The sequence below is a fragment of the Vombatus ursinus genome, unplaced genomic scaffold (assembly GCF_900497805.2).
Source record: "Vombatus ursinus unplaced genomic scaffold, bare-nosed wombat genome assembly UNPS02014830.1, whole genome shotgun sequence".
NCBI lineage: Eukaryota > Metazoa > Chordata > Mammalia > Diprotodontia > Vombatidae > Vombatus > Vombatus ursinus.
This window is the reverse complement of record NW_020954608.1, coordinates 36,881,252-36,953,340: the sequence shown is the minus strand read 5'-3', so window position 1 is coordinate 36,953,340 and position 72,089 is coordinate 36,881,252.

The window sequence follows — 72,089 nt, the reverse complement described above, 5'->3', positions numbered from 1 at the left end:
AGAATATGAAATGGAGGACAAGTAACAGAGGATGAATACAAGAGTGTGCAACAAGGTCTTCTTATAGAATATAGCTCTGATATGGAAGAGGGATTATTCTGCTTGGCTTCACTAGCAAAAACTATGAGTAAAGGATAGAATTCACAGAGAAGTAATTTATGTCTGATGTAAGAAAAAGTTTTCTAGTCATTAGCACCATTCAAAATTGGAATGTACAGCCTTTGGCGGGGTGGGTGTGATTAATATCTTTCTTCTCACTAGTGCTCTAGTAAAGGCTGATGACTACTTGCCAGGAATATAAGATGGGGATTCTCTATCATGTTCAAGTTGGAATTGATGGCCTCTCAGATTCTATGATTCAACATGAAATAGAGGAAAGAATGTGGGAGCTGGAATTAGAAGACCTGGGTTTCAGTCCTGGCTCTGTTGCTCTTGGACAACTCAATTAACCTCTTGCATCTATTTTCTTATCTGTAAAATGAGGGGTTTCTGCTAGATGAGCTTTAGGTCCCTTTCCAAGTCAATCTATGAGAATACAAAATTTTAAGTGCCAACTAGTGATGAAATCAATCATTCATTAATAAAAATCTCTTGCTTTCATACCCAAAATAATCAGCCAATTCAATTATAAAGCAGTATTATCAGTGCAGCAAGCCAATACTTTCCAATTGGTATAGACAGTTGTATGAAAACATGGCACTGCTCGCCAAGATAAGGCACATAGAAACACCTCCCAAAAGGCTGGTCATCCTCAGGAGAAGGGATTTAAATTAGTTTTTAAAAAGACATGATTTCCAATACCAAGTAAACAAGACCTACATAAGCTTAAATACAAAATATTTTGCAATTCTTCATAAGACTTGGTTGTATTTCTAGTTTGTTTAAAAATCTTTGAAAGAAAGGATGACAAGACAGCTATAAATAGGTTTACTTCATGTTTCAGGCATATACACTGGTAATGGACTAGTCATAATTAATTGCAGTGTGTGTCGTCAGAAAATGAAGCCAAAGAATATCTCAGACACAGAGGATGTGTGGTACTGAACAAATTGCTTAACCTCTCTGTGCCTCAGTTTCCTCAGCTATAAATTGACAAGGGATAGACTCATTGTTCTATAAGGTCCCTTCCAGCTCTATATTGATGATCCTAATATCCCTTTTGACATAGGAATGTCAAGCAATTTATTGTTGATTAGACAACAACAAAATGATCCAGGAAATGAGAGAGAGGAGGGAAAAATGATGGAATATTTGACCTGAAAAGATAATCAGCTTAGAAATCTAGAAAGATGGCCCAAGAGGGGGATTAAGCTTGCAGCTAAATCTCTCTTTAATTTTATTAATCAGACATTTGTCAGTACAAGGTACTTTGCAATTGCTGAAAAACTAAAGCTCATATGTAGAGCTCGACACATCTTATTATGCTTACTCTCACTGGGGAACCTCTCAAGTGGAATTTCCTAAAATTTAAATTCAACAAACATTTACTGAGTACTCACTATATCCAAAGAACTGTGGTAGGTGCTAAGGGAAATAGATACAAACAGAAATAAGTTAGAGTCTCTGCCTTAGAGAAGTTAATAGTCTATTAGAGGAAAAAAATGTATACCTGTCATTTAACAATAATTTTTAAAGAAGTATTCCAATGCAATCTCAACCTGTCTACAACTTAATAGAAAAGCTTAGAGAGCTGCCTGAAGTTCAGAAGGGTTAGTGAATTGTTTGGATCTCTAAGGCTAATAAGGGTCGAAGGCTGGGTTTGAACCCAGGTCTCTGCTATGTCATGCTCCATCTCCAAACACCTGAACACAAATTATTATAATATAACATACAATCTTCCATCAGTGGTAAAATGTGAGCACATTCTACTAGATGGCCCCTGCCTACCTTTTAGCCCTAAGTCTATTATCTTAATCCTGTGATTAAGATTAATGATTAATGCTAAGTGGTATAATAAGTACATTAAAAAAATTATGAGAGTTCAGAGGAAGAACAGATCTTCAAACAAAAGGAGGCTGTTAAGTTAAAACTTAAAGAATACTAGATTTTAGTAGGCAGGTACCTGACATTCCAGATGTAAGCTATACTGTGAGCAAAAGCCTAGACGATGCTTGGGCAAGGAGGGGATGACAACTGGCCCAATTGCAACTGACTTTCATCTACTATAAACAGGTCAAGTCAAATCAACAAATGTTTATTAACTGCTTACCCTAGTATACTGTGCTAAGTAATGGAGATAAAAATATAGCCAAAAAGAAAAAAAAAGAGTTCCTGCCCTCAAGAAGCTTATGTTCTAATAGGTGAAGACAACATATAAGGAAGTAGAAAAGTGTGAGTGCAGAGGGGGAACATGATGGCAAAATACAGAGTCAGAAGCAAAGCTGGGAGAAGCGTGAAGGTGTAAGTATGGCAGGCCCAGGCAGTTCCTCAATCTGGAAGTTTCAGGAAGACCTCACCAGTTGGAAGAGGGGGCTGAAAGGTGAAATTTTCCAAGGGGAAAAGGCTTCAGATGAGGAGACATCTTCCAGGATGAGAAAGGAAGGAAAGGGAATAAGTATTTATATAGTGCCATTTACATGTCAGATACTGTGCTAAGTGCTTTATAAATATTATCTCATAAGAGAGAGATACTGGGGCACAATGGAGGAGGCCAGAGCATCAGGAATGGAGTCAGGAGAGGGGTGGAATGAGCATACCTGGCCGGGGCATTTCCTCAAAATGGAGGTTTCTAAGCAAGTAATGGAGAAGTAAAATTCTGGATGAGAGGGTGGGGGTTGGAAATTCACATCAATTGGCACTGTCCAAAAGTATAATGAGCCGTCTTAACAGGTAATTAGTTCTCCATCACTGGAAAACTTCAAGCTGAATCTGGATGTCAACAATGTTGAGGAAGACATTGCTTCTTGGTTATACCTTTGATGGATAACTTTGATGGATATCTTTCCAACTCTGATATTCTTTGATTTCTGTCAAGATGGGTAAGCTAACCTTTCCACTCTACCCATCCAATGCCCACCCTCAAACCACTTACTTTAAAAAAATACACCCTATTATAAAAGAACAGCAGAGCATTCAGAGATTCTTATCTCTTTTTACCAGCAGCATGGACTGGAGCTTGAGTTCTGAAATTAAGTATTTCCTCCATCTCATTTCTTTATCTCTGTCACTATCTGTTTCTCTACCTCTATCCAAATATACTTGTGACATAACCAAGCAGAAAATGAAAAATAGCCAGGTATTTGAAAGACAGTCAGAGAAAAGGAAATAACAGATACCAGGTTCCCCTTATTTCATCCTCCAGGTGATCTGCTACAACAAGGCAGTAGGATAGAATAGAGGACAACTGGTAACCCAAATAGTCTAAACTACTGTAATTTTTCAGAAATGCTGCAGAGTCTTAATTACCTTCTTACTGTTCTACTCCATGTTAATCTGTTCTCTCTTTGTTTTGTCTATGTTGATTCTTCAAACCTGGATTAACAGCTCTAGCATTCTCCTGGGAGACAATTCTTGATCCCCTGAGGCTCCTGTTATCCTTATTTATAATATTAATGATAACTGTAACCACCATCTGGGTAGTGCTAAAAAGGGCATTATCTTAGAAAAGTGAAATTCATTGCTAGTTTTTTTTTTTTTGCACACTGTTATGCATGACAATCTTAATGGGGTGCTTCCTACCAACTGGTTCACAAAATTCTTGTCATTTTTTTACAAGATTAAATAAAACCAGTCAGCAGAGTGTGTAAAGCATAAATTACAGATGGCAATGGGGCAAAGACATTATGTGGTGAATAAATTAAAGTCTTCAATTATAGGACCAGTAATGGAAGCAAGGGGAAGGAAAGATGAGCCAGCAGAAGAAAAATGTTTTCAGGTGACATCTGAAATTAAATGAATACATGAGACAGCAAGACCCACAGATGCATAAGTTTCTGTAAAAGAGAGAGTTATCCCCACTGCAGGAAAGAATTTTCCTTGTTGACTAGTTTTTGGGAATGAGTATTACAAAGAAATATATGTTGTTTTTGTTTCTTCTTTCATTAGACCCTAAGGTCCTAAAGAGGGTAGTTTTGTTCTTTTTGTTATTGGGTAACTTTAAAAAAATAGCTGCTTTGGATTTTAGTATAAATCTGAAAAGTTCTGAAAAGTTATACATCTGCCAGTACTTTCTATAGGAATACTCTGTTTTCCCCCCACTCCTCACAGTTGGCAGGTAGGATGGTAGTAGGCCCAGACAGCCCAAGGTGATGAAGGATAGAGAAGGAATAGGAGGGAGTGGGATGGGTCACTGTCAGTGTGATGGGAGCATTAGTGTGTACTCATTACAGAGATGGAGGATGGGAGTGAAAAATGGTGTAGGGTGGGGTAGTGCTGAGAAAGGGACTAAAAGCCATCATGCCTTTAGTTGGGGAGGGGAAAGTCCTGTTGTTAGAGTTAACAGGTTGTGCACATTGCCTGATTCAAAACGTATAAATTCTCCCTGATATGGTTTGATTAAAATCTTCTATTAGCTTAACATTAGCCCTGAATTAAATTAGAGTTCCATTGAAGGACTGGAGACTTAGACTCTCCTAAGGGGAGAGTGAATGAGGAGGGAATGGATTAGGCCTTTTTCCAGCCCCTGTTCCCCTAAGTTTTAATGGAAGTAGGTTGAACACAAGGTCTACACTTATAGAAAGTACAACTAGAACTTTTAATACTACAGGGACAAATGATAGGAAATTTTCATTTCGACATGTGCAGTAGTGGACTGCACAAAGCCTAAGTCACTATCCTAGGGTCTATCCTTGTCTATTTGACTTTGACTAAACTCCTTGCCTTCCTCCTTCTGTTTTCTTCACATGAGCTTTACTTTGAATGAATGGGATTCTATAATGATAGCTGTATCTTTGGTAAGCACTATACATGGACTGAAAAAGACCCTACTTAGAAGTGTACAAGTCGATGTTGTTGGACCATAGTTAGTAAACTGCAGTCATGTTAACATTCCCAAACTATTCCTTAACACAAAAGTCCTGCTCTTTATCACTAACATACTCCCTGTGATGCTATGTCATCTTGAAACATGAATTATCATAAAATTGTGGAATAATTAAAATTGCAAGTAAGTCAAGGACTTGACTTTACATGATAAAACATGCTATCTATTACAGAGGATTTATGGATTTAGGCTATACTTTGACTTCCTTTACCATCCTGAATCCTTAGCATGCCCTAGCTCTTCATTCTAAAGCCTCACTCCAACCCTGCCATTCATACATTGGAAGTACTCGCCAGCCCTGTAGCATTTCCCTTTGAATGGTCCTTCCAGAACCATTTAAGGAGGCCATGTCTCATTCCTCTCCATTTAATCAATCAGTGAACGTTTATTAAGTGTTTCCCGTGTGTCAGTCACTGTGCTAAGCTCCAGGCTGCACTCTGTACTTCTTCTACCATTCCCCCCATCCTCCCATTGGTTACCACCCCATTTTCTCTTATATGTTCTATCTTCTCCTACCAGAATATATGCTTCTCAAGGACAGGGACTGTCTTCTACTTGTATTTGTATTTTTAGCACTTAGCACAGTATTTGGCACACAGTAAGCTCTTAAATGCTAGTTAGCTCGTTGACTAACTATAGACAAAGAGGGAATTTATTTTATTTGACTATGGATATTAATTATAAGAAATTTGTTCTTCTTTGTTTTACCTAATGGGATATAGTGCAGAAAAAATAAATTTCTGTTAACTTTTTTAGAAAGGGGTGTGTCCTACAGATGTTGGAAGTCACACATACTTTCAGATGCAGTCACTTTATTATTAATCTTATTTAATTGTTACTTTGTTCCGAGAGTCAAAGAGTAGGAATAATCTATAAATGTTTGAAATGTAAAAACAAAACATAAATGAAATGTTTTTAAAGAAAAAAAAATCAGTAAAAAGATCCATAGTTGTTATCGAGTCTACTGGAAGAGGGGGAGAGACTTTAGACAAACCATTGGCTGTATTCTTCACTACTGTTAATGAGCTGCTTGCCCTTCAAGTTTGTTGGGGGCTAGTATTCCTGGTATCTTCTAGGCCCTGGGGATACCTGGATACCTGGACACCTGGAAGCTAATTTTATACAAGACAGATATAATATTACACAGTAAATAACAAGAGGAATTTAATAGGAACCATGAGGCACATGGACCATAGGAGAAATTATTAGTTCAAAAATAACAATTTGAAACTAGTGTAAGTTGTAATCTATTAAATATGTGAATACCATGCAAAAAGTTCTAGCTCAGTTCAAACAGATAAATCCATACCTTACAAAACTATTGCTATATAATGAAGATGGAAACCTTAACAACAATCCCTGAAAATGATAAATTTATTCCTGAAAGGAAGATAGCAATAGCTAGCTAAAGTAGGCTCAGCAAGACCTCCCTTGACCCAAGGGCATGTGAATTTCCCAGCTCTTAGAAGAGAAAAGAAAAGAGAGAACAGGAAGATTGTTGGTTCCTCTTTTGCTTTCTGAAGGAGTGACCTTTTATCATCTACCTCTGCCCCAAAGAAGAGTTGAAAAGACACTCTGCTGCTTATTACCCCAACTTTCAGAAGAGACAGACAGATAGACAGAGAGAAAGACTGAGTGAAACAGAGAGACAGAAGTAGAGAGAAAGAGACAGAAACAGAGAAAGAGACAGAGACAGAGGCAGGGTGGAAGAAAGAGGGGGGGAATAGATACAGAGAGATAAAGAAAGACAGAGGGAGGCAGAGATAGACTGAGACAGAGAAACAGAAAAAGAACCCTCTTCTTCCCCAACCTGAGGAAAAGAGAACACAAAAAGAGAACAGACAACAAGCCTCTGCACCTGTACTCAGCAAGAAGGGAAAAAAACTGGTGAAAGCAAAACAAACAGACTAATAATCTTCTGCTTGTTTTACTTTGTATCATTTAAATGCTTTAAAGGCTTTTACAGGAATTCCTGAAGGGGGAAAAGAAAAAGAAACTTTTAAAAAGTGCAAAAAAATCCAGACACAGAACAATATAAAAAATGCTAGTAGTCCAACTGAAGGAGTGACCATAAAGAAAAAGAAGAAAAAAATGTGGAAAACAAAAGCCAGACATTCTAGATTTCATCCTCCTCCCTTCCAAAGGAATTGAGTCTCAATTATTAATGTGATGGATGATGGGTCAATGTGGTGGGTGATGACACACTTTTGCAGTCCACAGTGGGTCTTCTTTCTAATTTTTTTTAGTATTTTATTTTTCCCCAGTTACATGTAAAAACAAGTTTTAAAGTTTGTTTTAACACTTTGAGTTCCAAATTCTCTCCCTTCCTCCCTTCCCACTGTCCCTCATTGAGAAGGCAAGTAATTCAGTATAGGTTATACATGTGTAATCATGCAAAACATTTCCATATTAGTCATGTTGTGAAAGAAAACATGGACAAAAAAAAACTCAAGAAAAATAAAGAAAGTTAAAAAAAAGTATGCTTCAATCTATATTCAGACACCATCAGTTCTTCCTCTGGGGATGGATAGAGTTTTTGATCATAAGTCCTTCAGAGCTGTCTTGGATCATTGGATTGCTGAGAATAGCTGTCATTCACAACTGATCATCTTACAATATTGCTCTTACTTTGTACACAGTGCATTTCACTTTGCATCAGCTCATGTAAGTCTTTCCAGGTTTTTCTGAGAGCATCCTGCTAGTCATTTCTTACAGCATAATAATAATTCATCACAATCATATGCCATGATTTGTTCAGCCATTCCCCAATTCATGGGAATTCCCTCAATTTCCAATTATTTGCCACCAGAAAAGAGCTGCTATAAATATTTTTATATATATAGGTCCTTTTCCTTTTTTAAAATCTCTTTTGGGATACAGACCTAGTAGTGGTATTGCTAGGTCAAAGGGTATATATGGTTTTATAGCCTTTTTTGCATAGTTCCAAATTGCTCTACAGAATTGTTGAATCAGTGCACAACTCCACCGACTGCATGAATGTCTCATTTTTCCCACATCCCCTCCAACATTTGTAGTTGTCCTTTTCTATCCTATTAGCCAATATAATAGGTATGAGTAGTACTTCAGAATTGTTTTAATTTGCCTTTCTCCTATCATAGCGAGTTAGAGCATTTTTTTTTTCATATGGCTATAGCTTTGATTACTTTATCTGAAAACTGTTCATATATTTTATCATTTGTCAACTGGGGAATGGCTCTTATTTTTATAAATTTGACTCAGTTCTCTATATGTTTGAGAAATGAGGCCTTTATCAGAGAAACTTGCTTCAAAATTTTTTTTCACAGTTACTATTGCTAACTGTATTTCCCTTCATCCTATCCCCCCCACTCTAGTTTATTCTATTCTCTCTCTCCTTTCACCCTGTCCCTCCTCAAAAGTGTTTTGCTTATGACCACTCCCTCCCCCAATCTGCCCTCCCTTATATCACTCCCCTTTTTTTATCCCCCTTCCCTCCCACTTTCTTAAAGGGTAAGATAGATTTTTATATCCCAATTTAGTGTATATGTTATTTCCTCTTTGAGCCAATTCTGATGAGAGTAAGGTTCACTCACTCCCTCTCACCTCCCCCCACTTCCCCTCTACTGTAAAAGCTTTTTTTTGCCTCTTTTATGTGAGGTAATTTACCCCATTTTGTCTTTCCCTTTATCCTAGTACATTCTTCTCCCACCCCTTAATTTCATTTTTTTAGATATCATCCTCTGTCTATATATGCTCCTTCTAACTGCCCTAATAATGAGAAAGTTCTTATGAGTTACAAGTATCATTTTTACCATGTAAGAATGTAAACAGTTTAACTTTCTTAAGTCCTTTATGATTTCCCTTTCCTGTTCTCTTGAGTCCTGTATTTTAAAGTCAAATGTTCTATTCAGTTCTGGTCTTTTCATAAAGGATGCTTGAAAATCCTCTATTTCACTGAATATCCATTTTTCCCTTGAAGGATTATACTCAGTTTTACTGGGTAGGTGATTCTTGGTTGTAATCCTAGCTCCTTTGATATTCTTCTGTAATATCATATTCCAAACCTCCCAAACCCTTAATGTAGAAGCTGCTAAATCTTATGTTATCCTGACTATGGCTCCATGATACTTGAACTGTGTCTTTCTGGCTGCTTGCAATATTTTCTCCTTGACCTGGAAGCTCTGGAATTGGGCTATGATATTCCTGGCAGTTTTCATTTTTGGATCTCTTTCAGGAGATGATTGGTGAATTCTTTCAATTTCTATTTTACCCTCTGGTTCTGTATTATCCAGGCAATTTTCCTTAATGATTTCTTGAAAGATAATGTCTAGGTTCTTTTTTTTTTTATCATGGCTTTCAGGTAGGTCAATGATTTTTAAATTATCTCTCCTGGATCCATTTACCAGGTCAGCTGTTTTTCCAGTGAGATATTTTACATTGTCTTCTATTTTTTTCATTCTCTTCATTTTGTTTTATTGTTTCTTGATTTCTCATAAAGTCATTAGCTTCCATTTGCTCAATTCTGATTGTTAAGGGGTTATTTTCTTCAGTGAGCTTTTGTACTTCCTTTTCCATTTGTCCAATTCTACTTTTTAAATTTTTTTTTCTTCAGTGAATTTTTGTGCTTCTTTTTCCATTTGGCCAATTCTGCTTTTAAGGCCTTCTCCTCATTGGCTTTTTGTACCTTTTTTACCATTTGGCCTAGTCTGTTTCTTAAGATTTGTTTGTATTTTTTGTGTCTTCTTTACTGAGCTGTTTTTCATGATTTTCTTTCATCACTCTCATTTCTCTTCCCAATTTCAAAATCCTTTTTGAGCTCTTTCATGGCCTGAGACCAATTCATATTTTTTCTTGGAGGCTTTGGATGTAGGGGCTTTGACTGTGTTATTTTCTGCTGAGTCTGTGTTTTGATCTTCTCGTCATTTTGATCTTCTTGTCACATAGTAACTTTCTGTGGTCAGAATTTTTTTCTGTTGTTTGCTCATTCTCCTAACCTATTTATTGACTTTCAACTCTTTATTAATGTAGGTCTCTGTTTTCAGGGTGGAAGGTGCACTATCCCAAGCTTCAGGGGTCTATGCAGCTGTTTTGAGAGATACTTCTAGGGACATGTAAGTTATCAGTTTTTCCAAGGTGGTATGATCTAGGGAGAGGTGTGTTTACTACTCTCCTGGCCTGTGTTCTGGTATGTGAGTGACCACAAACATTTTTTTCTGCCCTGAAACTGTGAAAATTGTCCCTGTTTCACTTCAACTGCAAGCTCTGATATGCGAGTGCTCCTTCTCATGCTGGGACTGCTACCCAGGACTGTGGCCTGGATCCAAGTATGGGCAAAGGAGCAGAGTCCTGCCTCAGTGCTAGCAAAGAGACCCCTGGAATCTCTTTCTGACCAATTGTTCAATGCCCTTACCATCTGTGGACTGAGAGCTCTGGAAGCAGCCACTGCTGTTGCTGATTTAATGGCTCTCCTGGTTTGCTGAGACTGGGTCTGTGCTGGCTCAGCCTGCACTGGATTATGCTCCACTCTCACCCAGATGCAATACACCTTTCCTGCTGACCTTCTAGTTGTCTTTGGCTGGAAAATTATTTCACCCCATCTTTTTGTGTCTTCTGCTGCTCTAGGAATTGTTTTATGACATTATTTAAATGTGTTTAGGAGGTTGTGGGGAGAGCTCAGGCAAGTTGCTGCCTTTTCTCTGCCATTTTGGTTCTGCTCTCCTACAGTGGGTCTTCTAATGCTGGATGGTGATGCTAACAGGAATACTACCAGGAACATCAAAGACATATACCAGATGATGACACCTCCAGCAGAGTCAACTGTTCTTCATCTCATGTCAGGATCATTTGTAGTAAAGTGGCTAAGAGGTCATAAAGTTCTTGCATATAACCTGCCTGTCCCATATTCTAAATTGATACCAAGGATTTTCCTGTGCTATTGCCCAGCTACCAGAATCTCCCCCTTTCTCAGAACCTGAGAACATCCATTATAGGGATGATAACAAATCTTTGGTTTCCACTTAGGGACTGATCCCTTCTTTCACATGGGGCTAAATAAAGACTCTCTTTCATCTTCATTCAGGGACTCAGAATTACCAACAAGGTAGCTACAGGGTTCTCTTTCTGCCAAATAAGTACACATTTGCAATATTTATACAGCACTTTCATCTTCCTCATGCTGTTAGAAAGCAAGGCACCTGATAACCATGCTATCCTTTGGTCTCCTAAAACACTTTCTAAGAAAGAGTTATTTGAACTGTCCCAGAGGAAAAGAAACCCACAAATAATAAGAAACTTGAGCTATCTGTCCAGGATCTACAGAATCCTTTGAAGGGGCAAGGATATTGATGCCCAGATTACTCTGTACTGGGGAAGGGTAAAGAAGGGCAGGAGAGGGTCATCTGGAACTATGTACAAAATCAATATATTTTTCTCAGGTAAGACTTCCTGGAGACTGGATTCAAGAAACCACTGGACAAGACAGCCCTTCCTTGTCTTGAAGTAGTGTTGATTTTTTCAGAAAAAATGACTTAGACATGACCTGGGTGGTCAGGTGCATAAAAATTGATTAGCAGAGGCAAACCTCTTGCCCTGAGATGGGATAAGAGAGTCATTTTTACCAGTTGGGATCAGATTAAAGGGCCATTTGGATTAGACAGGCACTCCAATTGGTATAAGGAGCCTAGTTACACAGGGATAGCTACCTTATCTTTAGGGGAAATTTTATGGTTCATGCTTAGCAAAACGTGGCATTGCCACTATAATGTTCAGATTGGCAATGGAACCACCCTCCAATCTCTACTGTTCTTGTAATGTTTTCACATTGGTTGTTTAATTCAGTTTAATTCAGTGGAGAGCATATGATGTCTCCAATACCTTCTGACATAGTCCACAAACAACTGTTTATAGTGGGAGACATTGACTAAATTCCTCCATTGATTCTGACCCCAAAGGGGAAAGCTTTCAATTGTCCAATCTTGTTCTCTCCAGGCTCCATTCAACTACCAAAATAATCTTCATGAGACATAGATCTGTCCATGTGTCTTCCCTGCTCAAAAGCTTTCAATGACTTTCTCTTACATCTAGGATAAAGTGTAAAATGTTCAGCCTGGTATTTAAAACACTCTACAATCTGACTCCTAACTATTCTTCCAGATATTTCTAATTACTCTCCATTCATTATACAATCTATACAAACTAGTCTGTTAGTTTTCCCCCAAATTCAGTTATCCATCTCCCTTCTCCATGTTTTTTTAATTAATTTATTTATTTTTAGTTTTGAACAATCACTTTCATAAGCTTTTGAGTTTTAAATTTTCTCACCCTTCCTCCCCACCTCCCTCTCCAAGACAGCATGCAATCTGATATATAATCTACATATACATTCCCATTAAACATATTTCACATTGGTAATGTTGTAAAGAAGAATTAGAACCAATAGGAGGAACCACAAGAAAGTAGAAATAAAACAAAATAAAAGGAAAAAAGAGCAAATAGTATGCTTTGATATGTATTCAAACTCCATAGTTCTTTCTCTGGATGTGGATAGCATTTTCCATCTGAGACTTTGGGAGATGTCTTAGATCCATGCATTGCTGAGAAGAACTAAATCTTTCAAAGTTATTTATCATACAACATGGTTGTTACTGTGTACAACGTTCTCCTGGTTCTGCTCACTTCACTCAGCATCAGTCCACACAAGTCTTTCTAGGTTTTTCTGAAGTCCATTTGCTCATCATTTTTTATATCACAACAGTATTCCATTACATTCACATACCACAACATCTTCAGCCATTCCCCAAATGATAGGTATCCCCTTAATTTCATTTTTGTACTTGTGGGTCCTTTTCCCATTTTTATGATTTCTTTGGAATATAGTCCTAGAAGTGCTATTGCTGGGTCAAAGGGTATGCACAATTTTATAGCCCTTTGGGCATAGGTCCAAATTGCTCTCCAAAATGGTTTGATCAGTTTACAACTCCACTGACAATCCATTAATGTTCCAATTTTGCCACATCTTCTCCAACATTTATCATTTTCCTGTTTTGTCATGTTAGCCAATCTGATAGGTGTGACGTGGTATCTCTGAGTTTTTTTGATTTGCATTTCCCTAATCAATAGTGATTTAAAGCATTTTTTCATATGACTACAGATAGCTTGAACTACTTCATCTGAAAACTGCATGTTCATATCTTTTGACCATTTATCAATTGGGGAATGACTTGTATTCTTATATATTTGACTTGGTTCTCTATATATTTTAGAAATGAGGGCCTTAGCAGAGACACTAGTTGTAAAAATTCTCAGTTTTCTGCTTCCCAATCTTGGTTGCATTGGCTTTGTGCAAAAACTTTTCAATTTTGTAATCAAGATTATCTATTTTGCATTTCATAATGTTCTCTATCTCTTGTTTGGTCATAACTTCTTCTGTTCTCCACAGATCTGACAGGTAAATTATTCCTTGCTCTCTCAGTTTGCTTATAGTATCAACCTTTATATCTAAATCATGAATTCATTTTGACTTTATTTTGGTATATGCTGTAAGATTTTGGTCTATACCTAGTTTCTGCCATACGCTTTTCCAGATTTCCCAGTAGTTTTTGTCAAATAGTTCTTATCCCAGAAGCTGGGGTCTTTGGGTTTATCAAAAAGTAGATTACTATAGTCATTTACTACTGTGTCTTGCATACCTAACCTATTCCACTGGTCCACCACGCTATTTCTTAGCCAGTACCAAGCAGTTTTGATGATTGCTGCTTTATTTTACAATTTAAGATCTGGAATGGCGAGGCCACCTTTCCTATCATTTCTTTTCATTAGTGCCCTTGATATGCTGGAACTTTTGTTCTTCCAAATGAATCTTATTATTATTTTTTCTAGCTCTATAAAAGAAATTTTTGGTAGTTTGATTAGTATGGCACTGAGTAAGTAAATTAGCTTAGGTAGAATTGTCATTTTTATTATATTAGCTTGGCTTACTCATGAGCAACTGATGTTTTTCCAACTATTTAGATCTGATTTTATTTGTGTGAAAAGTGTTTTGTATTGTGTTCATATAGTTTTGGGGTTTGTTTCGGCAGGTAGACTCCTAAATATTTTATAATGTCTACAATAACTTTAAATGGAATTTCTCTTTCTATCTCTTGCTATTGGGCTTTGTTGGTAATGTATGGAATGCTGATGTAGGTTTATTTTATATCCTGCAACTTTACTAAAGTTGTTTATTATTTCAAGTAGTTTCTTACTCAATTCTCTAAGTATATCATCATATCATCTGCAAAAAGTGATAGCTTTGTTTCTTCTTTGCCTATTCTAATACCTTCAATTTCTTTTTCTTCTCTTATTGCTAAAGCTAACTTTTCTAGTATCATATTGAACAACAGTGGTGATAATGAACAGCCTTGTTTCACCCCTGATCTTATTGGAAATGCTTCTAGCCTATCCCCATCACATATAATGCTTGCTGATGGTTTTAATTAAATGCTACTGATCATTTTAAGAAAGACTCCATTTATTCCTATGCTCTGTGGTGTTTTTTAATACGATTATGTGTTGTATTTTATCAAAAGCTTTTTCTGCATCTATTGAGGTAATCATGTGGTTTCTGTTAGTTTTGTTGTTGATATGATCAATTATGCTAATAATTTTCCTAATATTGAACCAGCCCTGCATTCCTGGTGTAAATCCTACCTGGCCATAGAGTATTATTCTTGTGCTACATTGCTGTAATCTATTTGCTAATATTTTATTTAAAATTTTTGTATCTATATTCACTAGGGAAATTTATCTATAATTTACTTTCTCTGTTTTGACTCTTCTCGATTTAGGTATTAGCACCATATTTGTATCATAAAAAGAATTCAGTAAGACTCCTTCTTTACCTATTTTCCCAAATAGTCTATACAATATTGAAATTAATTGTTCTTTAAACGTTTGGTAGAATTCACTTGTAAATCCATCTGGCCCTGGAGATTTTTTTCCTAGGGAGTTCAATTTCTTTGTTCAATTTCTTTTTCTGAAATGGGGTTATTTAAACATTTTATTTTCTCTTCCTTTAATCTGGGCAATTTATATTTTTGTAAATATCCATTTCACTAAGATTGTCAAATTTATTGGCATACAGTTGGGCAAAATAGTTCCTAATTATTGTTTTAATTTCCTCTTCATTGGTGGTGAATTCACCCTTTTCATTTTTGAAACTGGTAATTTGGTTTTCTTCTTTCTTTCTTTTTTTAATTAAATTAACCACAGGTTTACCTATTTTATGCTTTTCTTTCTCCTTTTCTCCCTTTTCCTCCTCACTAGAGTTTTGCTTTTGACCAGTACCTTCCTCAATCTGCTCTCCCTTCTATCAGCCCCCTCCCTTTTCTTTCTCTTTCCCCTTACTACTTCTCTCCCTTCTATCCCTTCTTCCCTTCCCTTTCCCCTTTCCCCTCCTACTGGTATATGGCAAGTTAAATTTCTGAACCTGAGTATGTTATTCCCTCCTTGAGTCAAAACCGATGACAGTAAAGTTCAAACAATCCTCATCTCCCTCCCTTCTTTCCCTCTTCTGTAATATGTCTTTGTGCCTCTTGATGTGATGTAATTTACCCTTTTCTGCTTTCTCCTTTCTTCTTCTCCTATTACAATTCCTTTTCACCATTTCATTAGGTTTTTTATCATCACATCAAAGTCAACTTAAACCCACCCCATCTGTCATGTATATCCCTTCTAAATGTTGTAATAAAGATACAGTTCTCAAGAGTCATATGTATCATCTTCCCATGTGGGGATGTAAACAGTTTACCCTCATTGGGTAACATGTTTTTCCCCCCTTTTTCTGTTTATCTTTTTATGCCTCTCTTGAGTCTTGTATTTGAAGATCAAATTTTCCATTGAGCTCCGGTCTTTTCATCAGGAAAGTCTGGAAGTGTTCTATCTCATTGAATGTCCATCTCCTCCCCTGAAAGGTTATGCTCAGTTTTGCTGGGTAGTTGATCCTTGGTTGTAATCCAAGCTCCTTTGTCTTATGGAATACCATATTCCAAGCCCTCTGATCTTTCAATGTAGAAGCTACAAGGTAATAATTGTGACTGTGGTTCCACGGTATTTGAATTGTTTTTGTCCTGGCTGCTTGCAGGATTTTCTCCTTGACCTGATAATTCTGGAATTTGGCTACAATATTCCTTGGTGTTTTCAATTTGGGATCTCTTTCAGGAGGTGATTGGTGGATTCTTTTGATGATACTTTACCCTTTGGTTCTAGGACCTCAGGGCAGTTTTCCTTGGTGATCCCCTGAAAGATGCTGTCTAGGCTCTTTTTTTCATCATGATTTTCAGGTAGACCAATAATTCTTAAATTATCTCTCCTGGATCTATTTTCCAGGTCAGTTGTTTTTCCGATGAGGAATTTTACATTTTCTTTTTTTTTTTCATTCTTTTGATTTTGTTTGACTGATTTTTGATGTCTCATAGAGTCATTAGCTTCCAATTGCCCAACCCTAATTTTTTAAAAGTTGTTTTCTTCAGTTAACTTTTGTACCTCCTTTTCTATTTGGCCAATTCTACTTTTTAAGGACTTGTTTTCTAAAGTTAAATTTTTTTCTTCCTTTTCCAAGCTATTGACTTTCTCTTGCATATCTCTCATTTCTTTTCCTGATTTTTCTTCTACTTCTCTTATTTGATTTTTAAAATCCTTCTTGAGCTCTTCCAAGAAGGCCTTTTGGGCTTGCGACCAGTTCATACTCCCCTCTGAGGTTTCAGATGTGGGTATGTTATCCTCTCTTGAATTTGTGTTTTGATCTTCCCTGTTACCAAGATACTTTCCTATGATCATTGTTTTTCTATATTGCTTCTTGCTCATGTTGTTTGTCTTTATTCTGGATTTTAAAGTTGATCTCTGATACTGGGCCACAGGGGGCACTGTCCCAAGCTTCCAGTGCTGGGAGCTAGGGGCCTGGTTACTGGTTTGCTGAGGTGGGGCTTGCCACTAGCTTGCTGGGATGCCTCCCTTCCTATACTGGTCACCTTCAGCCACAGCAAAAGGGGCCTTTCCCATTAATACCCCTAGCCTCATGAGCTAAAAGACTGCAGAATCTAGTCTTTCTGCTGACTCTACTATTTCAGGCTTTTTCCTAGGGCAATATTCTCTGGGTTTTTCAAGGTCAATAAGGAAGGGTGAGAGCAATTTACTGCTTACTCCACAGACTTGGCTCCTGGAAATCTAAATAGGTGACTTTCAACCATTTAGTCTGTGAGCTAATAGCTCCAGGAGCAGTGCTGCTGTTATTGCTGCCAATTGAGTCACTCCTAAAGCCTGTTCCTGGTTTGCTGGTACCAGGGCCGTATTGGCATGCCCTACAGCCCTGTGCTGGACTGTGCTTCTCTCTCACCCAGTTCTGATAGACTCCTCCCACTGACCTTCTAGGTTGTTTGTGGTATCGGTAGGCTGAGAAGACTGGAACCTGCCACTGCTGCTGGTGATTCAGTCCAACCAAAGCCTGCTCCAGCTTTGCTTAGGCCAGGTCTGTGCTGCACCCTGTCAGCTGGATGCTCCTCTCTCAGGCCAGTGCAAAAGACGTTTCCTGTTGACCTTCCAGGTTGCCTTGAGCTGGAAATCTGCCTCACTCTGTCTTTTTGTGGGTTCTGCCACTCTAGAATTTGTTCAGACTCAATTTTTAGAGGTATTTAAAGAGATTTTGGACAAGCTCAGGAAAGCTTCTGCTTTCACTCCACCATCTTGACTCCCAGTTTCTCCATGTTTTTTCATAGGTTACTCCCATGCCTAGGGTAAGCATTCTCCTCCACTCAGTGTATTAGTGTATTAGAATTCAAAGTTTCCTTCAGACTAAGATCAGTTACCACCTCCTTCAAAAAGTTTTTGATTTTCCCAATTGTCAGTGGTCTTTTCTTCTTCTAATTACTTTGTGTTTTCTTATATGTATTCAAGGTATACAACCCTCCCATTCCCCCCACCCTTCCACAGTGGAATATATGTATCTTTAGGGCAGAAATTATTTTATTTTTCTTTTTATTCTTCCTCAGTACCATGTCTTGAACATAGTTGGCATTTAATATATTTTACTGAATTTAGTTGACATGAGTGAACATTGGAACAGGCTACCCAAGAGAGGCTCTGAAATCTCTCTTCCTGTAAATCCTTAAGGATAATGAAGACTGTCAAGTGTGTTGGATGGTTTTGGTCCAGAACTGGATGACCTGACCTGACAACTTTCACTTACTCTGGGGCCCTAAAGCACAATGAAATACTGTTGGTTATTAATATGTCAGTACTCAGAAGGATCTGTCATTTTCTCGCTGTTACTATTGCCTCCAACAATGCAGAGCATAACCCTTTTCTAATGATATATTTCTCTGATTATATCTTCCTGCACACTAATTAATCACTAGTATTATGCTATAGTCTATTTATACCCCTGATGTATCTCTCCATTTCCCTTCAACTCCCCCACAATTTTGATTCCTTAAAGATTTTGATGTCCCAAGATTCAGAGATATGCAGCACCACTAAAGTAACATTGGTGTTAAAAAGCTGGACTTTGATTTCAAGAAGTTTAGGAAGCTTGAAAGTGCTACATAACTTCCCAAAAGAAATCTTGTTTGCTCTAGTTTATTTGATTCTGGATCCAGTTCATTGTTCATCTTTTGTACCTGTTCAAAATATATGGAATGGTGGACCAGTTCCATGGGCTGTCTATATAATGATATATCACAGTCTAGAAAATATATGCTTTTCATCCATTTTGTTATTTCTGTGTGGATAGTTAGACTAAAACCTTCTGAGTGATTATAGCTTTCATTTATGAAGTTCTGAGAAATTCTAGGACTTCATATAATCAGCCCAATGTCATTTACACACTTGAACACATTCTTTAGGAAATCCCTCTTCCATTTGGACACTGTGATGGATCTCTTCCAATATAGTGGCAAACATGTTTGGAGCTCATACATTTCCTTAATCTTCATAGCATATTAAAATATTAAACTATATTGAAAATGAATAACTATAGTAAATAGTGGTATTGTCCACACCCTTGTGAAATTCCTCATTGGAAAAAAAGCATTTAGCCCAGGCAACTCATATGTTCCCAGTTTATTTAAAATGCAATCTATGAAAATGTCCCCCTAAGCTCAAACTATGAATGCCTTTCTTGTGTGAGTTTTTCTGCTGCTTCCCAGAATTTAGCCTCAGGCTCTAGCATTACTGCATAATGCAAAAGAACTGGGCCTGGAGACCTAATCACAGGGAGGTCTTTTTTCCCCCTCTGTGGCCTTTAGAAAAGTAAGTTACTAGTAGATACTGGTGCTTAGAACAGATTTTCAGGCACCAGAGAAATAACTAACCACTACCACTAGCCCCCAAATAAAGTCCCAGCATCGTTTGGGGAAAAGGTTTACTAAACACTTGAGGTCAGATTCCATGCATTTAGCATTAGTTAATGAATAATTATTAATTAATCAGATGTAGAAACAAATAGCTACCTCCAGTTTTTCCAGAGACTATTCACTACCAAATTGTTCCCTCATTACTAGTAACAACCAATTTAGAAGCGGTATTATTGCATCAATTTTATTAATGCCACATTCCAAAGGCTACTATAGCAATAAAACTGCATACGGCTGTTAAAGTAGGTTTGCTGGACATATTAATAATGCATTTTATGGTAGAGGTTAATATTCTGTGTCTCAAACTGAAGTGCTTTATAATCAGGACTGGCAAAAAAGAAAGACTAATCAGTAATGATAACCCATCACTCTTACATGTTCTAATAATAGAGTCCTGCATCCCTCTACATCTTGCAATGATGTATGTATGCACACTACAGTTGCCAAAATCTTACTATTAAACAATATTATTAATTATAATTTGCAAGATGGCTCAATAAGAAGCTTAGTTATATATTTCTACATTATTTATGGATCCCTTTGAAAAGGAAGCAGGTACCAGAATCTTTTTGTTTGTTCTAAATTTGGCTCTGGATAAAAGGTGGGCTGTAAGCAGTTTTTACAGTGGCTATTTCAGCTAATTGAGGATTCTACAAGGTAGACTGTCCTATCTCCTACTATTTTTTTTTTTTGTAGAGGAAGCCAGGGAGGAAGGGAAAAGAGAATGGAAGAATTGCTGAGAAATTTTCCTTTCAAAAAAATAGTAAGAAAAATCCTTTTAACTCAACAAGTTATATACTTTGCCTCTTTGTTGGATCAAATAATAATAAAAATAACTAGAATTGATCCAGTTCTTTAAGTTTGAAAAACATCTTATAGATATTATTTCATTTGATCCTCACAATAACTTTGGGAAATAAATGCTATTATTCTCCCCATTTTTACAAATGGGAAAACTGAGGCAGTTAGCAGTTAAGTAACTTGTCCAGAGTCACATAGCTTTTGTCTGATGTCTGATCTGAAGTCAGGTTTTCCTGATTCTATGTCCAGCACTCTATGGCACTCTATGCCACCCAGCTGCTTAAGAGAAAAAAATATATAACATAGCAAACACATAAGAAAAACTAGACATACATGAAAGACAATGCTCTTAAAAATACTCTAGCTAGGGATCCCCTTAATAACAAGATCCTATTGATATAATCAGTCAGTCAATAAGCATTTATTAAGCACCTCTTATGTGGTAGACACTATGCCAAGTTCTGTGGATACAAAGAAAGCCCAAAGACATTCCTTGTCCTCAAGGAGCTTACAATCTAAATGAGGGAGACAAGAAGCAAACAAATATGTACAAATAAGCTATACACAGGACAAATAGGAAATAAGAGAAGATAATTACAATAATAGGGAAGATAATAGATATATAATAGATATAATAATTAGAGAAGATAATAGAATTTTGGTGGAGGAAAGTATGATAATTTATTTTGGGGAAGACACTAGAATTAAGAGTGATTGGGAAAGGCTTTCTGTAGATGATGGGAGTTTAGCTGGGACTTAGGGAAGCCAGGGACACCAGGAGGCAAAGAGGAGGAGGCAGAGTATTCCAAGCATAGAGGGCAGTTGGAAAAAATGCCCACAATGAAGAGATGAAGTTTCTTGTTTGCGGAACAGCTGGGAGACCAGTGTCACTGAATCGAAGCATATATGGTGGAGAATAAGGTGTAAGAAGACTGGAAAGGTGTGGGGGACAGAGGAGGGTAGGTTATGAAGGAGTTCAAATGCATTTAAAATATAATTCTGTCTAAAAAATGGATTTCTAGGCATCTTTTTAGGATTACAGACCATTAGCTCCTTAAGAATAGGGACTATTTCATTTTTTTCTTTGAATTTCTAGGACCTAGTATAGTTTCTGGCACATAGTAGGTGCTTAAGAAATGATTGTTAATCGATGTGGCTAACTGGCTAAAATGGATTAGAGAGACGGGGGAATGGTGAGGGAAGTTGGAAAGAACACATGTTCCACATGTTCTGTTTTACCCACGACCATTGAGAGGTTAAGTAATCCCAGCCCAGCCCAGTCCAGTGAAATACTAACCTATAACAGTTTTTTTTTTTAAATCTCTCTGCATTATGTCTATAGCTCTTCAAAAAGCCTCATACAGGGCTTTGTATAAAATAAGGGTCCAGTTAACACCGTTTGATAGATTAAAAGAAAAGAGGGAGATAGCTCTGGCAATAGTTAGGTTGTCTGTTTCAAGCCTACAGGAAGGCACAAGGAAAGGGAGTTTAGCTAGCCCTGTCTAATAACCTCTTCTAGAAAACATGCCAGAAAGAGACAGAACTTCCCATCAGTCCTGGGGATTTAAGTCCAAAACCAAAGTCAAAGTTCCAGAGGGAATTCACTGCTGCTTTGTTTTGTCCAGAGCACTTCAAGAAAATCTCTCTGATGACTAATCTCTTTGGTTAAGGGTTGAACATGATAAACATCTGTTGAAAGATTATTTTGAATGGAAGGAAATGAAAATTTATGTCAATAACCTTCTTCCCTCTCCCCCAGTCCTTGTATCCCTCAGCCCAAGTACACATCTTCCTGAAGCTCTCCAACTCTTTCTTAATCCATCCCTTTTTCATTTACCTTTGCAATTAATTGATTGTCTAGCCCCTACATTGTAATTACTTGTAATATTTGATGGCATTGATGAATCGGGGGACACCTTGACTCCAGGTAGAAGTCATATTCAGAATTTATGTGGAAAAATAGAACCTTAGAGCATAGTCTGAGAGTTAAGAAGCTTTAATTGGAATAAACACCTTATATCCTTACACAGCTACCAAGGACCTTCTTCTTATACTGCATCAAAAGAAAACATTCAATTCAGTACCCAACCCCTACCTCTAATGTTCTTATGTCTCTTGTCATTGGCTGACTGGACTGCAATGATGTCAGCTTCGGAGCATGATGATTATTGACTGATCAGTCAGCCAGTCGCACAGAGAAAGAGTGGCCCTCTCCCTGTATATTTTGTATGTGTTCCATAAATGAAGCTCCACCCAATACAGTTCTTTTTTTAAAGTCCTAGTTAGCCATAGAGTGTAGACAAACATCAGAGAAAGTTAACACTCCAACTGGCCAGGGCCAATGACCATCCAGAGGAACAAGCTTCCTCTCTGGTAAGCTTCTTGTTTTAACCAAATTTTCTTGCTTGCTCATTTGCTAAACTTGAATGTTTCTGCTGCTGACCTAGTAGTAGCCTTTAAATTTCAGCACCCTAAAGAAAAGCTGTACTTATCCCCACTCTAGTTACACATCTGTTGGTCAAATTATCAATAAGTTGAAACAAAATTTAAAAGACATTTCACTAATAGTTGTGATGACTCAGGTAATCTGTTTCTAAGACAACTAACAAATTCACTAGTCTTATGTCTAAGGAAACATATATCGATATTTATCATCCTTTGTACCTCTAGGGATGGGGTGGTCTCTCATTCTGGTTTGAGGATTTCCAAACTGAGATGTCATCATTTGGTTTGTGTAGTCATTTTTGTGAGCAAGCTATGGCAATATATGGTATTTAATTACTCCAAAGAGTTCAGTATAATCTGAAATGGGAACATCCTTACTCTAGGACATCCTCTTCTAACTCCCTTGCCATGGCAGGGAGGAGGGGAAGGAGAAAAAAATAAGCAAAAGAAGAAGAACCTTTAGTGATGGAATACCCTGGAGTCCATATTAGCAGCTGACATATTTTGATTTTTTTTTACTGTAAACTTAACAATCATCAATGAACAGGACTCCTTCGATAGAAAAAAGAACAAGAAAGAAGATTGCATAAGAAACTATGAAATTCTGTTACATACATTTTAAAAGAATGTATACACACACATAAATGTTAAATTTAACAGAGTAATAACAAAACTGTCCAGCTTGTGTCTCCCTTCTGCAATTCTCTTTCTTTTCTTCTTTGCATTTTAAATAATGTTTTATTGATTTTTTTTAAAAAGGATCCATCACTACCTATTTATTTATGATTTGAATGAAGAGGACTTTGAAGAATCACCTGTGCCCCCGAGTTATCATAGTGAAGAAAATTGGTTTACTTCATCTGAACTGCTACGTGTCCCAATCCTTTTTCCCAATTCTTGTCTAGCTTTTTGTTTCCATCCAAAGGGAAGAACCAGCATGAAATTCCCACAAAGTGATGGCCAAGCAATAATAAGTGACCTCCTTCTTGTCAAAAGAGTACTGGAAATCACCAGACATAGGTCATTCCACGTATTAAAAATGGCAGTAACTCCTTACAGTGAGAGAGATGAAATGGCTCTAAAGACAGGTCAGAGGATAAAATGGAGTGAGTAGATGAAAGAGGATTTGTGGGTGAAACATTGAGCCAATGTTTCCATTTTCCCGTCACTCCTGTCAGAAGGCAATTGCTCCTTTGTTCATGTAAATGACAGGCTTTTAACAGGCCGGCCTCAGCCATTAATTTTAAACAAAAGCTGTTCTCAGTTCCTCTCATGTGGGTCTCAGTGTGTCAGTGAAATCACACCAAGTTGAAAGTCTTTCTGTTGGATTACCGGTATTGCCTCTCCCACTCTCAATGGTCTGGGTAGATTATTTTCAGAACAAAAGAGGTGTGGGTTTTCAGTTTTTTTTGTTGGTGTCTTTTCCCATTCACCCAAAATTCCTCTTCTACTAATCTTCAGAAACATAGCTTATTAGAGCTAGAAGGTATAGAGTTGTAGACTTTGAGATTTCATCTCCTTGAGCCCCTCAGTTTACAGATGGGGAAATTAAGGGCAAGCAAAGTTAAGTAACTTGCTCAGGATCAGACAAGTTGTAATAGGCAGAATTAAGACTTAAACTCTCGTCCTCTTACTCCAAAACCAACATCTAACATTTGGTGAGTGTTAGTCTAACCTTCCTCATCTTAAAAAGACAAAATGAAGCAGAAAGAAATTAAGGTGATTTGCCCATCATTAGCTCATCAAAGACTCAGGAAAAGAATCCATATCTCCCTAATTCCTAATCTAGTGTTTGTTCCACTATCCCATGATTCCCAAGATATAACACTCTTTGTTCAGGATGCCTGTCTACCTGGGCCAACCTTACATTTTGCATCCAGAGGCTCTTTCCATCTTATTATAACCCCCATCTTTGAATCTTATTTCCTTAACTTGAAGGAAACCTGGTTCAAAGGTGATACCACTGGATAATAACATAGGTCACTGAGAGAACTAGTTCATTCTGGTTTTATCACTACTTTATCAAGTGAGCCTGGACCTTTGATGCCACAAATGTTGAGTGAAGATGAGAAATGAGTATACACATTCTTCCCCACTCCCCTGCAACATACACATATTCCATATCAAAGCACTAAGATAGGTGCTGCAAAAATCAATAGATTGATGGAATAAAGACCATAGGTTTCCCAGTCCCAGAAATAGAAGTGGATCCTAATAATATCTCAGTAATACCTCAATTACAAGAAGCCGTTTAAAAAACATGTCAAATAAACATGATGTGAAGACATACCACAAACGTAGCATTCTGAGCAGAGATACTCATTCTTATACTCTTGAAGAAGTTTAATAAATGATAATATGGAACTCATGAATATTTATATTATCAAGGTAAGGACCTGCCAATTTCCTCAGGCAGAGGTTACAAATTTTGTGCCTAATATGAATCACTCCTCAGCATTTTTTTTCTGCAAGGGACTGTAGAACTAATCATAAATTAGTATCCTGGAGTGGCCAAGATATTTTTATATGTTTATAATCTCTTTATGGGTAGTTACCACACTGTTTGCAAGTATCTCTGTGGGGGGAATCTGTGCTCTTCTATATACTTAATGTGAAAGATCTAGAGTCAAAGCTGGGTGCTGAGCATGACCTGGAAGTTAGGGCACAGGGTGTAGCTGGACCGTCTCCTGTTTTGGATTGAAAGAGGAAGAGTAAAAGCAAAGAGCCAGGGCAGATGGATTTTGCACTTTCAGAGTTGCCTAAACTAAGTGATTAGTTAGAAAAAGCACCCCCATCTTCCCATTCACTCAGGTTCCCAACTTTACTGTTATCTTTGATACCTCACTCTTCTGTCCCATTTATCCATGCAGTTGCCAAATCTTGTTGTTTCTATCTCCACAACATCTTTTATACCTATCCCCTTCTTTCTGTTCATAAGGTCACCAATGTCATTTAGGTCTTCATCACATGTCTCCTGCAGCATTGGAATAACCTAATTAGGTTCCCAGCCTCAAGTTTCGCCCCTCTTATCCACCCACCCACCCACCCATCCATCCACCCATCATATGCCTGCTAAAATGATTTTCCTAAAATGCAGGTCACTGCCCTACTGGGTAAACTCTAGTGGCCACCTATCACCTTTAGGATCAACTATAAACTCCTCTGTGTGACTTTTAAAGCCTGAAAAAACCTGATCATAGCCTAGCTTCCAGATCTATTATACATCACAGCCCTTCACATACTGTATAATTCAGCCAAATGGGACTTCATGCTATTTCTCACTCATGGCACTCCATCTCTTATCTTCATTCTTTTGTAGTTACTATGTCCCCCTTCCTTACCCCTTACCTCCCAGAATTCCTTATTTTTCTTTAATTTTTTTTCTTTATACTCAGCTCAAACACCAACATGAAGCTTTCCTTGATGACCCTAGCTACTAATACCACCCTCAATAACTTTTTATTTAGTTTCTCTGAATTTTATAGGGCAGATAAGTAGATAAAGCACCAGGCCTGGAGTCAGGAAGACCTGAGTTCAAATCCAGCCTCATGCACTTACTAGCTATGTAACCCTGTGCAAGTCACTTAACTTTGCCTCAGTTCCTCTTCTATAAAATAAGCTGAAAAAGGAAAGAGCAAAACATTTCAGAATCTTTGCTAAAAAAACACTAAACAGTGTCACAAAGAGTCAGACATGACTAAACAACAACACAAACATGTATGCACATATTGTCTCTCCCAATTAAATGTAAACTACTTGAGGGCAAGGACTGCTTCATTTTTGTCTTTACAGTGCCTGGCACAATGTCTGGCATGTGGTGGGTTACTTAATAAATGCTTGTTGATAAACGCAGTGACTGATTGAATGAATGGCCCAGAGACAAAAGATAATGTCAAGGTGAAATCAAGGTCAAAACCTGAAAATGAGGGTAGAGATAAAGCTGGAAAGAAAAAAGTGTTTCAGCCTGAAATTTTTGGTGTGGAGATCTCTAAGACAGAAAGCTACACAAGTTACGTGATGCTAGTTTGTCAGAGTCACCTGTTGCAGTAGCATATACTCATTGGCTCTTTTCTCCAAATTCTTTGAATACAATCAGTTAGGCAAAGTATGATGCCTTAACTGGTCCCCTTGGTCTTTATGGAATCTACAGGGTGGGGGCTTTTACCAACACTTTCATTAGATGGAGTGTTTTCTGTATTACTTCTGCTCTCATCAACCTGCACAAAACCCACAGTGTGATAGACACACACTGTTCACCTCAACAGTGACTTCTTAGGGGGAAAGTGATTGGAATCCTCAAACTTACTATAATTAATATGACATTGAAGGCTCTCATTTGCAAAAACCTATCCATTCATAAAAACTAATAGCAGGATCAATACAGTCAACAAGTCAATAAGAGTTTATTAAATACTCATGTTCCATGCACTGTGATAAATTCTAGGGATACAAAGAAAGGCAAAAATGGTCCCTGCCCTCAAGAAAGAGGGCTTGTAGTAAAGGAAATATCAAATTATCTCCAACTTGAGCTAAGCAACATACAACAAAATGAATTCATTTAAAATACTATTCAGGCTTTGAGGACTCTCAGAAGCAATGAAGACTGAGTTCCTCTTGCAGTGGAGTTGATTTAACTAATTTATAATCTTTTTGGTATAGTAATTAAACCATTTTGATTAGGCCATTTGGAAATATGTTTTTAAAATGCAATGGAGAAGTTAATGGTGTGTGTGAACAAAACCAATAAGGAACTCTGAAGAACAGGAGTAAAAGATTTTATCAAGAAACATATGAAGGAAAAGAGGATGGGCTGATCATGAGCCAAGAGTGAAAGATGATGGCTGGACAGGAGAAGTTTCCACTGGTACCCTAGTGATGAAACTCCACTTTCCATCAGCATCTCTGATTGATTTGGACTTCATAGAATAGCAGACCCCACCCAGGATAAGCAGATCATCATGGGGAAACTCATGACCTAGGTGACCTCTCTCTTCTGATTGGAGGGCTGGAGGGTGGAGCATTAAATTCCTTGCAAAGCCATTCTGAACTTTCAGAACTTTCCAGGAAACCCTCCATCAGCAATTCTTCTTGGTTTCCACAGAAGAGCGTGACCTCTCTTTGGGTACTCCCTGATGGGCTATTCCCCACCCCCAACCCCACACACCATTTTCAACTTCCTTTTGTATGTGGTCTTCTATCATTAGATTGTAAGCTCATTGAGGGCAGGAACTTTTTATTGGGCCTTAGAACCTTTTTGTTCTTGTTATTCTTATTTGTATTCCCAGTACTTAACACAGTGCCTGGAACATAGTATGCACTTGATAAGTATTAATTGAATTGAACTCAGTGTGAGGAGGAAGTAAAGGAGGGCTCCAGTATATTGGGCAAACCACCTATGATGAGCTTTTGTGAGAAGATGGACAAGACTTACACAAGATGGGTGGCATGGATGGATTGCAATCTTCGTTGCTGTAAGGAACTCCCAAAATACATCACAGATCCATTTTGGTTCAGTGAATAGAGTGCTGGGCCTAGGGTCAGGAAGACTTGAGTTCAAATCCACTCTTAGATACTTAATAGTTGTGTGCCTCTGGGCAAGTTGTTTAACCTGTTTGCTTCAGTTTCCTCAACTAAAAATGGGACAACCCTAACACACAGGGTTATAGTGAGGATCAAATGGGATAAAGCACTTAGTACAGTGCCTGACACATAGTAGGCATTATATGTCTGTTGTTATTATTATTATTATTATTATTATTATATACCTATATATGAAAGCATATATCTATATAGATACATATCCACTTTCTTCTTTGCAATATGGCTTCCTATTTCCCCACTTTGCTGAATCTGTTCTTACAAAGTTTCAAACTGCAGTTTCCTCGACTGTACAATGGGTAGTATAACAATCTCATCCATGCAACTGTTGCAAAGAAAGTACATTTCAGACCTTAAGGCACTATGTAGATGTGATTTTTAAAAATAAAGTAGACATTATTCAGCAGAATAGAGCACAGTTTACTGAACATCTCATAAAAATAACCAGACTTCAAAATAGTAATGCAAGTCTTCTGATGCCAGAAAAGAGGGAAGGCACCCTTAAGAATAGAAGATTTTCTCATGTTTAAAGCAACAAATCTGAAGGGAGTTAAAGTGGCAAGAGAATGCAAATTTTCTTTCCAGGACTCTAATGTTATTGTTTGTTCATTTAAAAAATAAACATTACTTGAGTCTCCAATAAACTACTCTAGCCATGTGATTAAATTTGGTATTTATTGCCCCTTGGAGTGAAATGTTACTAAATAGGCTGTGTTATGTGATTTCACCCTAATTCAATTGGAAGGACTAATTTGTGCTGTTTAAAGGCAAATTTCTTCCTTTAATTGTGGGACATATAGTAAAGTAAATGAAGTAGTGGTACTGGGATACAGAGCATGAGACACCAAGAATAATGGGAAGTGGCAACATAACTAGATAACAGAAAGAGTACTAACAACAGTTGACGTTTTTATACATCATCTCATTTGATCCTGAGGTGGGCACTATTATTGTACCCATTTTACAGATGAGAAAACTGAAGCAGACAAAGGTTAAATGACTGGGTCATTTAATGACTTTAAATGACTTACCCAGGGTCATGTAACTTGTAACTATCTGAGGCCATATTTGAACTCAGGTCTTCCTGATTCCAGGTCCAGAATTCTATTGCTGTGCTACCTAGCTATCCCCACAACTGGAAATCTTTGCATTGAAACTGGATAGGTCTTTGTCCAGGATGTTGTAGAAGGGACACTTGACTATCTAGAAGTTAGAAAGTAATAAAAGCTAACATTTTTTCAGTGCTTACTATGTGTCAGGCACTGTGCTAAGCACTTTCCAATTATTATCTCATTTTATCCTCACAACAACGCTGGAAGGCAGTGCTATTACAATCTAAATTTTGTAGGTGAAGGAACTGAGGCAAATAGGGGTAAAATGACTTGCCCAGGGTCATAAAAATAAAATAGTCTGAGCTAATAAAAATCTGAGGCTAGATTTGAACTCCAGTTTCCCTGACTCCAGGTCTAGCATTTTATTACTATGCCACCTAGGGATCCTTGTCCTGGAAATCTTTGCATGCAAGCTGGGTGATCCTTTGTTCAGGTTGTGGTATAAAGGATACTTGCCCATCAGGGAGTTAGAAAATATTGCAAAGACTCCCCAAACAGAGCAACACCAAATGAACAAATAGCTGATCTAAGCTAATCTGTTTCTGAAGGGTAAGGGATCCTCTTTCTGATAACTAGTCCTGACAAATAGCCATCTAGAATCTGTTTAAAGACGTCTAATTATGAAGAAATCCATTCACCACCTCTTAAGGAAGCCCATCCTATTTTTGAACAACTCCAATTATTAGTAAAAATTTTTTCATATAGAACCTCTATCTGTCTCCACCTATTCCAACTTCTACCCATTGCTACTCATTCTCTGAAGTGAGGTAGAATAAGTCTAATACTGTATACACATAACAATCTTTAAATACTTAGAAACAGCTACTGTCTCCCTAGGTCTTCCCAAGACATTGCTTCTCTAGGCTAAAAATTCCAGTTTCTTCAATGGATCTTTGTATGACATGACATTTTGAGGAAGAAAAAAGCATTAAAAACTGGGGAAATCAGGAAAGGCATCATAGAGGAATGCCCAGTTTGCAGTTTACAGATCTAGTAATTCAATATGGTTGGAACATAAAGTTCATGAAGGAGAATTTTGTTGTTGTGCTGTTTTCAGTGCTGTCCAATTCTTCATGATCCCATTTTGGTTTTTCTTGGTAAAGATAATGCAGTGATTTCTTATTTCCTTCTCCAACTCATGTTTACAGATGAGAAAACTGAGGCAAACAGGGTTAAATGACTTGCCCAGGTTCACACAGCTAGTAAGTATATGAAGACAAATTTGGACTCGTTCTGACTCTAGCCCAGCACTCTATCCACTGAGCAACCTAGCTGCCCTGTATGAAGGAGAATAGTTTGAAATAAATCTAGCAAGGTAGATGGGAGCCATATTGTATGGGATATTAAATGCCAAAATGAACACTTTTCTTTTCTTCCTAATGGCAATAGGGAGCCATGAAAGGGATTTGAGCAAAGAAATGTCATGGTCAAACCCATGGATAACCGTGATGACTAACACTGGTATCTCTATGAAGGATGGATTAGAACGGAATAGAAATTTGAATCAGAGTGAGAGATGAAGGCTTGAGATAGGGTAGTGGTTGTATTTATAGAGAGAAGGTGATGTCGTGGAAGTCAAATTAACAGCATTTGGTAATTAATTCTATATGGGAAGGGGGTGAGGGATGAGGGAGAGGGAAGAATCTAGGAAGATTTCAAGGCTATCAACCCGAGTAACTTGCATGCTGGTGGTACCTTCAACAGAAATAGGACATTTTGGATCACAATGAAATCAACATTTATCACTTCTGTTTTTAATATTTGTATGCAAGATACATTGTCTTATTTGATTATCACAGCAAGAGAAGTACAGGCATTTTAACTCCATTTTACAGATAAGGTAACTGAGGAAAAAAATTAATAAGTCACACGTCCATGTTCAAGTAGTCTGGATTCAAACACCATTTTTCTGGTTATAAATCTATTGTTCTTTCTACTACACTACAACTGTGTCTCCCCTTCTATTCTTTCTAGCTCACTCTTCACTAGGTACACTTAGTCTGATTCCAGCTAAGTTATTTTTATCTCAGCTGAAGGTTGTCTAATGTCCTAAGTAAACAAAAAGAAGTAAAAAAGGATGATTAAAATGAGAAAAACAAGATTGGGGTGGGGGAAGCTTCAATAAGTCATTAGGGATGTTCTGAATCTCTGTTTTTCTGTATTTCTCTCTGAGTGTATCTCTCTGTCTCTTTCTCCTCCCCCACTTCACTTTGTAGGGAACTTAGCTTCTTCTTCTTTGCCTTCTTTTTTCTTGTCTCTATCCCTTCTTCTCCGCCACCCTCCCACCCCATATTTCTTCTCCTTCCCATCATAATTACATATGTGCATATGCTCATTTGTATCTATAGATGGCAGCAGCTTTCTAAAGCAATTGCTAATGTCAGTTAAAGGGTTTGCATCGGAAGATGTTCTTAGGAACCCTGGCCACTGCAGTAGGGTAGACGGTGGACAGAAGCTGTAGTAAGCTGTACTTGAGAGGCTCTCCTGAGTGATGTGTGTGTGTGTGCGTGCACGTGTGTGTGTGTGCATGCGTGTGTGCGTGCGCACGTGTGTGTTTAAGGGAGATGCCAAATCATCATCATCATCATCATCATCATCAATCAGTTGGAATAGTCCTGGGTGACAAAAAGGAAGGTTTTGACTTTTTCTTTGTAACTCCGGACTCAGATATTAAAAACAAGTTGTACCCCTTGTCTGTCTGTGATTGTGGCTTCTAACATATGCCAGGCTTTTATCATTTCACAGCAGCTTCCAGGCACAAGGAAATCATTCCGCAGCCCACTCTGGTCTATGATCAGTTAAGCACACATATCCAAATAGATGCGTCTCCCACTAAACCTTAAATAAAGATAATTTATGCTGAGTAAACAACAGTGAGTACATTTGCCCAAATGCAGATGGTACTGCTTGATAGCAGTGTATTATAGGGGTCATTAAGCGTGAAGGTTCAATAACATCACATCGAAATATGGTCTTTTACAAGACAAATAGCTGATACTAGTGCTATTGAGTCTGTCTTTCTGCATTCAATTTGGCTACTTTTCCAAATAGCTCTGCAGACTGTAAGTCCTAATCGAGCAACCAGAAAAGCTCAATCCACCCTGTAGAGACACTCCCACATCTGTTCAGAAATGATTTAATTTAAACAAACAAAAAAAGTAGAGGTTTGAAAGAAGTAGAAAGCAGAACAAGTGTTTCATTTAAAGCTGAGAAAAGAAGCTTTGCATAGTGTCTTGGGATCCTACTATCAGACAAAAACAGCTTTCTAAAAGACTTCAACCTTGAACCTTCCTGGTCTGCCTTTGACTCCCAAGATAAGGAACAGTGACAGACAACTAGCTTAGACCTGGTTCTTCATTTGCCTACCTATGACTCTGATGGTTTGGACAGGTTTCTGACTCTCTTTCAGGGTGATCCCAGCAACTCTGAGCTGGAGGGGAATTTTAGGATCAAATAAGATAATATTTGTAATATTCTGGCACTTAGCCTAGTGTCTGAAACATAGTAGGTGCTTGATAAATTGTGTGCTCCCTTCTCCCTCCCTCCATCTGAGAGGTCATGTAGTCCCACCCCTGCCTCATTTTGCAAATGAAAATATCTAGGTCCAGATGGATAGGTTGGCCTGCCCAGGCCTCCTGACTTTTAGTCCGCAACATTTTCCTTTGAATTTACACTGTCTTATGAGCTTCTATAGCTCTTGTGCTGGCTGTGTTCAGTGACCCACTAGTTCTACCAGACCTTTTCATTATAGTCAAACCCCAATAAAATTTCTGCCCCCTCAAATGTTTATAGGGTCATACATCTAGAGTTGGAAGTCACCTCCAAGGTAATTTAATCTATCCCCCACTTTTTACAGAGAAAGAAACTGAGGAAAATCTTGTAAAGCAGGTTCCCTGGCTTCCTTCAAGTCCCAGCTAAAATCCTACCTTCTATAGGAAGCCTTTCCCAGTTTCTCTTCATTCTACTGACTCCCTTCTGTTGAATATTTCCAATTTATCCTGAATATAGATAGTTTGTTCATAGTTGTTTGCATGTTGCTTCCACCATTAAATTGTGAGCTCCTAGAGAGTTCTCCTTTAGCTTTCTTTTATCCCCAGCACTTAGTACAGTACCCGGAACATTGCTGGTTGGTTGTTGTCCTTCATTCTTGAAGAGGACCAATGACTTCATGATGCTGGGGTCCAGGTACAATGTGGATGACTGTGGCTGATCAGACCAATCTGAGCTTGGAAGGCTCTACCAAAGCTTGATCACAGATAGTCCATATGAACATTTAGTAGGCATATGATAAATGTTCATTGGCTGACTAAAGAGTACAGCTGGTATTTGAACTCACGTCCCAGGTTTATGGGACATTTGTCCCATAAATGTTTATGTCTATTTCATCAGCTTTCAATCTCTTTTCAAACTTCAAAGTATTTTCTAACTTGCCTCCTTGTCTCAACCATTTTATCAGTTCTGTAAGGGGGTTGTAGATATTCAGTTTATAAAATGGATCCCACAAATTAAGTTGATATTATATTTATTAGCTATACCTCACAGTCAACTTTCAGATCATTGACTGTTCAACAAATATTTACTGAGTCTCCTAATATGTTTAGCACTGAGTTAGATAAATAATAACTCATATTTCTATAACATTTTAAGAGCACTTTCCTGTTAGAAATTCAAAAAGGCAGGTCATTTACATAATAGTATCTTTATTTTACAACTGGAGAAACTAAGTCTTAGAGACTAACTTACTTGCCTATGATTACAGTTAGCAAAGCCAAGACAATAATGCAAATCTCTTGATTCCAGATACAGCCAGTGTGCCTTCCTCTTCCTTCAGGAATCTTTGCATAAAGACAAAGTTCTTTTAGAAATATTCTAGTTTCTCCTCTCTGCTACTGTTTTTTTTTGGGGGGGAGGGGTTGGTTTTTGTTTTGTTTTGTTTTTGTTTTTGTTTTTTTGATTTTCTTTGCCAATAATTAGCACAGTGCTTGGCTCACGCTTAAAAAATGCTTGTTGACCCACTGGTTCTGGGCCTGTGTGATTTTGCTTAGCTTATAGTAGCTTACCTCTGGTTTGTTTGATCTTTCACTGATTTGAAATGAAAGAGAAAGGAAAAAAATATATATATGCAGGAGAGACAACAGGATAGAGTTGATAGAAGATTTACCTTGGAGTCAGGAATACTTGGGTTCAAATCTTGCCTCTGACACATAGGTTCTAAGACCTATTAGCTATGAAGCAATTCACTTAAACTGTTAGGATCCCAGGAAAATCTCTGAGATTATAAATTATAGACACTCATATATATTAATGGAGGGCATTTGTATCCTGAGCCAGTCTGCATACAAAGACAAAACCACACCGTGTGCCAGTGTGTGCACATATATGCATGTGTGTGCCCCATAAGAAACTCATCTTCATTAGTCTCTGAAACTAAGCTTTGAGGTTTAGGTTTTCAAGTATGTTTCTTGGTAATCAGATTTTCTGTCCCAGGAAATGGGTGTAATTCTCTACCAATGCTGCAAAAAACAAAATTGTTTTTCAGAAACTGACCCTGAGTAAGTGGAAGTCAAAGCCAGCTCTGAATACAAATCTGAGAAGTTAGAAATCTCGATTGCTGTTGTTCCCCATGAAAGGTTTTGCAGCCACTAAACAGTTTATCTCCATGACAACCATAGGAGGTAGGTTTTTCAGTTAGATTTTTCCTCCTCTTCACATGTGAGGAAATTATAGTTAAAAGTGATTTGCCCAATGCCACATAACAGGTTATTTGATGGACCAGCCTTAGAACCAAGCATCCCTAGAGCTTTCCTGTGGGGTTAGGCTATTCCCACAAAAGCAAACCAAGCATCTTTTTATGATGTTAGGCCCTCCAGGAAGCATTTGAAGGCAGCTTATACATAAAAAAATATACATATCTATACTTTTAGTAGTAGCAAAAAACTGGAAACATAATTGGTATCAATCATTGGGAAATGGCTAAATAAAGTGTGGCACATGAATGTAATGGAATATTGTTGAGCCATTAAGAAATAACCGACATGAGGAACTCAAAGAAACATGCAAAACCTTGTGTGTAGTGATGGAGACTGGGGGAAAAAGTAGGTTCAAGAGAATAATGCAATGACTCCAAAAAAACATGAAAATAACACTAAAAACCATGTGAACTCTCAGTAAATGCAATGAATAGTTTCAGTTGCTAGATTGCCCTCAGACAAGGCTATATATCACATTCCCTATGACTGTCAACTCCAACCATATTCTTGCCATTTGACCTGCCACTGACCCCTTCAGAGAACTAACCCTGAGGGAATTCATCTACTCAACTTTGGAACTCTTGCCCCAGGGCAGAACAATCTAACTGCTGAGTCACTTAGTACAAACTCAGTCAGTCAACAAGCATATTAAGTGCCAGGAACTCACATAAGCTATTATGTTTTAGCATTCTCAGGCCATCAGATCATGCCATCCACCTCTGCCATCTTATTACTATCTGGACTCCTGCAGTAAGATGAGAGCATTCCAATTTACTATCCTGTGACTCTACACTCATTACCACTATGACTACCCAGATCAAGACACATTTCCCTGGCAATCACTTCCCAATATGTGTTATCTCTCCCTATTAGAACGTAAGCTCCTTATGGGCAGGAACTACATCACTTTTGAATTTATAACTCTAATGCTCAGTGCAGAGTTTAAGTGTTTAATTAAGTATTTAATAAATTAAGTGTTTAATAAATCTTTTTCATTCATTCATTGTTTGAGGAGAAAAGAGGTTATAATATACATTCATCTTCTTTATAACAAAATGGGAGACAATCAGTGCAGAATTCTCCCTTTGAGTTCTCTATATTAATTGATAGGTTGAATGGATATATTACAATTCAGTCGGAAGAAACAAAACTTGGTGGTTCTAGTTTGACCACTAGTAGCTTCTACAAATCAACATACCACTGAGAGAAACTTCAAACTTATTTAGCATAACATCTTCTACTCACATGGATATCTCTATATGGGATACTTGAATTCCTTGATTGGGCTGGTAATATAACCGTAAGTGTAGAGCTGCTGTTTATATCAATCAACAAAGATTCATTAAATGCTTACTATGTGCCAGATAGGCTGCTAAATGCTAGATAAAAAAAAAAATGAAATCATCTCTGCCTTCAAGGAGGTTTTCTCAGGGGAGACAAAATGTATATGAATGATGCATTTATTAATTGCTTACTACATTGAAAAGTCTTGTGCTAAGCGCTAGGGATACACATAGAAAAGTAAGACAGTTCTTGGTGTCGAGGAGCTCACATTCTGATGAAGGAGACAACATATATGGAAAATTTCGGGGGCCAAGATAGAAGAGAGGTAAGAAGCAGTGAGGTGAGCTCCCCTCTATATAACCACTTTAAAAAAATCTAGAAAATGCCCTGGACTGAATCCAGAAAAAGTCACAATGAGTCATGTATCCCACCCAATGTAGCTCAGGAAGACAGATAGGGAGGTCCATGGACACTACGGATACTGGGATCAGGATTGGGCCAGTAGCACATCTCATGTGAACCTTCTTGTGCTCAGGAAAAGGTTATGTACCAGGGCAAGAGGAGGCTCCAAACCCAAACAATGGTACTTGGCAGACCTATGTGAGGCACTGCAATGGGACAGGTAGCAGCCGGAAGCTTTGTTGCCTGCTACCCAGTTTTAGGTCTCAAAGATAAGCCAGAATGAGGAGCCCTTGAACACCATGTTCCTGGTTAGAGATGCCTGAGGTAGGGTACTGAGAAAGGAGAAAATTCAGAAGCAGCAGCAGCAGACCCCAGGCACAGAGAGTTCTGAGCAAGAGTATTCTGCTGCTGTACTCAGCCACTATCAGTCAGCTGGAGGGCTCTGTTGGTTCAGAGTAGCATCAGTGTAGGTTCCTTTTGGTCTGGTATTCCTGTATTAGTTAATCCTTTGTAGGCTGGGCTGGAGGCTGCAACCAAACCCAAACTTGCAGAGCTCAGACCAGGGGTAGCAATCAGGCTTTTGTCTGGATCAGACTACTTTAAGAGCACTGAAAACTTTCTGGTCGCCAGCAGACCCTGTAACACCATAATATTCAGTTCCTCCAAGCAGCAACGGGATCAACTTCGACTTCCCTCCAGAAGTACCAGAGTCCAGTCCTAACAGCAAGTCTGAAGTCAGGAAGTTGGCTGGAAGAATGAGTGGAAAAACAAAATTCCCACCATAAAGAACTATTATGGTGTCATGGAAACTCAAGACACAAATCCAGAAAAAGACTCCCAAACAACTACAGGCAAAGGCTTTGAGAATAACACAGTTTTGAGCAAAAATTCAACTAGAATTCCTGGAAGAAAAAAAGCAAGCATATTTATGTTTTAAGAGTTAAAAGTATGTTTGAAAATGAAATGAAAATACATGAGAAAAATATTGGAAAAGAAGTAAGAGCTATGTAAGAAAGAATTGGAAAGGGAATCATATATTGACATAAGAGGTTCGAAACCTTGCCCAAACAAACTCCCTGAAAATTAGAGCGGAATAAGTAAAAGCCAATGATTCCATGAGGCAACAAGAAATATTAAAGTGAAGGCTAAAGACTGAAAATATAGAAGAAAATGTAAAGTCTCTCATAGCAAATACAACTGATCTGGAAAACAGATCAAAAAGAAAAAATTAAGAATCAGTGGACTGTCTGAAAGGCATTACCAAAAAAGAGAGTCCAGACCTCTTCTTTCAAGAAGTCTTAAAACTGCCCAGATTTCTTAGAATCAAAGGGCAAAGTAGAAACAAAGAATTCACCAGTTGCCTCCTGAAACCTCAAAATGAAAACACTCAAGAGCAGGATGGCCAAAACACAGTTTCCAGGTCAAAGAAAATTACTACAAGCAGCTAGCAAGAAGAACTTAACCAGTAAAACAGAATATGATGTTATAAGGGAAGAAAATGGACCTTTAATGAAAGGGTGAACTTCCAAGTATTCTTGAAGAAAAGGCCAGAGCTGTGTATAAACTTTGAAGTGCAAACACAGGAGTGAAGAGAAACATAAAAGGTAAACATGAATGAAGAAGGACAAAAAATGATTAAATAAGGATAAACAATTTGCATTCAAATATGGGGAGATGATACATATGTCACCTCTGATCCTTATCATCATCAGGGGTCACAGAGTCAGTCTGATTAGACAAGGTCTGGGAGTGGTTCTGTTATGCTTGATGATCTTAAGAATGGAAAGAGGTTGGAAAGGGAAAAGAAGTTTAGGGAAAACTATCTCATATAATCAGGGTGTGCCAGTATATCTCTAATCAAACTAGGAGGAGGAGATGGTAGAAGTAGCTGACACTTGAACCTGACTATCATCTGAAATTATCTAGAGAAAGAAGAATATACATGAATAGATGGGTATATAAATATACTTCACTCAACAGGGAAAAATGAAAGAAAGGGGAGAAGGGAGAAGGGGGTATTAGAAAGAGGGTAGATTAAAGAACAGACACTTACTAGATATGTGACCTTGGCTTAGTTTCCTCATCAGTAAAATGAGCTGGATCAGGAAATAACAAACCAGTCAAGTATTTTTGCAAAGAAAACCCCAAAAGGCATCACGAAGAGTCAGACAGGAATGAAAATAACTTAATAATAACAACAAAAGATTAAAAATCTTAAATTTAATAATTAAATATAATAAAAAACCCCAAACATTAAATAGGTAAAAAAAATATTTATAGCTTTTTGTTGATATGACAGAGAATGGGAATTTGTGGGGGCATCTATAAATTAAGGAATGGACGATCAAATTATAGTATCTAAATGTGATGAAATACTATTTTGCTGAACTCCTATAAGCATAATGACCAACAATAATTCCAGAGGACTACTGACAGATAAAACATGCTCCCCACCTCCTGCTAAAAAGGTGAAAGACTAACAATGAAGAATAAGACAAATGTATTTTTGGACACGGTCAATGGGAAAATTTTCTTTAATTAGCTATACATATTTGTAATGGATTCTGTTCTTATTGTGTTGTCATTGGGTGGAGATTGAGGTGGGAAGATAAGAAAGTGGATTTTGCTGATTAAAATAAAATATTTAAAATCTTTTTCCTGAATTTTCAATTGTTAAGTCAGATGGAAAGGTTGCATATTACTTGAAGTATAACCGCAAAACAGATGCTAATGCCTCTTCTTTAATGTCATTTCCATGGATAAAACCATATTAGTTTCTCATGTTGAATCATGTGACAATGCAAAAAGACTTTGGTGGCAAGAACTTTCTTTTCTGGATCTTTAGCAGCTATGGTTATAGCACCTGCAGGAGTAGTTATCAGGTTGCATCTCCAAAGTGGTTGCTTCCCAGGATGATGGCTAGGGGACACTGGACTAGAAGCATTGTTATTCCCAAGGCTCATGGGCTTAAGGTCCTGGGCTATCTCCATTAGGGATGATGGTAGTCAAACTGGTGGTTATGGTTTGAGTTGCCTGGCTCATATTGCTTCCTGTCACTTCCTCAGAGTGCTTCATCTAAGCTGGGTTGCCTATCTTGTGGGTAGCAATTGGTTCAAAGTTAGATATTTATAGAATACATACAAAATTAATGTAAGGTAATTTTGTTAGGGAGGGTGCTAGCAGCTGAAGAAAACAAGAAAAGCTTCATGTAGAAAGTGGTACTTGGACAATCGTAAATGAAAGAAGGGATTTTTAAGAGTTTGTGGAGATTCCGGGATGTTTCCCATTCCAGACATGGTAGATAGCCAGAGCAAACATGGAGACAGCATATGGAGAACTACATTTGTGGGAAAGTAATATAGCCAGTTGACTGGATTGTAAAGTACATGGAGGGGAGTAAAGTATAATGAAGCTAGAAAGTTATATTGGGGCCTGGTTGTGAAGGACTTTAAATGCCAAACAGAGAACTTTATATTTAATACTAAAGGTAATAGGCAGACAATGGAGTTTATTGAGTAGGGTAGCACACATATAGTCATATCTGTGTTTAAGGAAAATCACTTTGCATTTTAGGGAGGATGCAGTGGAGATGCAGAGAAAAAAGGGATAGATATATGTATCTGGGAGCCATCTCATGCATAGAGATGATGATAAAATGGAGTCACTAAGTGAGAAAGAATAAAAAGAGAAAAGGGCTCACAATCGAGCCTTAGAGTACAGCCACAGTTATGAAGTGTGATAGGGATGGTGAACCAGCTAAGAAGAATAAGAAGGAACATCCAGAGAGGACACTCAAGAGAGAGCAGTCTCACAAAGATGCAAAGAAAGGACCCAAGAGGATTTGATGAGCTCAAAAGAACTGAGAAAAGGTCACCAGATTTGGTAATTTAGAGGCCAAAGGTAACTAAATTTGATGCAGAAAACTTTTTTTGCTTCTGTTTAAGACATCCTGACTAAATGGAACTATTAGTCAACCCATCAATTTTGTTGTTTGGTCATTTTCAGTCATGTCCAACTCTTCATGACCCCATTTGGGTTTTTCTTGGCAAAGATACTAGAGTGGTTTGCCATTTCCTTCTCCAGCTCATTTTACATGTGAGTAAATCGAGGCAAACAGGGTTAAGTGACTTGCCCAGGTTTACACAGCTAATAAGAATCTGAGGCTGGATTTGAACTCAGGTCCTCCTGACTCCAGGACCAGTACTTTATCCACTGCACCACCTAGTTGCCCCTATCTATCAATAGGCATATAGTAAACATGTACTATGTGCTGGGAACTTTGCTAATTGTTGGACATTAGATTGGGCTACCAAATGAATTCATCTCCTGAAGATATCAAAAAGTAAAATAAATAGCCATTAGTTTGAGATAATTTAGGACTGAATCTAATCTTGCCTAAACAATAAGCTACAAGTTATTTGGAAGCTGCTTCTAGCCAAAGATGTGCTGGAGCCAGGACACAGGTGAGAACTGATTGTTAAATTTCAGCACAAGCATTTACACCTTGGAAGTGGGCAAATACTACAAATCAGGGTTTGGTTTATCGTGTTTTTTTTTTAAATTATCTACACTTAAGAAAATGATGGGGAAAATGTTAATAATGCAGATTAAGCTTAAAAGTGTGTCATGTCTACTTTGCTTTTTCCTGGAGAGCCAGTTGTTAAACATTTACCAGCACACACCTGCTTTAAGCCTTATAATTCAATGATCCTTAAAACATATACCATCACCAATGACAAATTCTCTGAGGTTAGATCCTATAAAGATCTGGGTTATCACCATAATTACCATACGTGAGCACCATCCCATCTATCATTACTATAGCTAATTTTATCTAATCTATACTCAATTTATTTTTCGCATATATTCCTTTGCAATAGTTAAACCTCTTTCCCATCCTCCTGCTTCTCCGCATTATTAGTTATTCTGGGGCACCTCTCAAAGACCTCAGCTCTAGTTCAATGTTGTTCACAATGTACTTGGTTCCCTTTTCCTCCCGCCCACCATTTGTAACTATAGTACCACGTTATGTGAAAATTGTCAGCATTCACTTTCATTTTCCTAGTGTCATCCTAGTTAAAGCAAAGAGCAGTTTTAGATCTTCATTCATTTGCAATCCTCTGTGTTCATGCAGTGCCATAGAATGCCAAGCCCCCGGCCACTTGAATGTCTTTCTGTGCAGACTCTTTGGACAACATTAAAATAGATTAGCAATAGCCAGAGTCACACATTGACCAGGGCAATGAAGGCCCACTTAATGTTTTCAGGTTCTTTTGCTCTTAAAGTGCTTTTCTCTTTGCTTTTTAAATCATGTCTTCGTATATGCTGTTCCCTGCACCAACCCCTGTAGCTTTCAGATCAAATAATGCTTTATCATGTGAAACACTATTGAATTACAGAACTTCCAAGGCTGTTTAGCACCCTCTGCCATACTTTGGCTGTGCCTGAGGTTACTGAGGCAAAATTTTCTTTTTCTTTGTCACATTTTATGCTACTTTTCCTTAAGAGCCTCATTCTTTTTCTAAAACATAAAAATGAAGAAAGGCACACTCTATCTTAAGTCCACACAGGCAAAAAAGGAAAAACAAAAACCCTGAAATAGTGTATCAAGTCAATGTAAAACAGAGTCACAGCCAATGATTTGGCCAGACACAACCACAAGCCAGGGCAAGCAGGACAAAATCAATTTTGTACTTCATGATGTGACAATAACAAAATAAAGTTGGCAAAACTCCAGTGAGTGGGAGGGGAAATTAGCATGTCAGAGTTAATAGAGACCTCAATGGTACAAAAATTGAAGCCCATTTTCCTTCTACTCTACCTGGGCATCATCTCTCCCTCATAACACATGGAAGGGAGAAGTGTTTGGAAGGGTAAGGGAATAAGCATTTATACAACACATATCATGTGCCAGGCAAGGTGCTACAAGCTTAGCAAATATAATTTTATTTGAATAACAATAGTATGGATGGTCCTTAGCTTTGCTGTGGGGAAGTATAACTTTGCTAGTGAAGGGAGGAGGAGAAGGGAGAGAGGCTAGTCCATCTTGCAAAGACAAGAAAAGAGGATGCCTTGGGACTTAGAGAATTTCTGTATGGGACAGAGGGAGAGAGAGATGGACAAACAAGCTATTAGCCCCATAACTCTTTAGAACACATATCTCCTTTTTAAAGTTCCTTAGACTCTATCTGAGTTCACATTTCTCTCAAGGTCTCTTGACTTTCTAGTAGAAGCTATGGCAGGGGTGGGGAACCTGCGGCATCGAGGCCACATGTGGCCCTCTAGGTCCTCAAGTGTGGCTCTTTGACTGAATCCAAACTTCACAGAACAAATTCCCTTAATAAAAAAAATGTGTTCTGTAAAACTTGGACTTAGGCAAAAGGCTGCACTCAAGGACTTAGAGGGCTATATGTGGCCTTGAGGCCATGGGTTCCCCACTCCTGAGCTAAAGGATCTCTGTATGTGAATAGTTTAGTCATTTTTCTTTGTATAATTCCAATTTTTTTTCCTAGGATATTTGGATAAAGTCACAACTCCAAAGTATGTTTGTTTTAATTTGTGTTTCTAATTATGAGTGATTTGGAGCAATCTTTCATGTGGCTATAAATAAGTTTGTGTTCTTCTTTCAAGAATTATTCATATCTATTAATCACTTTTCTATTGGGAAATGAATTTTGGTCTTTTGTAGTTGTATTAAGACTCATACATTGTTCAGTTATCGGCACTTCATCAGAGATACGTGAAACAAAGATTTATTTTTCACCCAGATAAGTTTTTCTTCTGAATTAATTTTTCCCAAGAAAAACTTTTATATAATAGAAATTTAAAATTTTGCCTTTTATCATTATCTCTATCTCTCATATAATTTTCCCTTTAGCCATAGTTGTTAAAGGTACTTGCTTTCACTTTCTTTCAGTTTTTAAAGTGAAATAATCTTTTGTAATTAGGTCAAGTATCCATTTGGAACTTTTTTAGCCATTCCTCAGTTACTCCTTTGGTATATAGTATAAAATGATGACTTAAACTTTGTTTTGTTTGCCCAACCATTTTCTAGTTTTCCTAGCAGTTCCTGTTAAATGGGAAGTCCTCCCCCACATCATTCATGTTTTGTGGTTTATTGAAAACTTGCCTATTGATTGAAATCATTTCTAATTTTTGATTATCTAGTCTATTCTACTGGACCATTTTTCTGTTGTTGTTTTTTTTAATAACAATTTTGATCATGACTGCTTTGTTACATTATTTGAGCTCTGGATGTGCTAGCCTTTCCCTTCTTTTCCACTTTTTTTTCATTAGTTCCCTTGAGGTTCTAGACCAGGTCATACATGAGCCTCTAGGCTCTCAAGTGCAGCCCTTTGAGTCCAAACTTCACAGAACAAACCCCCTTAATAAAAGCATTTATTCTGTAAAACTTGGACTCAATCAAAAGGCCGCACACAAGAACCTAGAGGGCCACATGTGACCTTGAGGCTGCAGGTTCCCCAACCCTAGACCTTTTGTGCCTCCAAACTAATTTTTCTACGATTTTATCTATGGTTTGAGTGGCTAAATATTTGGTTAATTTAGGTAGTGTCATTATTTATACTACATTGGAATAGACTAATCACAATTAATGAAAATATCAGTTATTTATTTCTTTATTTCTATGAAGTATTTCATAATTTTATTTATATGTCTTGAAAGTGTCTGACTCTCATACAGCTTCCAATTAATTTGAATGGGATTTCTATTTCCATCATTTCTTATACTTTTTTATTATTATTATTATATAGAAATACTCATCCTTGTCACTTCCTGAAGCTACCACTTATTTCTACTAGTTTCTTTGCTGATTCTCTTTGGTTTTCTAAGCAGCATTACATCTCTCAATGCAACTAATTTTATCTAATCTGTACTATTGTTTATGGCTCCAATTTCTTTCTCTCAACGCTATTGCTAGCACTTTTAGAATTATGTCAAATAAGAGCAGAGAAAGGAAGAATTATTTGCTTACACTTTCACTTATTGTGTGAATGTTTCTAATGTTTTTTTCATCACAAATGCTGCTAGCATTTGTTTTTACATATGTTCCTTAAAATTACATTTTTATTTCCCTTCTGTGGTTAAGCTTTCTATAGTTTTTAGCATAAGTGATTATTTGAATTGTCAAAGCCTTTTTCTGAATGTATGGGTGTCTTTTGAATTAACTTTTATTTTTAATATAATCGATTGCATTGTTTTTCCCAATGTTATTTTTCCTTGCATCCATGGTTAGATCCATCTTATTCTGAAGTGAATATTTTTAGAATATTTTTCTGTGGTCTTTTCTGCTAGAATTTTATTAAAAATGTTTGAATCAATATTCATTAGTGATATTGCACTGTAGTTATCTTTCTCTGTTTTGTCCCTTCCAGATTAAGTTTTTAGGACCATATTTGTCTCAGAAAAGGAGCTTGGTAAATTGTTTTCTTTTTTAGTTATTGATGATGATTATGTAGCATATGTATTAATTACATTTTCAGCATTTGATAGAATCTAAAATAGCTCCCAAAGGAGCTATAAAAATTTCACAGATATTCTATTTCACTGATATTCCACTGTTTAAGATTTCTATTTGTTGTTGTTCTTTCTCATTTGAGTATTTTAAGTTGTAAATTTGTGTAGATAACCATTTCCTTCAATTTTTTTATTTTCCTCCGATACAATTATCTAAGAGAAATTCTGACACTGCTTTTGATTTCTTCTGTTCGTTGTGAATTTACCTTGTTAATTTTTTCTTTGCTAATTTGATTTTCTTCTTTCTTATAAAAATTAGATTGAGCTAAAGGTTTATTGATTTTGTTAGGTTTTTTGAAGCTCAGTTTTGTTGATCATTTCTAATTTTTTTTTGTTTTACATTTTTTCTTTTCTTTTTTTTGCTTCTTTTGAGATTGGTAATTTATTAACTTTATAGCTTACAAATTGGATGTTTAGTTTATATGTGCTTTCAGAGGTACAATTTTTCCTGTACATACTGTTCTAGCTGCACCATAAAAATATTGGTATGTTAACTTGTTATTCTCTTTCATGTAGGTTTTTCTTTGTTTCTATTATTTGTTCCTTGACCCTCTCATTATTTGGGATGTCATTATTATCTTCATTTATATCTGTATCTTTCATTTAGGTTCCCTGGGTTAAGTTAAATGTTAATCATAACATTTTCATTGTTATGATCTTTAAAGTGCACATTTAATATTTCTTCCACCTTAAGTGTATGTATAATTTCTCTGCACTAGGGCTTGGTTTCATAACTATACGTGCTTTGCTGAGAAATATGTATATTTTAATGTTTCTATAAGAGAATGTCACAATTTTGAATTTAACTTCTCCAACAGACTATTCAGTTCCATGTTTTCCTTTTATCATTGAGTTAGATTTCCCCTGCTTTTAGAGAAAATCATTAAAGTCTCCAAAAATTATTGAGCTGTGTCCAATGACTTTCTGTAATTCACCTACTTTTCTTTTAAGAACCTAGCTAGTATGTTATTTGGTGCATACATTTGATATTTTTGTTTTTTTCATTGTCTATAATGTATTCAGATAAAATGTAGTTTCCTGTTTCTGTATTGATATTACAAATTCCTATTTTAACCTTATCAGATAACATGATTGCAACTCCTGCTTTTTTTTTTAAATGCCTGACACCTAGCAATTTTTTTTTTGGCTTCTCATTTTTTTTTCATGTATCTCTATTTTTTAAATGTGTTTTGTATGTGTAGCAGATTTTAGGGTTTTGCTTTCATATATGTGCCAACATGATATATGTTTTATTTGGTTTTTAATTTGTTCACATTTAAGGTTATGATTGTTACTGTTCCCTATTACTATCAAGGTCATGACCTGCCTTCCAGTCCTCCATGCTTGCAATGTAGGTGTCATCCTCAACTTTAATCTCTTGCCCCCCAATATCCAAAGCCTGTCAATTTTATCTTTTACAACATCTTTCAAATAAACCCTCTCTTCTCCTCTGATACTGCCACAACTCTGATCTTACACCTCATCACCTCATGCCTGAATTATTGCAATATCCTGCCTGCCACAAGTCTCTCTCCAACTCACTCCATCAGATTCAGCTGTCAAAGTGATTTTTTTCTAAAGCTCCAGCCAGACCATATCACTCCCCTAATTCAGTAAACTTCAGAAGCTCCTTATTGCTTCCAGGATCAAATACAAAATCTTTTGTTTAACATTCAAAGCCCTTTATAACCCAATCTCTTTCCTCTGCCTTTCCAGTCTTCTTAGCCCCCACATATTTTGCAATCCAGTGACACGGGTCTTCTTGCTGTTCCATAAACAAGACAGATAAGACAAAGCTTTTACAAGAAGCCTTTCCCAATACCTCTTAATTCTAGTGTCTTCCCTCAATGAAGCACTTCCTATTTAGCCTTCATATAGCTTGTTGGTACATATTTTTTGTTTGTTGTCTCCCCCATTAGATTGTGACCTCCTCAGGGCTAAGGAATGTCTGGCTTCTTTTTGTATCCCCAGCACTTTTAAAAATGTTTATTGACTGACTAATTTACCTTTTCCTCCACTTATTTCTTTTGTATTGATTTTTGTTCCTTCCTATTTTTATGTCAACACTTTCCCTCTGTGATTAGTTTTTTTTTCTTAGACTAATTTGATATTAATCTAATTTCATAGGTATTCCTTCCTTCTCTCATTGGACTACTCTGTCCCAAGTTCCTTGAATATATTTTATTAATTTATCTGTCTTTTATTTATTCATCTAATCCACAAAACATGCATCTTTTCACCCTTCCATTTCCCTGTCCACATAAACAAGAGGCTTAAAATCCTTCATCCTTACCCCATCCAACTTCTTAGCTTAAGTGACACATTTTTGTGACACTGTTTTCCAAGAAATGTTTGTTTTTATTTCTTCCTCCTTGTTTTTGTCTCCTTGTAATCTATTCAGAATTATTTTCTTTCATTCATTTTCTATATGCTTATGCATTTTTTCTTTCTATCTCATTCCTGAAACGTACATCTTTTGGAACGTACAATTTGAAATTTCTCCTCTATCTACTGCATTAGTAGATCTCAGCCAATCTTCTATTGTTTCGGTTAGTTGGTTGGTTGTGCTTTCTTTTTCTGTCTCCTAGAAATATCAGTCTAGGAAGAAAACAGTGGTGGGAATCATTCTATAATGTTAGTCATGAGTCCCAGTCTCACCCCATACCTTTGCCTTGACTACTAAGACCAGTATATTTTACTTCTCTACCTATGTCCCTTACCACATGAGGAGTGGTTCAGTTTTCAGAATTTATGTACCCATTCCTCTGTGGTAGAATGCAGTCCTAAGAAGCACAACATTTACTTAGAAAGAAAATAAACCTATGTGTTCTAAAATGTTTATAGCAGCTCTCTTTGTGGTGGCAAAGAATTGGAAACTTCAGGGATGCCCATCAATTGGGGAATGGCTGAGCAAGTTGTGGCATATGATTGTGAAAGAATGCTACTGTGCTATAAGAAGTGATGAGCTCAATAATCTTAGAAAAACATGGAAAGGTCTGCAGGAAATAATGAAGAGTAAAATGAGCAGAACCAAGAGAACACTGTATATAGTAACAATAATATTGTTTTAAGAATGATTTTGAGTAAATAAGTTATTTTGACTATTAAAATATCCAAATTAACTATAAATGACATATGAAGAAAGACTCTATCTGCATGCAGAGAAAGAACCGATAAATAGAAGTATACATATATATACATATATATGTGTGTGTGTGTGCATGTATGTGTGTGTGTGTGTGTGTGTATATATATATATATATATATATACCTACTTGTGTCTAATGGTGGCCATCTCTTGGTAGGGTGGGGGAAGGGAAGAAAAAAAGAAACTTACATGATAACTTTGTGGCATATTTAAAAGGAATAGCAAGTTGTGCATAGTAGATTTGTAGTTTCATGTGCAATCACCTTTTTTATTATACTATGTTATGGAAATGTTTCTTTTATTCCATAAATTAAACTTTTTTTAAAAAAGAGGAAAAAAAAAGAAGAGTGGTCTCCTAAAGGTGCCCATCCACCCATATAGAGTGCCCTTGTTTCTTCCTCACTCTGAACCCTATAAGAATGTTCTTTAACAGCCTCCTTTAATTTACTCTTTTGGGAGATGCCTATCTTCCCACTTCCCTATCCGCTGGCCTCATTTCACTGTTCCTACCCTAATGTCCCAAAGCAATCCATATTGGGAGACTAAAATAATCACTATCCCTTTCCTGCTTATACCCAGGTCAAGTAGCAGTCCACCTCTAGATCCCTTTGGTCTCTTTGAATCTCTGTTGCCCTAGAATCATCTTGGGCTCTAATACATGAGCTTTCATCTTACCTAGCCCAGATCCAGGTCTCCATCTCACTCCTAGATCATCAATAAATCCTCACATAATCCTGCTTTCTAGCCCCCTTTTATATGTTCTCTTCTCTCTATTAGAATGTAACCTCTTTAAGGGAGGGGGCTACTTATTTGTATTTGTATGTTCCGTGGAGCACAGTGCCTGACACATTCTAACTTTCCAGAGCACTGACATACTTCAGCTGCCTTCTTATCTTGGAACATTCTTCTCTCCCTCTGTCCCTCTCCTCCCATTGGTGAATTCCTCCCAGAAACCCTGTGTTTCTTTATTTGTTTGTTTTAAGAGCTATTCAAATTGATATTCCTCTATAGCTAAAGGCTTTTCTCCTGGATATTTGCAAAATGTGTTGTTTGACAGTGAAATCCTAAAATTTCTATACTTTAGGCTTTCAAGTATAGAGATTTTCTCTGGTTGCAATCTGTTATTTCAATCAATTATTGCTTTTTTTGTCTATATACAAAAGTTTGAGGCAGCTTTCTTATATTAGGTCTTACCATATGTTATTCAGTTTTATTTTAATTTATTAAGCTTTTCTGGGAAACCTATGCTCCCTAAATTAAGTGTCATCAAAGACACTGACTTTGCTTGTATAAAATTTCTGTGTTCTTTCAAAATTATTGTCCTTTGCTTCTGTTAGCCAAATTTTCTCCCACACATATTTTTGAATTCCAAATTTGGCATTCCCTTTTTTGGATCCTCTGTTACCTTGGAGAGATTCTCCATTCCAAGCTTTAATTTGTTTTATTTCATGATCTGTCTTACTTATTTCTTCTTTGAGTACTTTGATTTTGCTGTTTATCTTATTTCTTCTTTGAGTGCTCTGATTCTGGCTTTAAAATCTTCTTTTAAAAGTTTCATTTTTCTTTTGGAAGAGTCTGGAAATTCTTGATGTTAGTCAAGCTCTCTAGGGAATCCACACAATTCTCTTTTTAACTAGGTTTTAAAAATTAATTTCATTTTAAAAGAATAATAATTATTCATTGTGTTTTGGGCTTTTAAAAAAATTTTTACTCATTTTTCTTTCTGTCTCTTTGAGTCTCAGTGTTGGTTGATCTGGTTGGTTGATATTCATCATCATCATCATCATCATCATCTTCTAGCCTTTATATAACATTTTAAGATTTGTAAAGCATTTGACATGTGTAGCCTCAAATATCCTCACAACAAGCCTATGAAGCAGGAATTATTAAAATTCCAATTTGCCCAAGAGGTTGACTTATATTTAGCCTCTTTCTTTTGGACTTTTTGTCTTTCAGCCTTTTCTAAATTTCTGCAACCTCCCACCTCATTATTTATCTCATCATCCTTCCAGTATTGTGGCATGTACCTATGTACCTTGTATTCTACCTAGAACTCTAGGGCTAACCATCTTCGGCATTTTTGAGTTAGGTGGGAGGGGGGAGGTAGAGACCAGTTGGATATTTGGCTTTCCTTTGTAGCAAGCTTAGCACTGCTATGCCCCTGCCCAATCCTCAGTTGCACTCCTTTTATGAGACCAGGAAGGATCAGTGTTTTCTGTTTCCTATGGGGTGGGAGTTTCCTAAATAAAAAATTGCTGAATAGGGACCTGGTAGGGGCTAACGCTGCCTGGACTCTGAAAAACAAGTCTATGAGGCTGTTCATGCTGGCTGCATTGTACGACGTGGGCTAAAGTTGGGTAGGACAAGAGGAAGTTTTAAGTAATTCAACTTTCAGATGTTCTATCATTAAATGTTTTCTTATTCTTTTATCTTTCACCTTTAATTACTGTACACATGGCACATATTTCCCTTTTTTGTGATTTAAATTTTGGGGAAGTTATGCTAAAAACAAATATTCCAACTTTTGGACAATCACATGATCCTCCATTGTGCCCTATGAATCTCTCACACTTAAGCAGAGTCCCAGTTGCTCCATACTAGTTACAGGTCTGATGCAATGAGATATGCAAGTAAGAAAATTCCAAATACATCCCTAAAACATTTCCATTTTTATAGCACAGATACAGGACCTGTAAGTCTTTTTAACCACATTTTATGGCACGACTCAGAGCCTATCTGAGTGACAGGTGAATATTTTTCAATCTAATTCTCCCTTCTGAGTCATACAGCACAACAAAATATTGTCTGAAGCCATGGGGCAGAAAACTCTGATTCTACTTGAAATCTTTCTTGATCCTCCATTCTGTTAGTGCCTTCCTTCTCCTCCCGTCCCCCCATTGCCTTGTATCTATTTTGCACATAGTTATTATGTACATGTTATTTCCCTAGATACATTATAAGCTCTTTACTGGAAGAAACTTTGTCACTTGTGTATTCATGCACTAAACTTACAGTAGGCACTTAATAAATGTTTGTTGGTTGGTCAATTTTTCTGCTTCCTTTCTATCTGAGAATTCATCCTGCAAAGCTGTAAAAGGGATCTAATCAGCCACCAGCCACAGTTTTCAAGTTCTACTAGACAATAGTGATTAAAACGCCTGATCCAACTGGACCAATGCTTTCTTTTGGTGTGATGTCAGATTCGTAGAACCTTAAACATTTTAAAGGATGGTAGGCATCATGAGGTTCTTTAACCTTATTTTACAGATGTCAAATCTGAAACCAAAAGAAATGAAGCAACTTGCTCAAAATCACAAAGTTTAAAACATCCTTAGAACCTAAGTTTTTTCATTTCCAAGCTACTGTTCTTTCTATTATAGTATGATATTTCTCCCAATACAGATATGTGCACTGAGGCCCTGGCAACAGTTAGATTCAATTCAATTAAACAGATATTTACTAAGCATCAAATAAGATAATATTTGTAAAAAAAAAAAAAGTACTTAGCACATAGTAGACCAAATGTTTATTCTATTCCCTTTCCCCATCTATTCTGTGCCATGCACTGTGCTAAGCAGTGCAGAAACAAAGATTAAAAAATAAAATAAAAAAGTGCCTGCTCTCAAGGGATATACATTCTATAGTAGCTTTCAATATTTGTATGTTTAATAAATACAAGCTAATTTGAAAGGAAGGGAAAGAGCAATGACAATTTGGAAGATTTCTAAAAAGCTTAGTATTTATACCTGAGTTGAGACTTGAAGGATGATAAGAAGTAGAAGCAGAAAAATACTCAGGTAGGAATATTAAGTAATAAGAGATAAAGCCAAAAATATTCCAACAGGAGTATATTCCAGGGATGGGAACATCCCTTGTCACACCTCAGAGGACAGAAATGGAAAGCCGACTTCAAGGAATAGTAAGTATTCTTGTTAAGTTGTAACGTAGAGCTCACAAATGGAATCATATGAACTAAGTCTGGAAAAATAAGCTGGAGTCAGACTGTGAAAGATTTTAGACACCAAATGAGGAGTTTGCATATATCTTCAATACAATAGGGAATCACTGAAGATTCTCAGGCAGAGAAATGACGTGGTCAGATCTGTGATTTAAGAAAATGATTTTGACAGATGCTTGGAGGATGAACTGGAGAAGGGAGAAACTGGAAGCAAGGAGAGCAATTATGGGGCTATTCCAATAGTCCATAAATGAAGGGATGAGAGTCTGAGCTAGGAAGGTGGCCGTGTAAGTGGAGAGTAAGGCACTGATGTGAGGGACGTTGTGGAAGTAGAATCAACAAGATGTGGGAACTCATAATTTACTCCTTGGAGTAACTCTGGGTTGTCCCTGTGATGTCAGGGCCCTCATCGCAACTCCTGAGGACTTTAACAAACAAAATGAATGCAAAAGCATTTATTAAGTGGAGAGCACTGTGCTAAGTCCTGGGAATACAAATAGAGAAGCAAGACAATGCCTGCTCTCATGGAGCTCACATTCTAATGGGAGAGACAACAAATATCGGAGGTTTTCATTGCATATGGGTTGGAAAGTCTTGTTGGTCCTTTGGGTGCAGAGGCAAAGCAGACTGCCTTTTAAAAAATTTTATTTATCTCATTTTTAATTTATGGAATAAAACACACATTTCTATAACACAGTATAATTTTCAAAAGATAATGGCACGTGAAACTGCAAAGCTATTATGTACAACTTGCTATTCCTTTTAAATATGTAATAAAGTTATCATGTAAATTTCTTTTTTTTTCTTTTTTCTCAACCTCCCTCCCCCACTCTAGAGGCTGCTACCATTAGTCCAGATTTCCTTCCTTTGAGTAATACAGCCCCCAACCTGCTTCTCAGTTGAGCTAGATCTCTAATGCTTCAGCCCCTTCCCTCATTCCCTTGATCACTTCCTCAGAAAATCATTCTATACGTAATTCCATTTATCATTTCTTTCTCTGGATAAAGATAGCATCCTCCTTCCTATGTCCTTTAATTTGGGTATTTATAATATTTATTATAAAAATAATAAATATTATAATATTTATAATAGTCAAAATGACTTATTCACTCCAAGTTGTTCTTAAAACAATATTGCTGTTACTATGTACAGTGTGCCCTTGGTTCTGGGCATTTCACTCTTCATTGTTTGGTGCAACTCTATCCATGTTTTTCTAAGATCATCAAGCTCATTATTTCCTATAACATACTAGTATTCCATCACAAATGCCATGCATCTTTAAAACAATAGGCTGCTGGGAAGAAGAGGGACCAATGCCATTTTCCATCTTGGGATGGAAAGAAAAACTCCCAGTTCAGAGATGTGTGTTAAGCCCTGCCCTCCTATTATTGAAGATAAATTCCAGTTTTGCAAAATTCACTAGCTGGAGAGGAGAGGGGAGAGGAAGAAATGAGACCCACATTGCAAAGCTGTTCTTTTATGGAGTAGCAGAAAATCCAGTGGAGTCAAAGGGCCTGGATTTAAATGTCAGCCTGCTGCTTCCTTCCTGTGTAACCTTGGGCAACTCAAATAACCTCCACGGGCCTTACCTGGAAAAGAAGGGAGAGGAAAGGCCTGAAAAATCGCTAAAATTCTATTGAGCTCTAAATGATGTGATCCTATATATCGGATTAACGAGTTCTCCTTTTGTCAGAATTTCTCTTATGGTTCCCAGTCCTCCTTGCCCTTTATTAACAACTCCAACTTAACTTCCCACATGTGTTTTTTTTTTTCCTTTCAATTACTTATTCTATGCTAGATATCAAATCATTGGTGGGTCTTCCTTATGCCTTAGACCAAGTTTAAATCAAATTCCTTTTTGGGAATTGGGAATGAGGTTCACTAACTCTCAGTGTTCTGGAAACCTGCTTAAATGTAATGAGCTTTCCAAAATAATTAGCACTGGCCCATGGATTTCCACCTTGGTTTTCTTAATATACTAGGCAAAATCCCATCTGGAACCCCTTTCTCACCCCAACCCCTCCCCTTTTTAACATTGTTCTAATTTGCTTAATATCTTTGCCTTACTGATCATAATTCATTCAGGAGAACGAACACACATACCAAGTCCCAGGTAACCACTGTTTGGGAACTCTGTGGCTCCTTTCAAATCCATTTTTTCCATTGTTCACTTGATATAGTGCTGCAGCTTTTCCCCTGCCACTGGAATTCAGTAATTCCATTGTCTTCTTAAGGGATATGGTTGAAATTCCCGTAATATCTTTGGGGAGAATTAGCCCAACTGAAGGACAAAGGATTATGTTGAAGATTCTAATTAGGGGAGTGGGCTAAGGAAGTGATCTAGGGAATTAGGAAAGGGGCTGGAGCATTAGAGATCTAGTTCAACTAAGAAGCAGCGTGGTGTAGTAGAAAGAATGCTGTATGTACTCAAAGTTAGGAAATCTGGACTCAAAGCCTGGCTTTGATGTTTATTAACTGTGTGACTATGGGCAGGTAACTGAACTTTTCTGAGTCTCATTTCTCATCTGTAAATCAATCAACTAGCATTCATTAAGCATCAACTATGTGCTGGACACTGTGCTAAGTAATATAAAGAAAGGCAAAAATCAGTGCTTACTCTTAAAAAGCTCACAATCTGGGGCAGCTAGGTGGTGCAGTGGGGGGGGGGGGCAGCTAGGTGGTGCAGTGGAAAGAGCAGCGGCCCTGAAGTCAGGGGGACCTGAGTTCAAATCCGGCCTCAGACTAAACACTTGACACTTACTAGCTGTGTGACCCTGGGCAAGTCACTTAACCCCAATTGCCTAAAAAAAAAAAAAAGCTCACAATCTAAAGAGGGTGACAACATGCAAACAACCGTATAAACAACATGGGATAAATTGGAGTTAATCCAGGAGGGAAGGCACTAAGATTAAGGAGGATTGAGAAAGGCTTCTTGTAGAATTTGAAACTTTGGCGGAGAAGACTTGAAGGAAGCCAGGGAAGCTAGGAGGTAGAGATGAGGAGGGAAAGCATTCCAGGCATGGAGGGCAGCAAGTGAAAAATATTTGGAATTAGGAAATAGAGTGCCATGTTTGAGAAATTGCAAAAAAACCAGTGTTGCTGGATTACAGAGTATGTGGAGGTTAGTAGGACACAAAATAAGGATAGTTGCACTATGTCCCTCACGGGGTTGCTTTCAGGGAATTGCTTTGCTAATCTTAAAGTGCTATATAGAAATTATTAGAACTGGAAGCAGCCTTAAGGAATTATCCCTTCAAATCAACTTGTTTTATAGACTGAGGAAATTAAAGCTCTAAGAAATAGAATGACTCTCCTAAGGTCACAAACGTAGTAAGTAACAGAGCTAGAAATTAAACCTATGACCTCTGGCCCTGCGTCTGGCTCTCATTTCCCTATACCACTCCATATATGCCCTTATACCATCCCCTCTGCCAATTGTTAAATGGTAAAATGTGATTGGAATGGATGAATGCAGTAGATCCTCCTGTCCCCAACTCATACATGTTGGACTAAAGGAAGGATTGAAAAAGAACTTGTTAAGTGACTACTACATGCTAGACATGATACAAAATTAATAATGGGAGACAGTTTCAGCCCTCAAAGAGTTTACATTTCAATAGAGCACAATAACATATACACAGAATGATGGTTTAGGAGCTTTGTTTTAATCTGAGAAGTCACAGGTTGGGTGGAGTTGAGTAAAGTGACAGAATAGTTGGTTGTCATGTCTATTCTAGTCATGGTGGTAATATTGATTTGACTACTTTTTCTAAACTCTAGGGAAGGGGAGTAGGGGGTGGAGTTGGGGTAGAATGCATGTGTGTGGCAACTGAGTAAGCAGGTGGCAAGATGAATGAGTAGGCTCTAGTTTCCCTGGGGATGGATGGATAGAATGGGAAGCATAGTCTGAGAAGCTGCCTAGAAATGGGAAGCATGAGCTGGCACTTGCACACTCAGCAATCAGAATGGCTCAGCCCAGGTGGAATTTCAGAGTTGGGGGTGGGGTATGGTCTCTAGAGGTCCTGTCAAGTAGCTGCTGTTCCAACTATAGAGAAGGGCAGCAATTGCAGGGAAAGTGGCCAAGTATCTCCATAGACCCAGGTTTCTTAGTGGATGGCATGGTGCTTCTCACAATTGCCAGTCTAATTGTCTTGTCTCTGTATCTCATTTCCTTAGACCTGATGTAGCAACATCTCAGTCTTGAGTCCAAATCTCTAGAATCACCTTTTCCCAAGCTAGTGTTAATAAATGAGCTTTTACTTTTTTGATCCATGATGTTTGTATAGCTAATGTCTATTCTTGAGGAATAAACCTCATTCAGGGAATAAGAAGATCTTGGTTTGAATCCTGGCTTCTCAACAGATTAGCTATGTGACTTTGAAAAATCACTTATTTTATATATCACTTTTACATGTTCATGAAATGAGAATTGTAGCACTTTCACTACCTACCTCAGAAATGTAAGAAGAGAATTACATAATATGTTTATATATATCTATATCTATATCTATATACACATATACACACATACATACATATATATACATATATATATATATAAAGATCACCTGGGAATTTTAGTTAAGATTCTACATAAATATATAATATGGTATTGTCATCTCTCTTTATAATCTTAGCTATTACCTTTTAAGCTATCTTTTCATTATCACCCTCTAAACGTGTCCCTCTTCCTTAAACATGCCTCTGAAAATCATCTCTTCTCTTAAGTACAAATTAACAGGACTCTTCCGCACCTTGGCCATTTGACTGAATTCCCATCAATTATTTCTCCTCAATCTACTCTTCATCTTTTCACCCTGCACCTTTTGCCAGACCTTCCCCTTCCCTCATCAAAAGCAGCAAATCACATAGCTATAGCTACGTACAGACGTAGGCAGGACCAGGGGTCGTAATTTTATCCATCTTGCCTCTTGGTGGTCTTTAAAACACCTTTTCCTAGTTCTTTTTATTTTTTAATCCCAGACCAGCAGTGTCTTCTCCCATATTGTAATTCCATAAGGGACATTTTTAAATTACTCAGTTATATCCCAATCTGAGTTCCCATTCACAAGCAAACCTGGAGAATAAAGGGAGCTCAGAGAAGGGTAAGTTAAAGGAATTCTCATAGAAATGCAAAATCATAGCTCTAAAGTCAATAGCAACCTTAGAAATCTTCTAGTCCAACCTTCTCATTATACAAATAAGGAACTGAAACGCAGAGAGATAAATTACTTGTCCAAGGTCATACAGTTGGGACCATAGAATTGAGATCTAAAGCTAAAAGGGATCTCAGAGACCATCTACTCCAATTTCCTTATTTTGCAGATGAGGAAAATGATGAACATGGAGGTTAATAGACCTGTCCAAGGTCACACAGTTACCAAGTTGTCACATGTCAGATTTGAACTTCAGTCTTCAGACAGTAGAGACAGTATATATTCGATACATCATGATGCCTTTTAGTTAGACTAGATGACCTCGGGTACCTGCTTACCATGACTTCCAAAATCTCCTCTTCACCTCATAATTGGCTGATGGACAATGAAATAACTGTAAAAAAATGACTATTTCATGAGTTAGGATCTGCGAAACACTTCCAATTTCCATGTATGTATGACTTTCAAAGATAACCCTCAAAGCATCTTTGTATTATGCATTTCTCTTTCAAGAGAACAGCATGATTTCTTTTAAGGCATATCCTTTTGCATCATCTGTTGCCATGGCGATTTTTTCCCCCGATCCCAACATGTGTTCCTACATTGTCTTTAATTTAGGTAGATTATAACACAACAAGCAGCCCAAACTCCCACCTGGAACTTTACATCTGTGCTTTGTGGTGGCGTCTTTTTCTGTGTGTATGGCTTCTTGATATGTGTGTGTGTTTTTTTAAACTTTCCATTGACTTGCTGAGGCCAATGACCACATTATCTCTGTGCCCCTGATGTTGTTCATAAAGAGAACCCTTTTCACCCTTATCAAGTGGAAATAACAATAGCCTTCAAAGGAAGCCATGAAGATGAGGGCTGACAAAGCAGAGAGGAAATGGACATTTTTTTTTGGAGGTTCAGTAGCCTTTTCAAGTCAGACATATCAATAACATTTTGTCCAGTAGAAATGGTAATTGCTTAAATAGCTGAAGAAGGAATTATTCATTCATTTCTCATTCTACCCAATAGAGGGTATGTATAAAATACATCAGAATTACCTAGATGGTTCACTACATAGAGTACTAGACTTGGAGTCAGGAATACCTGAGTTCAAACCCTACCTCACATATTTACTATCTGTGTGACCCTGCATAAGTTATTTAACCTGTTTTTCTCAGTTTCCTCATCTGTAAATTGGGCATGATAATAGCACATACCTCTTAGGATTGTTGCAAGGATAAAAATAATATACTACCAATAAAGTACTTTGCAAGCCTTAAAGTATTCTAAAATGTTTATTGTTGTTGATGTCATTGTTGCTATCATCATCATCATCATTAGTATCATGGATGTAGGGGGAAAATGTTTAACTTGGGGTTAGTTAAACTGGATTCTAATCCAAGTTCTGACCCATATTATCATATGATCTTAGCCATTTAACTTCAGTTCTGTTGGATTTAGTATCTTATCAGAAAATTGAGATGCTTGGATTAAATCAATTAATCAATCAATGAACCAAAATTTATATTTGTGCCTACTATGTGCCAAGCACTGTCCTATGCCTTGGGAATACAAATACAATGAAGAAGAAATCATTACTGAAGGGGCAGCTAGGTGGCACAGTGGATAGAGCTCTGGCCTTGGAGTCAGGAGCCCCTGAGTTCAAATCTGGTTTCAGACACTTGACACTTACTAGCTGTGTGATCCTGGGCAAGTCACTTAACCCTGATTGTCTCACAAAAAAAAAGAAAAATCCTTACTGAGAAGGAGCTGTATTCTAATGATAATCTGAGGTCCTTTGCAGCTCTAAAATCTATGATTCTATGATTGCATACTAAGTAGCTAGTTAGTGATAGCTATCATTTATATAGCACCTACTATGTTCCAGGCATTGTGCAAAGTGCTTTATAAATACTATCTCACTTGATTCTCACAACAACCCTGGGAGGTAGGTATTACTAATGTCCTTATTTTACAGCTGAAGAAACAGAGGCAAACAGAGATTAAGTGACTTGCCCAAGGTTACGCAGCTAGCAAGTGTCTGATGCTGGATTTGAACTCAGGTATTTTGGACTCTAGGCCCACCACTCTGTCCATTGAACCATTTAGCTGCCCATTATTATGACTACATGGTGCTATAAGAAATCTGAATAAGGGTAGATTATTTTTGGCTGGGATGATCTGGGAAAGCTTCAAGTGGGAGCTGGCAATGAGGATGGTGACTGGAGGAAAGGAGTACATTTTAGGTAAGGGGGAATGTGAGAATAAATACACAGAGGGAGGAAAGGATAGAACAAGTTTAGGTATTCATTTTTCCCAGTCTTAATTACAGAAAGTAAAGGACTGAGATAAGATGGAAAGGTTTGTTGGAGCCCTGTTCAGGGCTCTACATGCCAGACTAAGGAGGGACACAGACTCTGTTCAGTAGGTAATTGAGAGGAAGTCATTAATATAATAAGGAGCTTCTGAGCATTTGAGTAATAACTTCAGAGATTTGAAAGCTTACTCTGGCAATAGCGTTTAGGATGGATAAGAAGAAAAAAAGACGAGTTAGGGAGATGTTGGGAGGCTTTTTAAATGGCCTGAGTTTGATATACTGAGGGTCTTGATGATAGTAACAGTAGTGAGAATGAAAAGGAAAAGATGGGTAGAAAAGATCTTGAGCCTGGGTGACTGTGGAGATGATGGTATCATCAATAGCAATAAGGAAGCTTGGAGGACGGGAAAGTTTAGGAATAAGAAAGGATGAATTTGGGTTTGGGTTTGGACACTGAGGTTAGCTGCCAGAGTGGCATTCAAGTGATATATACAGCAGGCAATCACCAAAGTCTTCCATAATTGGGCCTCTTTCCCACCTACCATGCCCTGTAGATTTTGCCTGTCAGAGAAGAGAAAAAAGCAAAGAAGATGGCAAGGTGAGAGGGGAAGAGCTGGGTGAATAATTTTCATCCACACAAAAAGTAGAATGAAAGGAAAGTCCTCTGAAAAAGAACATAATCTGTTCCTAATAATTCTGACCCACCTCACCCTGAGATTAATAGATGCCCCTGTTTCTTTCTCTACTTGATCATTTTTATTATTAAAATTCTTTAAAAGTAAAGGGAGAAATTTTATTCAACTGATTTTCACATAAAACATGGTAATGGTAGTGGTCAGGAATACCCCTCTCATTCCCTGTATACATCTTTCTCCCGAGCTTACTAAAGCTTTGTGCCTTATTTGCTTAAGCCAGTGGACAGGGTCTGTGTCTCTTGTGTTTCAATCGGTGTTCCACAGAGAAAGTAGCACACTGGTGGAATGTGTCAGGAATCAAATATAAATGAGACAGACAGAAAGAGAAAGAGCTATAGAGAGCTCTTTTAATGGCAAAGAACAGCAATCCGAGATAGGACTTAGAGAAGCTTCTGCCAGAGCAGCTCTTCTATGAGATTGTAAACTATATCCCGAGTTTGTGTGTGTGTGTGTGTGTGTGTGTGTGTATGTGTGTGTGTATACACATCTATACATATACATATATATGCACATGTATGTACCTACACACACACACACACACACACACACACACCCCTATCCAGGTTGGAAAGTTATCTTCTGGTTGTTTGTCTTTCATTTCTAAAGAGGATCAATGATATCACAGCATGATGTTTTGACTTGTTCATGAATTGGGTTTCAGTGAGGCAGAGCTGTACAAAGTCATCAGCCTAATTCTCTCTTCCAGTCTTCAAAATTTAGTGACAGCACAAAGATCAGGATGATTGGTGATGGCCCAGAACACAGTGGATGACCTTGGCGTCTTCGATATCTGACCAAGCTCTAAACACTCTATAGCACCGGCTTCAGCCACCTTCATGGCCATTGGAATAAATTGTTCTCATCTGCCCATTCTGAGTCTTCACATGCTTGGGGCAGGCATTCTGCTAACTTACTGATGAGCGTGAGGCCTGTTCATTATCCTCAACCTGGGTTAGCCTGTCTGCAGAGATGATTTTACTGGGATGTGGTCACTGCACAAATTCAGCTTCTTGTGAAAGTGAGGCCTAGAGAGGGGAAAGGACTCGTCCAAGGTCTCGCACAGGTTATACGAATCAAAGTGAGAATCAAACCCAGTTACTCTAACTCCAAATCCATCATTCTTTCCACTTTTAGCTTCTGCTTCCTAGATAAATATTTTGGGAGCACTGAAAGGGTTTCCCCCGCTTCCCAATATATGGACTCATACCTAAAAATGCCACCATTTAAACTTTATTCTCAAAAATCTCAACTCAACTAAATGCTTCTTAATTATAATAACTGAGAGGCTTTAGAAAGTTTGGAAATAAAAGAAGTTTAGAAAATGTACCTCTATCTTATTTTTGCAAACACAAGGAAAGTTCTGGTTGATGTAAAGTTGGTTTAATTTAAGTGCTTTGCCTCACTTTGAAAAAGTCTATCTTATATGGGGTGTCTTGCTAGGCAGGAAGTGGAGAGGAATATATCCTGAAGATGATACAAAAACAAAACACATCAACTAAAAATGTTTACAGACCTTTAACTTTTTGGCCCTGAATGTGGTAACACTTTAAGTTATTATCAATCACTTACAACTTAGTGTGTATGAATAGTAGCCTGAGAGCAGACAGATCTTTATGATGAGAGAATGAAGAGCATAATAAAATTTTAAAAACTAAAAGAAAATTAAAATTTAAAAATTTTAATTAAAAAAATGTTAAAAGACAGTGGAGAACATAAAAACACTGGCTAGAAGGAAATGAGAGGGAAGAGATATACTGAGGGAAGATAAAGGAAGTCAGGGGAAAATGAAGATTGAGAATGTCTGGGACCAACATAGACAAATACAGATGCTAGTTATGACTTTACCCTACAACCAGTAGATAACTTTCCAACCTGGTTAGTAGTTTTTTTTTTCAACTCAGGATTTCTGTAAGCTTCATCCAAAGCTAACATATGGAGTATTTGCTTTCCCAGACATCAATTAGCCCCTAATGGAGTTAAATGCTTAGAGAATCACATTCATTCTTCTGGATTAGTGATTTATCATTTAGTGAACTGAAATAACTTTTTTTTGCAAATATTGACTTGCCAATAATATTGTTTTATTGTGAAACCAAGAGCAATGGATTTGGAGTTAAAGGATTTGTATTCAAATCCCACCTCAGTCACTTACTTGTGTGATTGCGAATAAGTCACTTAAATTTTTTGTGCCTCAGTTTCCTCATCCACAAAATGATGAAGTTGGACTAGATGGTCCCTTCTAGCTATAAATCCATGTTCATAATATACACGGGATGTAACTTGGTAATATGATAAAATATCGTTTAAGAGAAAACCCTAAGTTCAGTAAGAATGAATGTGTCTTCCTCAGTAAGACAGACTGATAGAATGCCCTAGGCACTAAAGAGAGCTTCACTTGTAGGGTTGAAATATATAGCCTTCCTTCTCCTCTTGGGACCCACTAACTTCTGGCTTTGTGAGAATAGGGTATTATCAGTAATCTGAGTTCTCGTTGGATCCCATTTAAAGTTTTGAATCATATACAGTCCCGACTACCCTCTTCCTTGTCCCTCTCTCATCCCCTCCCACAACCATTCTCCATTCACTGGTGTGGTACTCAGGCCCCATGTACAGACACATACCATCTCCAATATCAACGCCTGGCTTGTGAATCTGGCTTTTCAGAGAAATTCTTCAGAGCTGTCAGTCTAACAAAAAACTAATAACCAGCCTGTATTACATGTTGGTGATGTGACAATGGCGCTGATGCTGTTGCTTTGGGAGAACAACGGCAGTGTTTCTTTGATTGCTTGTGGGAGCACTTGATGGCAGAAATATAATTCCATTTATTAGAAGCCGACGGCTTTATAAAAATGTGTGAAACAACAGGCGCGAGAAGCAATGCTGAAGACTCTAATGAGGCCATGGGAGCTGGGCTGTAGAGAAGGCAAGGCATTACAACTGGTCCTGTTTGCATGTCTTTTTAGACACAGATCAATCAGAACCTTCAAATCAGATTATCTCAGTCCATCACAGCGAGCCTTTTTCATCTGAAATTAATGATGACTTTGCTTTTAACAAGGAAAAGGAAGGAATGGAAAAAGAAATGTGCACTACCAAGACGTTGATCAGAAGTCCAAAAAAGAACACAGCCTCTTTTAAAGGAGGAAAAAAAAGTGATCAAAACATATAGGGCATTGTAAGGTTCATCCAGGATTAACAGGTAATGAGGAATTTTCCAGATAACTACAATTTTTTAAAAAAGAAAAATTTAAACATTTTAAAGGAACTCTTTCTACTCTGTGACATATGGGCAATTCACATGGCATAGTGAAAAAAAGTACTAGATTTGAAGTTAGGGGCTGTTTCTACCTGTGTAGAACTTGAGCAAATCAATTAACCTCTTTGGTCCTCAGTTTCCTCATCTGTCAAATGAGGAGGTTGGGCCATCGAGTTATAAATCTTTGATTCTATTATCTCTACCTTCTTAAACTATGAATCACCATTCCTATTGATAATATATAGCCTTAGAGAATTTCCTGAGGCTTACAGAGGTCACATAGTTAAGAGTCAGATATAGGAGTTGAGGCCAGGTCTTCCTGATCTCATTCTAGCAACTTCATCCACTTGGGAACATCCCTCTCTAATAAAGGAGATGGGGGTGGGGTGGGGCTAGCAGGGACTGTGTCTTATTTAAATCTGTTTTTCCTCTCTCTCTAGTCACAGTGTACTATACATATTAGGTGCTTAATAAATATTTGCAATTTTTCATTTTAGAATTATTAATGAACATTCATTGCTGTGGAGTTGTTCAGTCACTTAAATCACGTCTGACTCTTTATGACTCCATTTGGGATTTTTTTGGTAGATACTGGAATGGCTTGCCATTTTCTTCTCCAGCTCATTTTACAGATGAGGAAACTGAGGAAATAGGGTTAAGTGACTTGCCCAGGGTCACACAGTTAGTAAGTGTCCGAGACCATATTTGAACTCAGGAAGATGAGTAGTATGATAATATGTAAGTTTTGTTTTTGCCTTCTCTCTTAATGGCAGGCTATCAGTCATCATTTAAGCTTACCTGATGATCCCCTTTTTTCCTCTCCTAATTTACTATATCCAATTTGTTGTGGCCCAGGAAAATGGATAACTAAACTTGTTAAAAATTGATCATTAACTAAAAATTAAGAACTTAAGAGTAACCTGAATCCCTTTCATGCAGTGTTTTTATGGCATCTAAATAAACAAAACAAACAAACAAACAAAACCTTTCAGCCTTAGGGCTTAGTTTAGGCTACCTAAAGGCTTACCTCCAGATAAGTGAGATATCACCATACCTATTTTTATATGAGCAATGCCAACTCTCGTGGGGTAAGTATAGATCAGTGTAATAGGCATCTTCTCCCTCTGGCTGCCTTTGAACAAAATCATGTTAACCCCAGAAGTCAATTAAGCACTTACCTGGCAACTTGTGTCAGAAGCTGTACTTTTTTTTTTTTTTAAATGAAATAAGGATGAAGAGAATCAGTAGTGATTTCTTTCTTTGGAATTCTACCAAGTAGACTGGAATGTTGAGATTTATATGCTGATTAGAATTTCTGAGATCCTATCACTGTGACCTCAGATCAAAATCACTATTCCCAAGTTTTTTATGTAATTATTGCAAGTAGGAACACTGTGGCCAGAGAGAGCAGTCAACCTTTTCAGTCCTTTCTATATAAGACTTTCTATACAATGACTTTCTATATAACAGCTGGGTCTTCTGTGTTTTGGTATCCTAATATACTAAACAGACTTTTGGTCCTTTCCCACCATCTAGTTGCAAGGGATGGAGGGCAGCTAGGTGGCTCAGTGGATAGAGCACTGGGCTCAGACTCAAGAAGACTTATCTTCCTGAGTTCAAATCCAACCTCAGACACTTACTAGCTGTGTGACCATGGGCAAGTCACTTAACCAGACTGGATCCCAAATGGGGTCATAAAGAGTCGGACACAACTGAAATGACTGAACAACAATGACTTAGCTGGATAATCCAAAATATCTCACTTAGAGTTAGATTAACAGTCTCTCCAGTAGATACTAATTTGAATGATGTCATATAATTTAAGACAAATGTCCATCCAGGTAGGTGGCACTGTTGATAGAGTGCCAGGCATAGAATCAATAAGACTTGAGTTCAAATCTAGCCTTAGACACTTAGTAACTGTGAGGTCCTGGGCAAGTTACTTAACCTCTGTCTCAGTTTCTTCATCTGTAAAATGTGTATTACAGCACCTACCTCTTAAGGCTGTTGTGAGGATAAAATGAGATAATGTTTGTACATCTCTTTGCAAACCTTAAAGCACCGTTAAATGTTTTTGTTGTTGTTCAGTCATGTCTGACTCTTCATGACACCATTTAGGGTTTTCTTGGCTAAGGCACAGGAGTGGTTTACCATTTTCTTTTCCAGCTCATTTTACATATGAGTAAACTGAGGCAAATAGGGTTAAGTGACTTGCTCAGGGTCACGCAGCTAATAAGTATCTGAGGCTGGATTTCAACTCAGGAAGATGTCTTCCTGACTCCGGGGTTGGCACTCTATCCACTGTACCACCTACCTACTCTATTAAATGCTAGCTATTGTTATTAGCCAATATCCAGATATCTCCAGCCCTTCTTCTGTTACAATCAGACCTTGTTATATGTCTGTGAAACCTGGACAGTCTACCAGCATAATGCCAGAAAATTGAACCACTTCCATTTGAATTGTCTTAGGAAGATTCTGAAGATCACCTAGCAAGATAAGATACCAATTCGAAGGTCCTCCCTCCCCCTGAACTGCCAAGCATTCAGACTTTACTGCAGAGAGTGCAACTTGATAGACTAACCATGTTGTTCCAATGCCAAATGCACACTTACCGAAAAGACTATTTTACAGAGAACTCGAACAAAGCAAGCACTCTCGGGGAGATCAGAAGAAGCGGTACAAGGACACTCTCAAAGTCTCTCTGAAGAACTTTAGTATTGATTTGCAACATAGAGGCACTGACACAGGACTGCCCAGGATAGTGTACCTGCATCAAAGAAAGTGCTGTGCTCTGTGAGCCAAGCAGAATCATAGTAACACAAGGAAACGTGAGATGCACAAATCTAGAGACATCTCCATTCCAAAAGTTCAGATGAACTATTTGTACCCGACCTGTGGTAGAGCCTTCCAAGTTGGTATTGGACTGATCGGTCATGTCAAATACACTGTACCCTGACCCAATATCCTGATGTCATTGGTCCTCTTTGATTAGGAAGGACCACCACCAACAAACAATAACAACAATAACAACAACAACAACCAGACCTTAATGTTTGCCAAACTGCTGCCCCCTTAACAGCAATCAAAAGTAGACATCTCTGTCCCAGAAAATCAAAGATCCCCAGGTAGAAATTATAGCAAATTGTGGATCAAATATTTTTCAAGTCAAAATAAGGAACTTGGGACCCTTCAATATAACTGTGACTTCAGCGATGCAGATCTTGGTCTCTCCATGCCTTACATCCTACGCAATTCTTGTCCATGTTTTCCATCATTTGGGATGTACGTGGGATACACTCAAAATGCTTGGGGACTTCTAGCACTCTGACATTGTGTGGATGCCAGGGGAGCATGGGAACTGCCCATATGCTCAAAAGAGAATGGTAATGGAGTCAGGAAACAACTCAGAGGAACCCCATATGAAAGGGGGGAGGAGGAGAGGGAGAAGAGACATTTAAGCCACTTGAGCTCATCTACCTATCCTTAGGGCTAATAATTAGAACCTCTAAGCGCCTCTGCAAATAACAACAGCAATAAAAACCACAATGATCTTAGCTACATTTCTACAACATCTCCTATATGCCTGGCACTGTGCTAAGGGCTTTACAAATTTTATCTCATTTGACCCTCAAAACAACCGAGAGGTAACTACTATTACCATCCCATTTGACAGATAAGGATACTGAGGCAACAAAGGGTAAGTGACTTGCCCAGGGCTAACACCACTAATACACATCAGAAGCAGGATTTTAACTCAGATCTTCCTAACTCCAGGCTCTCTATCCACTGTGTCACCTTTGTTGTTATTCAGTCATTTCAGTCATGTCTGACTTCACGATCACATATGGAGTTTTTTTTTGGCAAAGATACTGGAGTGGTTTGCCATTTCCTTCCCTAAATCCTTAGGCACCCTGTGCTGAGGGCAGCAAATACCTGCCCATAGCAATTTTGACTAGATTTCAGTTAAAATCAATGATTTGCTTTCAGGGGAATTCAGAGCCTTCCAGTGATAGAGATTAGGACAAGGATGAATGTTTCATTAATAAATGTATCTTAGGCTCTGTGACCTTGGTCCCTTTGATATCATGTCACTCACTGAAGTGACATTCTACTTCTTCCATGTTAGAACATCTAAGAGAATCCACAGGCACGCACACACTCTCCCCACCCCATAGCTGCTGTCCTAATTAACATGCTACATTTGCCGTGCAGATTCTGCTAAGAATACAAAGATGGCTCAGCTGTGGGCTAGGGGTGACAAAGAGCCAGCCTCTTTCAGAGCACTTTCCATTGTCTTTTCTAGTCGTCATTTATTTGTTAGATACCACTTTACCCTTAACATCAAGCACATCTAACAAGTGTGATTTAATTTTAACATGATCCCAAGATCTTCAAAGGTGAGCTCTTTATGCATTTGCCACAAGATTAATCTTTTTCTCTAATTGATAAAAACAATCTTAGAGACACTTTTCTTTATATTGGTTCAGAAAATACAAGCAACTCATATCAGAATCACAGACTCTCAGATTTGGAAGGGATCCTGCTATGGTCTAGCAAGTCCAATACATTCCTTTAAAAAAAAATCACCTGTTACAACGTATCTGACAAAAAGATCTTCCAGTCTTTACTTGAACACCCAAAGGGAGGGGAAACCTGTGATATTTGGAGACAATCTGTTCCATTTTTGGGAAGATCTAATGGTTAGGTTAGAATGTTTTTTTTTTTTTCCTAACACTAAGCCTAAATCTGCCTCTCTTCAACTTCTTCCTATTGTTCCTAAACCTATCCCTCTGCGGGTATTAGAACTTATCTGATCTCTCTTTCACAAGCTAGCCCTTGAAATACTTGAAGAGGGCTGACATGTTGTGTTCTTCCCCTTTCTCTTCCCCCATCCCCCAGCCCCCAGCCCCAATTGTCATTTTCTTTGGCTAAACATCCTTATTTCTTTCTAAGGCATGAACTTGATACCCTTCACCATCCAGGTTTGTACTCCTGAACATGCTCTCCATTTTATCATTGTCCTTCCCAAAAAATACAGCACCCAGAACTCAGCATAATATTTGAGATGTGGCTTTCCCTGGTTAAAATACAATATGACTATTGACTCCCTCACTCTGGAAAAATTTCTTTCTTAATGCAGCCTAAAATTACAATAGCTTTTCAGTGAACCACATCACATTATTGACTCATATATGGCTTAGAGTCTACTAAAAATAATTTTTGGATGAATTTATTACCTGATTACATCTTGTCCAGGCAGCTAGGTGGCACTGTGGATACAGTGCTGACCCTGGGGTCAGAAACAGCTGAGTTTAAATATGGCCCCAGACACTTACTGACTGTGTGACCTCTGGGCAAGTCACTTAACTCTGTTTACCTCAGTTTACTCATCTGTACAATGAGCTAGAGAAGGAAATGGCTCTAATATCTTTATTATCTTTGCCTCTAATGTCTTTGCCAAGAAAACCCCAAATGGGGTCACAAAGAGTTAGACTCAACTGAAAACGACTGAATAACAACAACACATTTTCTCCATCTCATAATTGTGAAGTTGATTTTTTAATACAAATGTAACATTTTGCATGCATCCATATTAGACATCATCTTCTTAGATTCACATCAGTGATCAAAGGGCAGACCTAACCCATCAAGTTCTTTTTGGATCATGATATCATCATAAGTTATTTATCCCTCTAAGAGTGTTCTGGAGCCAGTTTGAACCAGCTCTTGGGGACAGATTTCTGAATTTTCAATGTAAGCATTTATATCTTGGAAATCAGGTTTCTAGGGTATAAATCAAACTACAAATCAGGACTGGATTTATTGTTTTGTTGATTGCATAAACCAAAGGTGTTGGCCCTCATTTCTGAAATAGATTATAACTGGAAAATATTTATCAAAACACATAAAAATATAATAAAAAGGTATGATATAAAGTATAATAGAACATTAATATGTGGTTTTCTAAGTCAATATGCAGCCTGAAGAGAATCTTACTATGGGTTTAGTGAGCCCATTTCTATTTTAGTTTGACACCACTGGTGTAGACTTAAGAAAGTGATGGAAAAATATTAATAATGCAGATATACTTAAAAGTGTATCATGAAAGCAATGGATGCTTTCTTTTTTTTTTCCAGAGCACCAGTCATTAAACATTTACCAGCATATCACTATGTCTTGTGTCATCTTAAAATTGAATATTTTCGTTGTTATTTATACAAAGGGCCCTTTGCAAGTATCTCTTGAAAATCATTCCACAGAACTGAAAGGAATAGGTTTAATAAATGTTTATTGATGATGCTTAATGATGAAGAATGTGATAACTGATAATGAACTTTCTTCCTCCTTACCTCTGTCTCTTGGGACCCTTGGATTCCTCCAAGGCTCAGCTCAAGTGTGACCTACAAGAGGCTATTCTTGACTTCCCATGATTTCTCCACTTCTAGAATTACCATAGGTTCATAGATTTAAAGCCTAAAGAGACCTTAGAGACTCTTGAGGCTAACCCCCTCATTTTACAGATGAAGAATCTGAGGCCCAGAGCAGTTAACTGATTTGCCCAAGGTCATAAAAATAATAAGTTTCTGAGGAGGGATTTACACTCAGGTCTTTCAGATACTAACTCCAGCTCCCTATCTGCTGTTCCATGACACGTCATATTTATTCAATTTTTTTCATATTTTCTCCCCTGAATATGTTTTTTCTCCCCTTTTGAATGTAAGCTTCTTGAAGACAATGACTTTCTTTCTTTCTATCCCTAACACCAAGCACAATGACTGCCATACAGTAGATATTTAATGAATACTTGTTCAATTGAGTTGAATGGGAGCATCAAGAAGACCTTGCCATCCATAGGAAATCCTCTTTCCTTTGGACTCTGCACTGAGCCTTTTCCATGAGAAAGTACATAAAGCACATGGGAAATTGTAAAGAACATATGGAGTCAAAAATCCTAGGTCCAAGGCATAGCTCTGCTACTTATTACCAGTGTAATCTCGGGCAAATAACATCTTATAGGTCTAAATTTATGACCTATGAATTCTAAACTTTAATATCCTCTATAAAATAAGGTATTTAGACTGGATATCACCTAAAGTCCCTTTCAGCTCCAGGATCTATGATTTTATAACACAGGACATAATTCCTATTTGTGGATAATGTGATGGGAATATAAAGCCCCAGAACACTGACTCCCCCTCCTAAATGGGATCTATAATTATTTTTAAAGAAGTTTAACATAGCTATCCACATTGGAAGAACCAAGTGGATTAAGAATGCCTATTATGAAAACTATAATATGTATCAAATGGACAGCCTAGCAGAGCTAATCCATCAGGGTGCTTGACAGATTTTCCGATATCTAAAGAAAATTTGTTTATGCCATTAAGGTTGGATGGTCTAATTTTCACTAAGTCCAGTTGCTCTAGAAATAAAATAGACAAAGAAAAGGAGAAATAAATGAGTTTAATATTAAAGAGAGAATGGACTAAAGATATTATTATATCATTACTAAAGAAAGGATTATTTTACTCTTTCATATGTAGAAAGAGGTGTGAGCAATGCACAGATTATATCACATTGGAGATAGGAAAGCAGCAACAGCTTCTATATGAAAATACTATTTATAAACATCAGTGATTAATTTTCTTAACATATTTTCAATAGCATTTTTGTAAACTAGATGTTTGCAGTGAAAAGAGAGAAAAAGAGGATTGAATGTGATAGACAAAAGAAGTAGGAAGGAAAGAAAAGAAGAGAATCAATAGATGAAAAGAGATTAAATGGAGGAGTTTTTTTTTCACCCAAGAAACTGGAAATTTATAGACAGAAGAAGTATTAAGGTTAGAGAGATAAGGGATCTTAAGTCTAACTATCAACTTGGAAAATATATGTGAAGAACAGAGAGGAGACTCATACTCTGAAAGGAGAATGATCACACAGAATGAATAACAAGTTCCCAAGGATTTTTTAAATACAGAGATGAGGAGCTAAAGAACAAATCAAAAGTTTGGAATCAGAAAGACAGGAAAATTAGGACAGAAGAAACTATGTGAATGTTCAGCTATAAAATGAAAAATAGGTCAAAAGATAACACTTAAAGAGAAAATGAATTATTCTAGTTTCTAAAATAGATAACTCTGAGTTATTGGCTTATCATAGTGGATAGAAAGAAACAACCTTACAGTCTGAGTGAATAGTATAGCCCTCTTGCCTGGGAATTAGACGGTGAAACCAGTGGGTAGGAACTTCATATTAATCTATACTTTACAAAGGACTTCACAATTGGATTC